General features: G+C 47.0%; 5 non-coding genes across 5 annotated transcripts; 3 read left to right on the forward strand and 2 right to left on the reverse strand.

Annotated features, from left to right (window-relative positions):
- The first annotated feature begins 31,519 nt into the window (after positions 1-31,519).
- Positions 31,520-31,592, forward strand: TRNAT-UGU (transfer RNA threonine (anticodon UGU)). The gene has a single exon. It is a non-coding gene; the product is annotated as a tRNA-Thr (tRNA).
- A 6,430-nt stretch (positions 31,593-38,022) lies between these two features.
- On the reverse strand, positions 38,023-38,094 carry TRNAC-GCA (transfer RNA cysteine (anticodon GCA)). Its single transcript has one exon. It is a non-coding gene; the product is annotated as a tRNA-Cys (tRNA).
- An 8,820-nt stretch (positions 38,095-46,914) lies between these two features.
- On the forward strand, positions 46,915-46,987 carry TRNAT-UGU (transfer RNA threonine (anticodon UGU)). Its single transcript has one exon. It is a non-coding gene; the product is annotated as a tRNA-Thr (tRNA).
- Positions 46,988-57,646: 10,659 nt separating this feature from the next.
- TRNAC-GCA (transfer RNA cysteine (anticodon GCA)) lies at positions 57,647-57,718 on the reverse strand. Its single transcript has one exon. It is a non-coding gene; the product is annotated as a tRNA-Cys (tRNA).
- A 12,315-nt stretch (positions 57,719-70,033) lies between these two features.
- TRNAQ-UUG (transfer RNA glutamine (anticodon UUG)) lies at positions 70,034-70,106 on the forward strand. The gene has a single exon. It is a non-coding gene; the product is annotated as a tRNA-Gln (tRNA).
- The last annotated feature ends 1,983 nt before the right edge of the window (positions 70,107-72,089 follow it).

The following is a 72,089-nucleotide window of genomic DNA, read 5'->3' on the forward strand; positions in this document are numbered from 1 at the left end:
GGTTCGACTTTGGCCCAAAAAGGGGCGACTCTTTCTGGTAGCCACGGTGCTGTAGGCGAGGAAACGTCAAGGACAGACCGTGACCGTGAGAAAGTAGCGCCAGAGGGAAAAAACCCCTTCAGAAGAAGAGGAAAAAACCTCCCAGAAGATTCGCAGGGGATTCCTGGAACAAGAACAGAGGAACAGGAATCAAAGGAACTGACGTAACACAGAAATGACGAAATCCAGAGCCAAGGGCTAGGAAATCAGGAGCGAGGACACTAACTGAAACAGAGAGTGTTGCAGCGCAAAGAGGAAAAGAAAAACCACCCTTAAATACCATAAAACAGGAAGTGACCCACAGGAAGAAAAAGGACACCATCTTGAATAGGGAAAAGTAGATAGAATAGACTGGAGCAGAAACCATAGAGAATAGGGAAGGAGGAATGCTGGGAAGACAGAGGTAACCTGGGAAGGGGAAAAGACATAAAGGACAGAGGAGAAAACAGACCCAAAAAGGAAGAAAGACAGAAAAGAAGAAAAAGGAGCCCCAAACAGGTAAGAGGGGTCAGGAGACCCCAACAAGACGGAGGGAGAGCGCAGCGCGATGCCCCTAGTAAGTCCTGGGGCCTCGCAGGGTGCAAGAAAGGATCGGGGCGCGCCGCGTCTTAGAGACGCGAAGCGCGGCCCGAGCCGAACCTGCGGCTTGTGCCGAACGCTCGGCTCGCGCCGCGCGGTGCGGCGCGACAGTAGGCCCCCCTCCCGAAGGCCCTGGTTTGAAAGGAAATAAACGGTGAAAGCGCTGAGTCAGAAGAGGAGCATGAACAGAAGATGCATCTTCCCAAGAACACTCACTGAGAGGATAACCCTTCCAATGAATCAGATACTGCAGACGGGTGTGAAAAAGACGAGAGTCACAAATCTCCTGAACCTCATATTCAGGAACATCATCCACTAAGACAGGAGGAGGACAGGAAAACTGACGGGAATACGGATCTGGTACATAAGGTTTGAGTTGGGAGACATGGAAGACTGGATGAATCTTCCATGTGTGAGGCAAGTGAAGACGGACAGTGACAGGATTAAGCAACTGGAGAATACGGAAAGGCCCGTAATAGCGAGGTGTGAATTTGTTCTGAGAAAGACGTGAGGGTAAGAATTTAGAAGAAAGCCAAACTTTATCCTGTGGATGGTAGTCCGGAGTGGCCCTACGTTTCTTGTCTGCTACTTTCTTCATATATCTCTTGGTGTGTAAGAGATTAGAACGAATCAGTCTATGGATTTGTAGAAGACGTTTGGAAAAATGAGTAATAGCGGGTAAGGGAGTGGGAGACAGAGAAGAAGTAGGAAAAGAGGTAGGATGAAAACCATAAGAACAGAAAAAAGGAGTGGTCTTGGAGGCACTATGGACTGAGTTATTATAAGAGAATTCAGCGATAGGGAGATAAGTGTTCCAGTTGCTTTGAGTTGAGTTGCAAAAACAACGAAGGTATTGTTCTAAGCCTTGGTTCAGACGCTCGGTCTGTCCATTGGTCTGAGGATGGAAGCCCGATGACAGAGCTCTATCGATGTTTAGTGTCTTACAAAAATACCTCCAAAACCGGGAAATGTACTGAGGTCCTCTATCAGATATAAGAGTATGAGGAAGTCCATGAAGACGGAAGATATGTTCAATGAATATCTGGCTTAATTCTTGGGATGTAGGTAGCTTTTTCAAGGCAGTGAAGTGAGCCATCTTAGTAAAAGAGTCCACAGTGACCATGATTACCCGGTTTCCTGCTGAGAGTGGTAACGAACACATGAAATCGGTGGAGATGGTGTGCCATGGAGTTGGCGGAACCGGCAAGGGCTGGAGTAAACCCACAGGTCTGGTTCGGGGAATCTTGACTTGAGCGCATGTGGGACAAGCCTGAACGTATGTTTCAATATCCTTTTTCCAAGTAGGCCACCAGAAAAATCGTGATAACAGTTCTTGTGTGGCCTTGATGCCTCTATGACCAGCAACCGGTGAATCATGACACATTTGTAATGCCTTTTCTCTCACTCTGTTAGTGGGGATGAATAACAGATCGTGATAATAATAGTATCCTTGTCTCTTATGTAAAAGAGGCCTTAAGTTCTCTATTTCATCATCAGATAGATTGGGGTACTCCAGTTGTACCTCCTCCAGAAAAGACTGGGCTACCCCAATGATCTTACTAGGTTCCAGTAGGGGTTGAGCTGGGACAGGAGTACAATCTGGATAACGACGCGATAGAGCATCAGCCAGAATGTTTTGGGAGCCAGGAATATATGTAATGTAGAAATCATACTGGCTGAAGAAGAAGGCCCAACGAGCTTGACGACTATTTTGGCATACGAAATTTCGTAAACATTGTAAGTTTCGATGGTCTGTTCTCACTTCAAAAGGTTCCTTGGAACCCATCAGAAACTGCCTCCATTCAATACAAGCTGTTTTCAGAGCCAACAATTCTCTTTCCAATACTGAGTAATGTTGTTCTGCAATAGAGAGTATATGAGACAAATAGAAAACAGGATGTTCAAGACCATCGTCCTCTTGTTGTTGGAGTAGAACGGCACCAATGGCTTTTTCAGAAGCATCGGTGACGACAATAAATCGTTTGTTGGTATCTGAATGTCTTAAGATGGGAGCTTGTGTAAATGCCTTCTTTAATTCCTGAAAAGCTGTTTCAGCAGTTTTAGTCCAGACAAACCCTTTAATAAGATTTTCCTTCTTTAAAGTGTGAGTTATATGGCTAGTTTGTTTAGCAAAGTCTGCGATGAATTGTCGATAGAAGTTCGCTAATCCTAGAAAGCATTGTGTTTCTTTAATGGAAGATGGAGAAGGCCAATCTAGGATAGCTTGTACCTTTTCTTGATCCATGGCTACTCCGGTGGTACTTAAATGATATCCTAGATATTTGACTTCCGTCTGGTCAAACTCACACTTTTCGGGTTTGCAAAATAGTTGATGTGCCCGGAGTCGTTGAAGGACTTGTTTAACATGGGAAGAATGGAGTTCGGGATTTCTGGAATAAATAAGAATATCATCAAGGTAGATTACAACTGTCTGATTCAGGAGATCCGAGAATACTGAGTCCATAAATCTCTGAAAAATTGCCGGGGCATTAGTAAGACCGAAAGGCATTACCCTGTATTCAAAGTGACCAAATGGAGTCCTAAAGGCCGTTTTCCACTCATCTCCTTCTTTAATGCGTAAGAGGTGATAGGCTCCCCGTAGATCTAGTTTGGTAAACCGTTGGGCCCCTCTGACTGCCTCTAAAATGTCCCTTATGAGAGGCAAAGGATAACGATCTTTAATAGTTATTTTATTCAGGCCTCGAAAATCCAGGCAAGGGCGAAGGTCCTTTGTCTTCTTGGGTACGAAAAAGAGAGGAGCCCCGGCCGGAGAAGACGATGGAACAATAAGACCACTTTGAATATTTTCATCCAAATACTCCTTTAGTACTTCCTTTTCAGTTTCCGTGAGGGAATACATCCTGCCAAAAGGAACGATAGTGCCAGGTTCCAAGGGAATAGCACAATCGTAATCTCGATGTGGAGGTAACACAGGTTTGGAAGGTTTTTGGAAGACATCTTGAAAATCCAAATAGTGTTCAGGAACTCCTTGGACTGTATTTATGGTCGAACCGGTGGTACCCTCCGCGATTATTGACCTCTTAGGCGACCAATACTTGTCTGAAGCAAAACAGTGCTCGTGACAGAACTGTGAAGACAAGGAAACCGTCCGGGTAGCCCAGTTCACATATGGATTATGTCTGATGAACCACGGGATTCCAAGAATGATGGTATGGTTGGGGGAAGTTATAAGATCAAAGGAAATGTGTTCCTGATGGTTACTGATCTGTAGATTCAGCATCAGGGTAGTTGTATCTACTGGACCCGATGATATCAAAGATCCATCCACCGTGTGAACTTGTTCTGGAACCTCCTTAGGTTGTATAGGAACTTGTTGAGTGGTGGCCCACTTCTTATCCATATAAATGCCACTAGCTCCACAATCTAGTAGTGCCATAGTCTTCTCTTGACGGCCATCAGGTAATTGTAACATTACTGGTAAAATGAACAAGGATGTGGTATTGTCGTTGAAAGAACTGATGGAAGGTATAGCTGCTAATCCCGTCCCCTCCCTTCTTACAGAGGACGGGAAGCGGCGTTTCCCGATGGCCTTGATGGACGTACTGGACAGGTACGCAGTATGTGGACGGCAGATCCGCAGTATAAACACAAACCCTTCTTTCGTCTATCTTCTCGTTCGCTAGGGGAGAGAGGGCCTCGAGTTGTATCCACCTGCATGGGTTCTCCTTCGGTGTCTCTGACAGGAGGGCGAGGTTCCTCAGAACGATGCGGAAAAACTTGTGAGGTGCTTGGTTGAAAAGACCCTCTGCTCTTTCTCTTCTCTGCTCTCCGTTCCTGAAGGCGATACTCGATGGAGAGGGCTTGATCCATCAGGCCACGAAGATCTTCCACTCTGGTGGAATGTACTAGTTCGTCTTTGATTTCTTCTTTGAGTCCTCTACGAAACAAAGTCACCAAAGTACGTTCCACCCAGGTGGTCTCTGCCGCTAGTTGACGAAAGCGTGTAATGTATTGAAGGACATCTTGTGAACCTTGATGAATATCGCATAAGGCCTCTTCTGCTGAAGCCTCCAATCCCGGACGACTAAACATCAGCTTGAAGCGGTTCACAAAGGTGGAATAATCCGACAATACCGGATCGTTAGATGATACCATCGGGGTTGCCCAGGCCAAGGCAGGACCAGATAAGGCACTGATGAGATAACCCACCTTTGTTCTGTCATGGGAGAATTGGGTGGGTCGGAAGGCAAAGTACACTGTCAAGGAGTCAAGGAACTCTCGCAGCTTGGTTGGTTCACCCGAAAAACGATGGGTAGAGGCGGAGAGCGTCGGGACATCACCACTGCGGAAAGCCAAGGCCTGTCGCAGCGCAGCATTCTCACTGCGTAGTTGCTGAATTGTAGTTAGCAGAGCTTGATCCGGATCCGCAGCAGCTACCACAGTGTCTTCCATGGTGTTAGAAGACGTCGGGATGGTTAGGCGCTGCAATCTGTCACGACTTACGTGCTGCTTGCGCCGGGAGTTTGCAGAACTTGAGGCGTGGATCTTGAGGGTTCGACTTTGGCCCAAAAAGGGGCGACTCTTTCTGGTAGCCACGGTGCTGTAGGCGAGGAAACGCCAAGGACAGACCGTGACCGTGAGAAAGTAGCGCCAGAGGGAAAAAAAACCTTCAGAAGAAGAGGAAAAAACCTCCCAGAAGATTCGCAGGGGATTCCTGGAACAAGAACAGAGGTACAGGAATCAAAGGAACTGACGTAACACAGAAATGACGAAATCCAGAGCCAAGGGCTAGGAAATCAGGAGCGAGGACACTAACTGAAACAGAGAGTGTTGCAGCGCAAAGAGGAAAAGAAAAACCACCCTTAAATACCATAAAACAGGAAGTGACCCACAGGAAGAAAAAGGACACCATCTTGAATAGGGAAAAGTAGATAGAATAGACTGGAGCAGAAACCATAGAGAATAGGGAAGGAGGAATGCTGGGAAGACAGAGGTAACCTGGGAAGGGGAAAATACATAAAGGACAGAGGAGAAAACAGACCCAAAAAGGAAGAAAGACAGAAAAGAAGAAAAAGGAGCCCCAAACAGGTAAGAGGGGTCAGGAGACCCCTACAAGACGGAGGGAGAGCGCAGCGCGAGGCCCCTAGTAAGTCCTGGGGCCTCGCAGGGTGCAAGAAAGGCTCGGGGCGCGCCGCGTCTTAGAGACGCGAAGCGCGGCCCGAGCCGAACGCGCGGCTTGTGCCGAACGCTCGGCTCGCGCCGCGCGGTGCGGCGCGACACCATCTGCCTCACTCCAATCCACAACAATCTTCACCACCCCAATCTTCCCCACTTTAATCCACCCAACTCCAATCTGACCACTACAGTCCAAAACAACCATCCCCACTTCAATCCACCCCACTCCAATCTGCCCCACACTAAACTGCTCCACATAAATGTGCCCCACTCAAATCTTTCCACTCCAATCCACCCCAGCCCAATCCAAAACAATCTACCCCACTCCAGTCTGCCAACTTCAATTAGCCCTATTCCAGGCTGCCACACTCCAATATGCCCACTGCAATCCACCCGATCCAATCCAATCCACCTCCCCATTCCACCCACTCTATCCCGATTCACCCCACTACAATCCACTACAACCCAAGCCGATCCAGTCCACTCCACCGGATCCAATCCAATCCACCACCCCATTCCACCGACTCTATCCCGAGTCACCCCACTCCAATCCACTACAACCCAAGCCTCTCCACCCCAATCCAGCCCAATCCAGCCCAGTGCAATCTACCCCACTCCAATCCAGTCTGCCTCACCAAGCCCACCTCACTGCGATCCAATCCTCCCCTTTTCCCATCACGTTTTCCAGCAAATCGGAGGCTACTCAAACTTTCATTCACTTTCACTGAAATTACCTGTGAATATTCAGTGCATTTGGAGCATTTCTCTACAGATAAAATAATTTGCGTGGCGGGAGCGAATAGGTGTAATCTGTTATTAGGGAAAGGCTGTGAGGCGTATGCTTTCACTAGAATGTATATATATAGGATCCGACTCACTGAGTGCACTATGTTCACTCGTCTGAAATGAAATCCCCCCTGATTAGATGCGATCATGAGTAACATTTCACATTAAACGCCAAAAGACCCGATACGTGCGGGAGTCTCCCGAATTTTTACGCTAAAAAGCGGCTTCATGTTATCTGTCTCCCTCCCGCAATCGCCTCTGCTACAACTGAAGTCAACGCGGAAAATCCATTCCTCCGATATATATCAGTTATTTACAAAATATCCCTCTTTCACCGTCTAAAATCTTCGCATGTTTGATCTCAGGGTCTCCGAGGCAGCGAAGGAGGCCGGGGGAGGGTGAGGGCGTCATCCATAGGTCCCGGGGGCATCTGGGGGGGTAATAGTTTAATATCCTGTAAAGCGCGGCCCCCGCTCGCGCCGCCGCTGCACAGGTGAGTTTACATTCGCTCAGGTGAGCTCCACTAGGAGGTGACATTGGTACAACGCGGGCATCTCAAGCGCATATACAGACGCCGCGTCAGCCTGATGTCCACTGTTTGTTGAAAAAAAATGTTTTTCACGCTTTACAGCAGCGAGCCCATGTATTTAATAAAAATAACGTGGAAATAAAAGGGTAAAAGGGACACCCAAATTTGAACCGGGGATCTCTTGATTTGCAGTCAAATGCTCCACCACTGAGCTACATCCCCGTCCCTGTCACGAACATACTGTGTCACTCCTACAGCGTCGTGCAAGAGTGTTCTTCTGTGATGTCCAGCTGTCAATGAGCTATAGCCCCACATGTTCCAAGGGACCACTACCGTCCTATACCTCTGCGTAATGAACCATTCTCAGCCGCTTGTCAGGTTGAAGTGTGAGGTACCAGCTGGAAACTGGAACAGGAGAAAGAGTTAACATCCCCTCCATACAACTGACCTCAATCTCCTCAGCAATCACTTTTTCAATACACACCTCAGCAAACATCAGAACTCTTCCAACTAAAACGTGCTACACTAGGAAAGTTCCTGGTCCTGCTGCTTTGGTTCTTGGTTCTGTATTGGTTCTTGCACTTGCCTAAATTGTTTGATCTTGGCCAAGTCATTTTAGTTCCCTTTGTTTGCCATTAACTCTTCCATGTTCGTGTAAAGTTTTATGGACTGTTTCCCTTGCTTCACGGCACGTTCTCATCTTTCCTGTATTAACATATTTAAAGGTGAACACTTTCCTAAAGTGGCCTGTGTGTGAAGTTTCTCCCTCCTAGTTAGATGGAAATGCCTGCAGGCCCAGTGCTTAATTTGTGCTTGTTGTTTCCGGTGCTGGGCACATATTTTTGAGGGCTTGTACTTATTTTTCTGCCACAAGCATTCACTGCGATCAAAAGACACATATGGGAAAGACGGAGGAAGAGAAAAATGAAAAAGCGTCACAGAGGTAGAAAGCAGAAAGCTGCAAGAGTAAGCTGAAGGGGCAGGGAGTGGCTGTAAATGGATTAAAGATGCCCGAGATGGCTTCAGGATTACGCTGCCTCTTTATTCCGTGTTCAAACATTTAATTGCAGCAGCTGTGTGTTTAAGAGGGGGGCTTTGGGCACCGGCACGTTTTTATTTGCAAATTAAGCACCGTGCAGGCCCCTCGCGCTACTTGACAGTGTGGGCAGCATGATGCCACACTTTACTGGCCTCTGAACTCCCCTGCTGGCCTGTTTGCCCACCTTGTAAAGCCACCTGCCTTCTCTGGGCTCTGTGAGCTGCCCCTGAGACGCCAAATATCAGGATATTCGGTGAGCTGCACTAGGTCTTGGAGGCAGCCTAACACCTGAAGGGTCAGAAGTGCCCGGATGTACCTTTGATGACATCATAGCTGAAGCTCAAATATGTTACCTTTGTTGGGAGGAGCTGTGACACACAGGCCACTTTACAAAAGTGTTAACCTTCAAATATGTTCATACAGAGAAGACGAGGACCTGTAAATGAAGCAGAGGAGAACCATGGCTGCCAAGTTTTCAGATGGCATATGTGCCATTTTCATAGTTTCGGTGTACCCTTGAGTGACAATCAACTGCCAAATGTGTGAACTTAGAGTGACACTTCTTTTGCATGGAAAACCAAGCGATAAAGAGCAAGGAAAGACAAGTCAGTAATTACACCTTTTTGAGCAATGAGAAGCTCTGAAAAGATCTTAAAACTGCTCCAAAACCCTTGAAATAGAAGGTCCCTAAGCTACTGCCCCTTTCTAAGACAATTGTTGCACGTTTATAGTGCTTCAATCGCAGGCTGGACCCTCATAGCACTATGAACACAGAAGTTACTATTGCCCATAGCGACAATAAGGGTTCAATTCTGTTTCTCGCTCGTTTCACACATACAGTATCTGCAGAGACTGGATTAACCAGTTGAGTTTTCAGAAGGTAAAATGAAAGAAAATGGCTGCTTTTTCCCATCAATTTAACTCGCATGATTTATAATTCCCTTTCCGTGAAGGTGTATCACTGGTATGTCCTTTAAGCCATGTGATGTCTTTGACCCTTCGAAAGCACTCTTAACAGACACGATCATCACCCCCATCAGTGGTGGGGATCGGAGGGGCGCCACGTGCCCATGAGAAATCATTCCCCAACTTTTGGTAAAAAGACAACCATCCCAGGACTGTTAATTCTGACAGGTTAGATGCCTCAGCTGAAGTGTCATTGGGTGAGTCTCCTGTGCAGTGAAACCGAAGCCAGGCAGGCAGCTAAACAAGCCTCCCTGCCAGGGTGCCTGCTGCCTGACAGAAATACAAATGTGAGCAACAAGTTAATCTGCAAATGTGTAGGGTGATCTGCAAATGTAATGTATGCTTGGGAGCCGGCACTGGCTTTAATTGATCTGATCACTCGAACCTTTGTGATGACAAAGATTTATTTTCAACAGGTAGTGCAAATAATTAACCAATGAGCTGTGAAGTGCCTGCTTTTAATTTAATGTGTATTTACATTTATACTTACTATTTTTTTAAATATATTTTATATATACTACGTCTGACGAGGTGTTGAAGGGACATTTATGTCAGAAAACTTGCAGTACCTTCAGTCTGGGTATTACTAAAATCTATATTTTGGAAGCACCATTTTATCTTCAACCTTTTTGTGCATTTTGTAGCAGTCTATACTGTGTGTAATGCAAGTTTAAAATCATTTTAATTGTATTTATATAGCGCTACTACACCTGATGAGGCATCAAAGCACTTTTCAGCGAGTAGCACTCTACTCCGGAACTTAAGAGGAATTAGTGGTGGATTAGTATAGGTAAATACGAGTACAGTATTAGTATTAGTATGAGTTAATTTGAGCAGAGGATATGTCAATCAATCAATCAATCATGGAGTTTGTAAAACACACTACTCACCCGTGAGGGTCTCAAGGCGCTGAGGTGGGGGTGGGGGATGTGCTGCTACTGCTAGAACAGCCAGGTCTTGAGAAGTCTCCTCAAGGTAAGGAGGTCTTTGGTCTGACGCAGGTGGGTGGGAAGAGTGTTCCACGTCTTGGCGGCGAGGTGCGAAAATGATCTGCCACTGGTTGTAGTTCTGTGGATGCGTGTGACGGTGGCGAGGTCGGTGGATGGAGTTGCCGGGTCGGGTGTAGAAGGAGAGCCGTCTGGTGAGGTATTCTGGTCCGGTGTTGTGCAGTGCTTTGTGAGCGTGGGTGAGGAGTTTGAAGGTGATTCTCTTGTTGACGGGGAGCCAGTGCAGGTCTCTCAGATGGCATGTGATGTGGCAGTGGCGGGGGTTATCCAGGATGAGGCATGCAGAGGCGTTCTGGAGTTGGCCGTGGTTCCTGCATAGAGGGCGTTGCCGTAGTCCAGTTTGCTGCTTACGAGGGCTTGGGTGACTCTTCTTCTGATTTCGGTGAGGATCTATTTGTAGATCTTTCGGAGCACGCAGAGGATGTTGAGGCAGGAGGAGGATATGGCGTTGACTTGCTGGGTCATGGACAATGAGGAGTCCAAGATGAATCCTAGTTTGCGTGGGTGGTCGGTGGGAGTCGGAGCGGATCTGAGAGTGGCAGGCCACCAGGAGTCACCCCATGCGGAAGGGGGTGGAGCCGAAGATGAGGACTTCCGTCTTGTCGAAATTGAGTTTGAGGCAGCTGTTCTTCATCCATTCGGCGATAGCCTTTATTCCTTCATGGAGGTTGGTCTTGGCAGAGTCCTTGGTGAGGGAGAGGATCAGCTGGGTGTTGAGGTTGTGAGATCGGGTGATGTTAGCGAGCGGGGCCATGTAGACGTTGAAGAGGATCAGGCTTAGGGACGAACCCTGTGGTATGCCGCATATGATTTTGGTGGCTTTGGTGTGGAATGGGGGGAGACGGACTCTCTGGGTTCTGCCGGTGAAAAAGGAGGTGACCCAGTCCAGGGCTCTGTTGCAGGTTCCTGCATTGCTGAGGTGTGAGCGTAGGGTGTGGTGGCAGACAGTGTTGAACGCGGCCGAGAGGTCCAGGAGGATGAGGGCCGCAGTTTTGCCGCTGTCCAGTATGGTTCTGATGTCGTAGGTGGCGGCAATGAGGGCAGTTTCGGTACTGTGGTTGCTGCAAAATCCGGATTGGGAAGGGTCCAGGGTGCTGTTCTCCTCGAGGAAGCGGGTCAGTTGTCCGTTGACAGCCTTCTCAATTACTTTTGCCGGGAAGGGGAGCAGGGAGATAGGCCGGAAGTTCTTGAGGTCCTTTGGGTCCGCCTAGGGTTTTTTGAGGAGGGCGTTGATATGTGAGTTTGTTAGTTGGATTGACTAGAGTAATGGAGGGATAGAGGAGGAAAGAATCCAGAAATGTTAATTGGGAGTTTATAGTAACATGATGAGGCTTGGGATGAGTAAAGGAGAGATGGAGGAGGGAGGAGTCTGTGGAAAGGGTTAGGGAGAATGTAGGAGGCTGGCCTGGCTTGTAGTGGGTACCTTGTGGTACTTATACCTTGTGCCAGGTCCAGTTATCCCTTATTAGTAGAATAGAGGTGTCTAGCAGCTTAGGCTGATAGAGGTAGCCATAGCAGAGCAGCTTAGGCTGAACTAGGAGACATGCAAAGCTCCTACTATACCACTTATATCATATAGCACAATATCATAAGAAAACACAATACTCAGAGTTACTAAAAATAAAGGTACTTTATTTTAGTGACAATATGCCAAAAGTATCTCAGAGGATACCCTCACTTAGGAGGTAAGTAATATACACAAATTATATGTACACAAACCAAAAACAGGTAAGTAACAGTTAGAAAAGTAGTGCAAACAATGTAGAATCACAATAGAATGCAATAGGCAGAAATAGGCCTAGGGGCAACACAAACCATATACTCCAAAAGTGGAATGCGAACCACGAATGGACCCCAGACCTAGTGTAGGTTGTAGAGGGTCGCTGGGACTGTAAGAAATCAGTAAGGGTGTCCAAGATACCCCACCTCAAGACCCTGGAAAGTAGGAGTAAAGTTATCCTACTACCCCAAAAGGACAGAATAGTCGTGATAGGGGATTCTGCAAGAACCACAAGAACCAACAAAACACTGAAGACGGATTCCTGGACCTGAGGACCTGTCAAGGAAGGGGACCAGGTCCAAGAGTCACAAAAGTGTCCAGGGGGGGCAGATGCCCACTAAACCCCGGATGAAGGTGCAAAGGGGCTGCCACTGGGTGGAAGAAGCCAAAGATTCTTCAACAACGAAAAGGGCTAGGAACTTCTCCTTTGGATGGAAGATGTCCCACGGCGTGCTGGAGGTTGCAGAAGTGTTTCCAGGCATAAATACCGCAAACAAGCCTTGCTAGCTGCAAGAGTTGCAGTTGAGGATTTTGGGTGCTGCTGGGGCCCAGGAAGCACCAGGATGTCGCCACTTGGAGGAGGAGACAGAGGGGGCGCACAGCAACTAAGAGAGCCCCTGCAGAAGCAGACAGCACCCGCAGAAGTACCGGAACAGGCACTTAGAAGATTTGAGGACAGCGGTCGACTCAGAGTCACAAAGGAGAGTCCCATGACGTTGGAGTCCAACTCAGCGAGTAGGGCAATGCAGGACGGAGTGCTTGGGACCCATGCTAGGCTGTGCACAAAGGAATCCTTGGAAGAGTGCACAGAAGCCGGAGCAGCTGCAGATCACGCAGTACACAGGATTACTGTCTGGCGTGGGGAGGCAAGGACTTACCTCCACCAAATTTGGACAGAAGGGCCACTGGACTGGGGGAGACACTTGGACCCAGCTCCTGTGTTCCAGGGACCACGCTCGTCAGGATGAGAGGGGACCCAGAGATTTTTCTTGGCTTCCAGTGCAGAGTGAAGGCAGACAGCCCTCAGAGCATGCACCACCAGGAAACAATCGAGAAAGCCTGCAGGATGAGGCGCTACAATGTTGCTGGTAGTCGTCTTGCTACTTTGTTGCAGTTTTGCAATCATCCTGGAGCAGTCAGCGGTCGATCCTTGGCAGAAGTCGAAGAGGGAAGTGCAGAGGAACTCTGGTGAGCACTTGCATTTGTTATCTGAGAAATAGCCCATAGGAGAGACCCTAAATAGCCAAAAAAGGAGGTTTGGCTACTAAGAAAGGAGGCTTGGCTACTGAAAGAGGTAAGCACCTATCAGGAGGGGTCTCTGACGTCACCTGCTGGCACTGGCCACTCAGAGCAGTCCATTGTGCCCAAGCACCTCTGAATCCAAGATGGCAGAGGTCTGGGGCACACTGGAGGAGCTCAGGGCTCCTTCCCTGGGAGGTACTGGTCAGGGGAGTGGTCATTTCCCTTTCCTTTGTCCAGTTTCACGCCAGAGCAGGGCTGGGGGTCCCTGAACCGGTGTAGACTGGCTTATGCAGAAATGGGCACCATCTGTGCCCATCAAAGCATTTCCAGAGGCTGGGGGAGGCTACTACTCCCCAGCCCTTCACAACTATTTCCAAAGGGAGAGGGTGTAACACCCTCTCTCAGAGGCAATCCTTTGTTCTGCCTTCCTGGGACTGGGCTGCCCAGACCCCAGGGGGGCAGAAACCTGTCTGAGGGGTTGGCAGCAGCAGCAGCTGCAGTGGAAACCCCGGAAAGGCAGTTTGGCAGTACCCGTGTTCTGTGCTAGAGACCCGGGGGATCATGGAATTGTAGCCCCAATACCAGAATGGTATCGGAGTGACAATCCCATGATCATAGACATGTTACATGTGTAGGAAAGTACCATCTTGCCTGGCATGTTACCCCCATATTTCACTGTATATATGTTGTTTTAGTTGTATGTGTCACTGGGACCTTGCCAGCCAGGGCCCCAGTGCTCATAAGTGTGCCCTGTATGTGTTCCCTGTGTGATGACTAACTGTCTCACTGAGGCTCTGCTAACCAGAACCTCAGTGGTTATGCTCTCTCTTTACTTTCTAAATTGTCACTAACAGGCTAGTGACCAATTTCACCAATTCACATTGCCATACTGGAACACCCTTATAATTCCCTAGTATATGGTACTGAGGTAACCAGGGTATTGGGGTTCCAGGAGATCCCTATGGGCTGCAGCATTTCTTTTGCCACCCATAGGGAGCTCTGACAATTCTTACACAGGCCTGCCACTGCAGCCTGAGTGAAATAACGTCCACGTTATTTCACAGCCATTTACCACTGCACTTAAGTAACTTATAAGTCACCTATATGTCTAACCTTTACCTGGTAAAGGTTGGGTGCTAAGTTACTTAGTGTGGGGGCACCCTGGCACTACCCGAGGTGCCCCCACATCGTTCAGGGCAAATTCCCCGGACTTTGTGAGTGCGGGGACACCATTACACACGTGCACTATACATAGGTCACTACCTATGTATAACGTCACAATGGTAACTCCAAACATGGCATTGTAACATGTCTAAGATCATTCTGGCATTGGGGAGACAATTCCATGATCCCCCGAGTCTCTAGCACAGACCCGGGTACTGCCAAACTGCCTTTCCCGGGGTTTCACTGCAGCTGCTGCTGCTGCCAACCCCTCAGACAGGTTTCTGCCCTCCTGGGGTCCAGCCAGGCTTGGCCCAGGAAGGCAGAACAAAGGACTTCCTCAGAGAGAGGGAGTTACACCCTCTCCCTTTGGAAAAAGGTGTCAGGGCTGGGGAGGAGTAGCCTCCCCCAGCCTCTGGAAATGCTTTGATGAGCACAGATGGTGTCCATCTCTGCATAAGCCAGTCTACACCGGTTCAGGGATCCCCCAGTCCTGCTCTGGCGCGAAACTGGACAAAGGAAAGGGGAGTGACCACTCCCCTGACCTGCACCTCCCAGGGGAGGTGCCCAGAGCTCCTCCAGTGTGCTCCAGACCTCTGCCATCTTGGAAACAGAGGTGCTGCTGGCACACTGGACTGCTCTGAGTGGCCAGTGCCAGCAGGTGACGTCAGAGACTCCTTCTGATAGGCTCTTACCTGTGTTGCTAGCCTATCCTCCTTCCTAGGTAGCCAAACCACCTTTTCTGGCTATTTAGGGTCTCTGCTTTGGGGAATTCTTTAGATAACGAATGCAAGAGCTCATCAGAGTTCCTCTGCATCTCTCTCTTCACCTTCTGCCAAGGAATCGACCACTGACTGCTCAGGACGCCTGCAAAACTGCAACAAAGTAGCAAAGACGACTACTGCAACCTTGTATCGCTGATCCTGCCACCTTCTCGACTGTTTTCCTGGTGGTGCATGCTGTGGGGTTAGTCTGCCTCCTCTCTGCACTAGAAGCTCCAAAGAAATCTCCTGTGGGACGACGGAATCCTCCCCTGCAACCGCAGGCAACAAAAGACTGCATCACCGGTCCTCTGGGTCCCCTCTCAGCACGACGAGCGTGGTCCCTGGAACTCAGCAACTCTGTCCAAGTGACTCCCACAGTCCAGTGACTCTTCAGTCCAAGTTTGGTGGAGGTAAGTCCTTGCCTCCCTACGCTAGACTGCACTGCTGGGTACCACGTGATTTGCAGCTGCTCCGGCTCCTGTGCACTCTTCCAGGATTTCCTTTGTGCACAGCCAAGCCTGGGTCCACGACACTCTAACCTGCAGTGCACGACCTCCTGAGTTGTCCTCCGGCGTCGTGGACCTTCTTTTGTGACTTCGGGTGAGCTCCGGTTCACTCCTCTTCGTAGTGCCTTTTCCGGCACTTCTGCAGGTGCTGCCTGCTTTTGTAAGAGCTTCCTATCTTGCTGGGCGCCCCCTCTGTCTCTTCACGCAAGTGGCGACATCCTGGTCCCTCCTGGGCCACAGCAGCATCCAAAAACCTTAGCCACGACCCTTGCAGCTAGCAAGACTTTTGTTAGGGTCTTTCTGCGTGGGAACACCTCTGAAAGCTTCTTCCCGACGTGGGACATCCATCCTCCAAAGGGGAAGTTCCTAGTCCTCTTCGTTCTTGCAGAATCCACAGCTTCTACCATCCAGTGGCAGCTTCTTTGCACCCTCAGCTGGCATTTCCTGGGCATCTGCCCAATCTCGACTTTGTCGCAACTCTTGGACTTGGTCCCCTTGTTCCACAGCTACTCTCATCCAGAAATCCACCTTTGTTGCATTGCTGGTGTTGGTCTTCCTTGCAGAATTCCCCTATCATGACTTCTGTGCTCTCTGGGGAATATAGGTGCACTTTACACCTACTTTTCAGGGTCTTGGGGTGGGCTATTTTTCTAACCCTCACTGTTTTCTTACAGTCCCAGCGACCCTCTACAAGCTCACATAGGTTTGGGGTCCATTCGTGGTTCGCATTCCACTTCTAGAGTATATGGTTTGTGTTGCCCCTATACCTATGTGCTCCTATTGCAATCTACTGTAATTCTACATTGCTTGCATTACTTCCTTTTGCTATCACTGCATATTTTTGGTATTGTGTACATATATCTTGTGTATATTTGGCATCCTCATACTGAGGGTACTCACTGAGATACTTTGGCATATTGTCATAAAAATAAAGTACCTTTATTTTTAGTATATCTGTGTATTGTGTTTTCTTATGATATTGTGCATATGACACCAGTGGTATAGTAGGAGCTTTGCATGTCTCCTAGTTCAGCCTAAGTTGCTCTCCATAGCTACCTTCTATCAGCCTAAGCTGCTAGAAACACCTCTTCTCCACTAATAAGGGATAACTGGTCCTGGTACAGAGTGTAAGTACCCCTTGGTACCCACTACAAGCCAGGCCAGCCTCCTACATTGGTTGTGCAGCGGTGGGATAAGTACTTGTAACTACTTACCACTTTGTCATTTTGTACTTTTCATAAGAGAATAATATACAAAACAAGTTCAGTGTATGTATACTTAACCAAAAAGTTTTGCTTTTCTTCTCTTACTCTATTTGCTAAGTGCTGAAAAGTACCTCTAAACTTTCAAAAAGTTTCTAAAAAGTTGAAAACGTTTTTTTCTGTTTCCTTAAAAAGTCCTGAAACTTTTTCTTTCTTTTTCTGTCCCTTAAACCTTTTTCTATCATGTCTGGAACAGGTCCTACTCTTGATCTGGCCAGCACTGCTTATGACCACCTTAACTGAAAAGGTGCAAGGAGTCTCTGCATTGATAGAGGTTTAGGGGTAGGGAAGAATCCCTCTAGAGAATTGTTGATTAACATGCTCATTGAAAATGATAAGGCCTTAGCTGGCACATCAGTTGAGAAGTTAGCAGATGGTTCACACTCTGATTCGGGGGCAGCCCCAGTAAGAACGTTAGATGGTATTCTTTCCAACTTGCCCCTTAGCAGACCACCTAGCATAACTGGTACTAATGTGAGCTCTCATCACAGTAGGGATGTCATTCCTGCAGGTCAAGTTGTTAGAGTGCCAACTGTTAGGGACAATTCTCCCTCTGTTCATTCACACCATTCTTCTGTGTCAAAGCATGCCCAACCCACCCACCCTGATGACAGAATGTTAGAAAGGGAGCTCAATAGATTGAGAGTGGAAGAGTCCAGACAGAAGCTTAAACAGCAACAGCTGGCTCTAGACAGGAAATCTTTGGACTTAGAAAAAGAAAGACAGAGGCTGGGGTTAGGACCCCATGGTGGCAGCAGCAGTATTACAGATAGTAATCCTGTAAAAGAGCATGATTCTAGGAATCTGCATAAGATAGTTCCCCCTTACAAGGAGGGGGATGACATTAACAAGTGGTTTGCTGCACTTGAGAGGGCCTGTGTTGTACAGGGGGTCCCTCAAAGGCAGTGGGCTGCTATCCTATGGCTATCTTTCAGTGGAAAGGGTAAGGATAGGCTCCTTACTGTGAAGGAAAGTGGTGCCAATAATTTTTCAGTTTTAAAGAATGCACTCTGGGATGGTTATGGCTTAACCACTGAACAGTACAGGATTAAGTTCAGAGAAACCAAAAAAGAGTCTTCACAAGACTGGGTAGACTTTGTTGACCATTCAGTGAAGGCCTTGGAGGGGTGGTTACATGGCAGTAAAGTTTCTGACTATGAAAGCCTGTATAATCTGATCCTGAGAGCATATTCTGAATAACTATGTGTCTGATTTGTTACACCAATATCTAGTGGACTCAGATCTGACCTCTCCCCAAGAATTGGGAAAGAAGACAAATGGGTCAGAACAAGAGTGAACAGAAAAGTTCATACAGGGGGTGACAAGGATGGCAAGAAGAAGGATGGTAAGTCTTCAGACAAGGGTGGGGACAAATCTAAAAATGAGACTTCATCAGGCCCACAAAAACACTCTGGTGGGGGTGGTGAGTCCAAATCCTCTTCTAATCAAGTAAAGAAACCATGGTGCTATTTATGTAAAGTAAAAGGCCATTGGACAACTGATGCCAGATGTCCAAAGAAAAGCACCAAGCCTCCCACTACCACAACCCCTACAGCTACACCTAGTGCCCCTAGTAATAGCAGTGGTGGTGGGAGCAAACCTACTAATAGCCAATCCAAGGGAGTAGCTGGGCTCACTTTTGGTAATTTAGTTGGGGTTGGTCTTGTTAGGGAGACCACAGAGGCTGTGTTAGTCTCTGAAGGTGCCATTGATTTGCCACCTTGGTTGCTTGTCCCCTTATAGGATAAGTACAAGCAACTTCCCCTAATAAATGGTGTTGAGGTTCAGGCCTACAGGGACACAGGTGCCAGTGTTACCATGGTAATAGAGAAACTGGTCCACCCTGAACAACACCTACTTGGTCACCAGTACCAAGTGACTAATGCTCATAACAACACTCTTAGCCACCCCATGGCTGTTATGAATCTCAACTGGGGGAGGGTTACTGGTCCAAAGAAAGTTGTGGTTGCCTCAGATTTACCTGTAGACTGTCTACTAGGGAACGATTTAGAAACATCAGCTTGGGCAGAAGTGGAGTTGGAGGCTCATGCAGCAATGCTGGGCATTCCTGGGCATATTTTTGCTTTAACCAGGGCTCAGGCCAAAAAGCAAAAAGGACAGGGTGACTTGGATCCTGGAACAATGGACCAAGTGCTCCCTAAAGCTAGGGTTAGTAAAGGTAAATCCCTACCTACTATCCCTCCCTCTACAGATGATTCTACTTCTGAGGAATAAAAATGTCCCCCTGTGCAGAACCTTCACCAGAGGAGCTGGAAGCAGACACTGCTGAGCTTTTGGGTGGAGGGGGGCCTGCCAGGGAGGAGCTGAGTGTGGCACAGCAGACCTGTCCCACACTAGAGGGTCTAAGACAGCAAGCTGTCAAACAGCAAAATGGGGATGTCAGTGACTCTCACAGAGTTTACTAGGAGGACAACCTCTTATATACAGAGGCAAGGGGCCCAAAACCTGGAGCTGCCAGGAGATTGGTTATTCCCCTGCAATAAAGAGAGTTCCCCCTAACTCTAGCCCACGACATTCCCTTGAATGAACATTTGGGGCAGATGAAAACATGGGATAGGCTTGTCCCCCTATTTCATTGGCCTAGAATGTCAGAGAACACAAAATAATTTTGTAAGTCCTGTGTCACCTGTCAAGCCAGTGACAAAACAGGTGGCACCCCAAAGGCACCCCTTATTCCACTGCCTGTGGTTGGGGTTCCCTTTGAAAGGGTAGGGGTTGACATAGTTGGCCCCCTTGACCCTCCTACTGCTTCAGGCAATAGGTTTATCTTGGTGGTAGTGGACCATGCCACAAGATATCCTGAAGCAATTCCTCTAAGGACCACTACAGCTCCCGCAGTGGCAAAGGCCCTCCTGGGAATCTTTTCCAGGGTGGGTTTCCCAAAAGAGGTGGTATCAGACAGGGGTAGCAACTTAATGTCTGCATACTTGAAGGCCATGTGGAAGGAAAGTGGTGTAACAAATTCACCACAACTTATCATCCACAAACAACTGGACTGGTTGAGAGGTTTAACAAAACTCTCAAAGGAATGATAATGGGACTCCCTGAAAAACTCAGGAGGAGATGGGATGTCCTGTTACCTTGCCTCCTTTTTGCTTACAGGGAGGTACCCCAAAAAGGAGTGGGCTTCAGCCCCTTTGAACTCCTATTTGGGCACCCTGTAAGAGGTCCTCTAACACTTGTTAAGGAGGGTTGGGAACAACCTTTAAAAGCTCCTAAGCAAGACATAGTGGACTATGTACTTGGCCTAAGATCCAGAATGGCTGAGTATATGAAAAAGGCCAGCAAAAACCTTCAGGCCAGCCAAGAGCTCCAAAAGCAATGGCATGACCAGAAGGCGGTTCTGATTCAGTACCAACCAGGACAGAAGGTGTGGGTCTTGGAGCCTGTGGCCCCAAGAGCACTCCAAGACAAATGGAGTGGTCCCCACATTATTGTTGAGAAAAAGGGAGAAGTCACCTACTTGGTTGACTTGGGCACTGCCAGGAGTCCCCTTAGGGTGCTCCATGTCAATCGCCTAAAACCCTACTATGACAGGGCTGATCTCACCCTGCTCATGGCAACAGATGAAGGACAGGAAGAAGAGAGTGACCCTCTCCCTGATCTCTTCTCTTCCACAGAACAAGATGCTCTAGTGTAAGGTGTAGTTCTGGCAGATTGTCTTACTGCTGAGCAGAAAGACCACTGCATAAATCTCCTGGGTCAGTTTTCTGAACTCTTTTCTACTGTGCCAGGCACCACTTCTTTGTGTGAGCACACTATAGATACTGGAGACACTATGCCTGTCAAAAGTAAGATCTATAGGCAGCCTGACCATGTCAGAGACTGCATAAAACAAGAGGTTCAGAAAATGCTTGAACTGGGAGTAGTTGAGCACTCTGAAAGTCCATGGGCCTCTCCTGTGGTACTTGTACCAAAGCCTCATTCCAAAGATGGGAAAAGGGAAATGAGATTTTGTGTAGACTACAGAGGTCTCAACCAGGTAACCAAAACTGATGCTCACCCTATACCCAGGGCAGATGAGCTAATAGATACACTGGCATCTGCCAAGTATCTAAGCACCTTTGATTTGACTGCAGGGTATTGGCAGATCAAGTTATCAGAGGATGCTAAAGCAAAAACAGCATTTTCGACTATTGGAGGGCACTACCAATTCACAGTAATGCCCTTTGGTTTTAAAAATGCACCTGCCACTTTTCAGAGGTTGGTGAATACAGTCCTGCAAGGGTTGGAAGCTTTTAGTGCAGCATATCGAGATGATATAGCTGTCTTTAGCTCCACCTGGGATGATCACCTGGTCCACCTGTGGAAAGTTTTGCAGGCCCTGCAAAAGGCAGGCCTCACTATCAAGGCTTCAAAGTGCCAGATAGGGCAGTGGAAAGTGGTTTATCTGGGACACCTTGTAGGTGGAGAACAGATTGCACCACTTCAGGGGGAAATCCAAACTATCATAGATTGGGTTCCCCCTACAACCCAGACCCTGGTGAGAGCCTTCTTAGGCCTCACTGGGTATTACAGGAGGTTCATAAGGAACTATGGCTCCATTGCAGCCCCTCTTTCAAAGAAAATGCCTAAAAAGGTATTGTGGACAACTAACTGTCAGAAAGCTTTTGAGGAGCTGGAACATGCCATATGCTCTGCACCTGTCCTAAAAAGCCCATGTTACTCCAAAAAATTAATTGTCCAAACTGATGCATTTGAATTAGGGGTAGGGGCAGTCTTATCACAACTCAATTCTGAGGGCCAGGATCAACCTGTTGCTTTTATCAGCAGGAGGTTGACCCCTAGAGAAAAGCGTTGGTCTGCCATAGAGAGGGAGGCCTTTGCTGTGGTCTGGGTACTGAAGAAGTTGAGGCCATACCTGTTTGGCACTCACTTCATTGTTCAGACAGACCACAAACCTCTACTTTGGCTAAAACAAATGAAAGGTGAAAACCCTAAATTGTTGAGGTGGTCCATATCTCTACAGGGAATGGACTATACAGTGGAACATAGACCTGGGAGTACCCACTCCAATGCAGATGGACTCTCCAGATATCTCCACTTACACAATGAAGACTCATCAGGTCATGGCTAGTCTTATTGTCCTTCGTTTGGGGGGGTGGGGGTGTTGTGTAGGAAAGTACCATCTTGCCTGGCATGTTACCCCCATATTTCACTGTATATATGTTGTTTTAGTTGTATGTGTCACTGGGACCCTGCCAGCCAGGGCCCCAGTGCTCATAAGTGTGCCCTGTATGTGTTCCCTGTGTGATGACTAACTGTCTCACTGAGGCTCTGCTAACCAGAACCTCAGTGGTTATGCTCTCTCTTTACTTTCTAAATTGTCACTAACAGGCTAGTGTCCAATTTCACCAATTCACATTGGCATACTGGAACACCCTTATAATTCCCTAGTATATGGTACTGAGGTACCCAGGATATTGGGGTTCCAGGAGATCCCTATGGGCTGCGGCATTTCTTTTGCCACCCATAGGGAGCTCTGACAATTCTTACACAGGCCTGCCACTGCAGCCTGAGTGAAATAACGTCCACGTTATTTCACAGCCATTTACCACTGCACTTAAGTAACTTATAAGTCACCTATATGTCTAACCTTTACCTGGTAAAGGTTGGGTGCTAAGTTACTTAGTGTGTGGGCACCCTGGCACTAGGCAAGGTGCCCCCACATCGTTCAGGGCAAATTCCCCGGACTTTGTGAGTGCGGGGACACCATTACACACGTGCACTATACATAGGTCACTACCTATGTATAGCGTCACAATGGTAACTCCGAACATGGCCATTTAACATGTCTAAGATCATTCTGGCATTGGGGAGACAATTCCATGATCCCCCGAGTATCTAGCACAGACCCGGGTACTGCCAAACTGCCTTTTCCGGGGTTTCACTGCAGCTGCTGCTGCTGCCAACCCCTCAGACAGGTTTCTGCCCTCCTGGGGTCCAGCCAGGCTTGGCCCAGGAAGGCAGAACAAAGGACTTCCTCAGAGAGAGGGAGTTACACCCTCTCCCTTTGGAAAAAGGTGTCAGGGCTGGGGAGGAGTAGCCTCCCCCAGCCTCTGGAAATGCTTTGATGAGCACAGATGGTGTCCATCTCTGCATAAGCCAGTCTACACCGGTTCAGGGATCCCCCAGCCCTGCTCTGGCGCGAAACTGGACAAAGGAAAGGGGAGTGACCACTCCCCTGACCTGCACCTCCCAGGGGAGGTGCCCAGAGCTCCTCCAGTGTGCTCCAGACCTCTGCCATCTTGGAAACAGAGGTGCTGCTGGCACACTGGACTGCTCTGAGTGGCCAGTGCCAGCAGGTGACGTCAGAGACTCCTTCTGATAGGCTCTTACCTGTGTTGCTAGCCTATCCTCCTTCCTAGGTAGCCAAACCTCCTTTTCTGTCTATTTAGGGTCTCTGCTTTTGGGGAATTCTTTAGATAACGAATGCAAGAGCTCATCAGAGTTCCTCTGCATCTCTCTCTTCACCTTCTGCTAAGGAATCGACCGCTAACTGCTCAGGACGCCTGCAAAACCGCAACAAAGTAGCAAAGACGACTACTGCAACCTTGTATCGCTGATCCTGCCGCCTTCTTAACTGTTTTCCTGGTGGTGCATGCTGTGGGGGTAGTCTGCCTCCTCAATGCACTACAAGCTCCGAAGAAATCTCCCGTGGGACGACGGAATCCTCCCCCTGCAACCGCAGGCACCAAAAGAACTGCATCACCGGTCCTCTGGGTCCCCTCTCAGCACGACGAGCATGGTCCCTGGAACTCAGCAACTCTGTCCAAGTGACTCCCACAGTCCAGTGACTCTTCAGTCCAAGTTTGGTGGAGGTAAGTCCTTGCCTCCCCACGCTAGACTGCATTGCTGGGTACCGCGTGATTTGCAGCTGCTCCGGCTCCTGTGCACTCTTCCAGGATTTCCTTTGTGCACAGCCAAGCCTGGGTCCCCGACACTCTAACCTGCAGTGCACAACCTCCTGAGTTGTCCTCCGGCGTTGTGGGCACCCCCTCTGTCTCCTCACGCAAGTGGCGACATCCTGGTCCCTCCTGGGCCACAGCAGCATCCAAAAACCCTAACTGCGACCCTTGCAGCTAGCAAGGCTTGTTTGCGGTCTTTCTGCGTGGGAACACCTCTGCAAGCTTCTTCACGACGTGGGACATCCATCCTCCAAAGGGGAAGTTCCTAGTCCTTTTCGTTCTTGCAGAATCCACAGCTTCTACCATCCGGTGGCAGTTTCTTTGCACCCTCAGCTGGCATTTCCTGGGCATCTGCCCAATCTCGACTTTGTCGCGACTCTTGAACTTGGTCCCCTTGTTCCACAGGTACTCTCATCTGGAAATCCACCTTTGTTGCATTGCTGGTGTTGGTCTTCCTTGCAGAATTCCCCTATCACGACTTCTGTGCTCTCTGGGGAATATAGGTATACCTACTTTTCAGGGTCTTGGGGTGGGCTATTTTTCTAACCCTCACTGTTTTCTTACAGTCCCAGCGACCCTCTACAAGCTCACATATGTTTGGGGTCCATTGGTGGTTCGCATTCCACTTCTAGAGTATATGGTTTGTGTTGCCCCTATACCTATGTGCTCCTATTGCAATCTACTGTAATTCTACATTGCTTGCATTCCTTCCTTTTGCTATTACTGCATATTTTTGGTATTGTGTACATATATCTTGTGTATATTTGGCATCCTCATACTGAGGGTACTCACTGAGATACTTTGGCATATTGTCATAAAAATAAAGTACCTTTATTTTTAGTATATCTGTGTATTGTGTTTTCTTATGATATTGTGCATATGACACCAGTGGTATAGTAGGAGCTTTGCATGTCTCCTAGTTCAACCTAAGCTGCTCTCCATAGCTACCTTCTATCAGCCTAAGCTGCTAGAAACACCTCTTCTCCACTAATAAGGGATAACTGGTCCTGGTACAGAGTGTAAGTACCCCTTGGTACCCACTACAAGCCAGGCCAGCCTCCTACAACATGGCCATGTTCGGAGATACCATTTTGACGCTACGCATAGGTAGTCACCTATGTGTAGTGCACGCGTGTAATGGTGTCCCCGCACTCACAAAGTTCGGGGAATTTGCCCTGAACAATGTGGGGGCACCTTGGCTAGTGCCAGGGTGCCCACACACTAAGTAACTTGGCACATAACCTTCACCAAGTGAGGGTTAGACATATAGGTGACATATAAGTTACTTATGTGTAGTGATAAATGGCTGTGAAATAACGTGGACGTTATTTCACTCAGGCTGCAGTGGCAGGCCTGTGTAAGAATTGTCTGAGCTCCCTATGGGTGGCAAAAGAAATGCTGCAGCCCATAGGGATCTCCTGGAACTCCAATACCCTGGGTACCTAGGTACCATATACAAGGGAATTATAAGGGTGTTCCAGTGTGCCAATGAGAATTGGTAAAATTAGTCACTAGCCTGCAGTGACAATTTTAGAAAGCAGAGAGAGCATAAACACTGAGGTTCTGGTTAGCAGAGCCTCAGTGATACAGTTAGGCACCACACAGGGAACACATATAGGCCACAAACTTATGAGCACTGGGGTCCTGGCTAGCAGGATCCCAGTGACACATATCAAACACACTGACAACATAGGGTTTTCACTATAAGCACTGGGCCCTGGCTAGCAGGATCCCAGTGAGACAGTAAAAATACCATGACACATACTCACAAACAGGCCAAAAGTGGGGGTAACAAGGCTAGAAAGAGGCTACCTTCCTACAGAGATCATAGAAGGAGATGAGTCAAAGGTGAGATAAATGAGGGAGAATTCATTAGGTTTGTTTTGGAGATCATGGTAGTAAACTGAGGTTTGGGTGAGCTAGATACGGTAGAGGAGGGAAGAGCTTAGGCAGGGTTATTCTGGAGACGAAAGTAGTAGAATGGGTTTGGTATGAATTAGAGAGAAGATGGAGGAGAGATTGATAGAGACAGGGTGTTGGGGACACAGAGTAAAGCTTATGAGAGAGTAAATTGTATTTTACTTTTTATTTATATCTTTTTTTATTTACTTTTTTTTATGTATTAATGTATTTAATTTTATTTCTTTTTTCTCTAGTACAGTGGGACTAGAGTAATAAATTATTAGATATGTAAATATATAGTAAGTAATATGTGCAATGAATATAATAATGGGTATAATGATATGAGAAGTAAAGTTGTATTGTATAAAACACAGACTTTCAAGATTTGAGCGAAATGCTTGCTGTTAAATAGTTAAAGATAACATCTGCTCATTGTGAAATAAAAAAGAAAGCAGGGATTCATAAGTATCTAATAAAACAACTCATCTAGGAGCTATGCAATGACCTAGGAACATGTTAAGCATAGAATAGAATACACACACATATACATATACGCACACACATGCATACACACACATATATATATATTTAACTGTGAGTACATATACATTTGTTAAACAGGCTTGAAGAGTTTATTATGAAATAGTAACTGTACATATTTCTTAAAGAACTATACATATCACATGACGCAAGCTTGAGGGATGAGCTCACTGCCACAGGGTGGAAAGAATTAGTTGGGTCATGGTAGGTTGACTAGGTAGAGGGGTGAGCTCATGCCAACAAGATGGAAAGGATGAGTCAGGTCATAGTGGGTTGACTAAGTAGAGGGGTGCGATCATGCTCATGAGATGGAAAGGATGAGTCGGGTTGTGGTGGGTTGACTAAGTAAAGGGGTGCGATCATGCCCATGAGATGGAGAGGATGAGTCGGGTCGAGGTGGGTTGACTAAGTAGAGGGGTGCGATCATGCTCATGAGATGGAAAGGATGAGTCGGGTTGTGGTGGGTTGAAAAAGCACAGGGGTGCGATCATGCTCATGAGATGGAAAGGATGAGTCGGGTTGTTGTGGGTTGACTAAGTAGAGGGGTGCAATCATGCCCATGATATGGAAAGGGTTGTGGTGGGTTGACTAAGTAGAGAGGTGCGATCATGCCCATGAGGTGGAAAGGATGAGTGAGGTCATGGTAGGTTGGCTAGATGGAGGGGTACGATCGCACCAACACTGTGGAAAGGATGAGTTGAGTCTTGGTGGGTTGACTAGATGGAGTGGTACCAAGGTGGAAAACATCAGTTAGGTCATGGTGGATTGACTAAATGGGGGAGTGATCACACCAACGAGGAGGAAATAATGAGTCGGTCATGGTGGGTTGACTAGTTGGAGGTAAGCCTCCACTTTATTCCATAGCCTCTTTGAACTGTTACCTGCCTTGAGGTGTTTACGCAGGCGATTCAGCTCAACAGCCTGTTACTTTAAAAAGAATGAGCTTATTGACACTCAAACCTGAGATACAGCGTTTGCAATATTGGATATATAAATGGAAAAAATGTAGTATTGATACTGACACCTCGGTCCGGTGTTTACTACTTTTCTGGGAATGCAAAGCAGTTGGTGTATTTTACAATACACAAACCTACGTTTACAGAATATGAAGTGCATTTACATACAATTAAGAATGTGTATGTTCTGAAATAATGAACAATCTGTTGTGCAATAAACTTAACTGTATGAATGCAGAAATTGCATAAAAGGAGGACACAAGTCCTAAAAAAGAAAGGGGGGGACTAACCAAATTAGGCAGTATGCAAGTGACATCATGGTGGGTGACATCACAGTGCGTGACATCACACCGAGTGGCATTGTATGTACCATCACAGGAAGTGGCATCACAACCCATGACCTCACAAGAAGTGACATCAGAAGAAGTGACATCAGATCTTAAGGCCTCACACAGGTTCAGCAGGTCCACCACGATTACATTTTAGCGTGTTACAATATTTAACAAATTAGAATTTGTGTTGGGGGTGTGCCAAAATAGGGACGCAAACCTGATACAAAATGTAGGCCTCAACTTATACATTTATTTTTTTTAAACACCGCCCTAAAGATATTGTCAACAAGGAGAAACATGGCAATAAATCTGTTCTGCTTAACTGGTTGCAAAGTCTGCATTTTACAATATGGGGTTCAGGCACCTGCTGCAGAGATCCTTGTGTGCCCAGTAAATCTCAGGGAATAATAATAATGGTAAAATATCTTTGGAGGGTAAAACATATGTTGGAAAAACCTGTGTTTTCTCTAGTCCCAGTTTTCAATCACAATAGCTTAGAGGTTTTATAAGTCTCCTGCAAAGCATTTTTATTTTAAGTAGCTAGGTGAATTACTGCTTTTAACGCAGAGATCCTTTTGTTACTTGCAGTTCATGAATTGTAATCCTTCTAATATGTCACAGTGAGCTATTAAGGACACGTGGCGCCTACACCTTGTAACCCTCACTGTCTTTTATAACACATTTAGTACACTGAATTACACATTATAGGATGTATTGTGAATGCGTAATGTGTACATGTGAAGTAAAGTGCTCTGACACCCTGCACTAGGATGAGAACCGCTATAAAAGAAATAAAACAAAATAGTGGTATTTTAAATTGTTATTTGTGAAAATACTGGAACAGACCAACAGGTCTGACATTCTTACTGTAGGAAGCTGGCCTGGTGTGTGGTGGACACCTATGGTGTTGGCACCTTATGCCAGGTCCAGGCAACCCCTATTAGTGAACGTAGGCAGTGTCTAGGAAGCCAGGCTCTCTAGGGGTAGCAGTGGATGAGCAGCCAAGACTTATCTAGGAGACATGCAAAGCTAATGCAATACCGCAATAGTCACACAGTAACTTATCTCTCATGAAAGGAACCACATAGTGTTACATAAATAAAGGTACTTTTAGGCAGTCCCCCCACCGGAGGTAAGTATACACTGTTTATATGCACAATAGCAATCAGAAATTAGCTTAAAACAACAATCATTGGCAAGAACTGTAGAAAAATAGTTAGGGCCCTAGTGGAGGACCAAACCATATTCTAAACAAGCATTTGCAATGCAACGGGGCTCGCGTTTGCTCATTTTAGAGCTGATAGCGTTGAAACTCCTAACTCGACTTTTCACCCATCGGGCAAAAGTGCATTTATATACGTAACCGAAAAAGTGCAATTAACAATGTAAAGCGCTCGACCTCTGCCAAGCGAGATCGCGCTCATAAATTAGAGAAAAAGAAGTCAACGAGCCCGATGGAAAACAGCGAGCCTCGCATGTTTTCTGTACTTGGTCGCTGCGCTCGAGGAGGGCTAGCCACCGGAAAAGGTATGCGTGCCTTCGACTAATGAAAGCAAGCAGATTTTATTAGGCAAGCCCACGAACCAATAAAAAACACTGACGTGATGTTGACAGGGCTCAGAGCCCTTTTCTAAACACTAAAGAGTCTTGCTGCAATACGCATGCGCGAGCGCATGCAACGCAGGCTCGACCCTAAAAAGTGGAATGCAAAGTGAAGTCCCACACCCCAGGTTCAGAGTTACCATTATGTAGCTGGCCACAGGTAGTGAGTGACCTATGTCCAGTACACGGATAAAATGGCTTCCCACACTTACAAAGTCCAGTACAATGGAACTGAGTTCATAGGGGCTCCTCTGCTCATGCAGGATTGCCCTCACACACAGGGACCTGCACCCTGCCCTTTGGGCTGGGAGGGTCTACCATAGGGGTGACTTACAGTGACCTGGTGCAGTGACCTGTGGTGAAAGGGTGCATGCACCTTTTCACGTGGGCTGCAATGGCAGGTCTGCAGACACATTGTGCATGGTTCCCAGGGGTGGCATAATACATGCTGCAGCCCATGGGGGACCCCTTGTATCCCACTGCCCTGGGTACCTAAGTACCATATACTAGGGACTTATAAGGGGACACCAGTAGGCCAGCTGAGGGGTGCACCAAGGTCCAAGGTAACCACATTTGGAGGGAGAGAGCACAATCACTGGGGTCCTGGTTAGCAGGATCCCAGTGAAAATGTTCTAACACTGATAGCAGTAAGAAGTGGGGATTGCAATTGTAATTGTATTTTTATAGCGCTTACTACCCCTTGCCAAAATGAGAGTACTTTCCTACGCTTACAGCGAATGAAAATCTCTTATATACAGGGACTGAACAAGGTAAAATGAACACCTTGTCAGGGGGTAGTAAAGCGCTATACGAATACAATGTGTATGTGAAGTGATAACAAGCGGTGAGCCTTCCCCCCCCCCCCCCCCCCTGCATTTGCAGCTCGGTGTGAGCCTCAGGTGAGCTCCCAGTCATGATAACGGAACACAAGGAGACCTGATGGCTCCTTAGATTCGGCCTTTGTTATGGGCCCGGCTGGAGTCTGACATATGAAAGCCCCTCCCTGCACGTTGCTGGTGCAAAACAAAAGCAGACAGGATGGGGGCGCTGCTGAATGCGTCCCAGTGTTTGAAAATAACACCGGACAAGTTCATCATATCCCAGCGGGGGCACCTCTTGCAGGGTGGACGGCGACCACCCTGCGAAAATAGGTGTGGACGCCGGGTACCCCCGACTTGTGCGCTGCATAAGAGGTGTTCACTCAATGGGTTTATACTGTGAAGCTCTCAAGTTGATGTAAGGGGTCACATGACTCAAAGGCATTTGTTTGCGACACTTTGAAAACCTTTATTAAGGTCTGTGATCGTGTTCTGTTTTTAGAGCTCTGAGGTGTTCTGCCTCGAGGAGCTCCCTTCAGAAACAGAGAAATGTGAAACGGACTTCACTTCATGTGTTTCACCGTGAATGTGGCCAAGCATCAAGGGGTAACTGAGAATGCTGGGCCGCCCCCCTCCTTCAAGCGCTACAAAGGTGACCCACCTCCTGGCACGACCTCTTCCCTGGGATCGGAGGGGTTAATCCCCCCCCCTCACTCTTCCCCCCTCCCCCGATGGACCAGTCTTACTATTGCATCAGATCACCCACATTGCACGTGAGATTAGTGTGAGGACATAGAGAGCACCCCGGAAGTAGCACCGGTGTCACCCCTTTTCAACCGAAGGCTATATGAGTTCATGGGGGGGGGGCCGTCCCTTGTGTGACGTCACTGGTTGGCAAGGCCCCTCCTCGCTAACTTCTGAGCCCGGCCCCCCCCGGTGGGAAAAGAATGATCTTATAAAAAGCCATCATTTGTAAAGAAGTGTTCTGCAGGCGCGTGACCCGTGGGACTAGATTACTCCTGCCTGCGCGTGCCGCAAGCGTCGAGGAGAGGGCAGGCGTAAAATGTATAGGAAAAACACCGCTTCACCGTCATTAATGCTGCGGCCTTTATATCCCGAGGGCCAGCTGTGGGTTGTGCTCAGCAGCGCCCCTTCTACTGAGCGCCCCTGTAAGGTAGACACGTGTGTGCATGTTGGATAGACACGTGTGTGCATGTTAAGGATAGACACGTGTGTGCATGTTGAGGGGCAGCGGCTGGGGTGCTGGGATAGACACGTGTGTGCATGTTAAGGAGCAGGGGCTGGGGTGCTGGGATAGACACGTGTGTGCATGTTAAGGGGCAGCGGCTGGGGCGCTGGGATAGACACGTGTGTGCATGTTAAGGAGCAGGGGCGCTGCTTCCAGTGTGCACTGCACACACCGGGGCGCGGGGCTCTTGTGGGTGACTCAGTGTGGGAAGGAGCGGCCTCTGGACACAGCAGAGCTCATATCCTGCAGGTCCTGTTCTCTGCCTCCTCCCCGCTGACGCAAACCTCTCTGCCTGTGTCTATGCTGACTCTCCGCCAGGGGAAAACAAGGACACTGATTCCACTCACAGGTGAGCTCCCTTGTGATGTAATACTGTGGCCTTCATATCAACAGCTGGCTCCATAGCTCAGGGGTTAGAGCACTGGTCTTGTAAACCAGGGGTCGTGAGTTCAAATCTCACTGGAGCCTTTCATGCCTTTTTTGACCACTGGGCGCTATTTTCGGGAGGCATGGTTGCTAAGTTTAACACAAACCATAAAACCATGAAAAAAAATTCAATCACATTTGTTAACACTTTAAATAAAGTATTCCTGGAAAGGTGTGTTTCAACTTGACGTCTGCCAAGGGAAATAATTTTTTTATCGATCAAAGGTTTGCTAGGACATCTTGGGACATTGGAGAGCTGCCCTAGAGTGCATTCCGCCCATTGCTTACCATTCGCTTGTTTTCTTTGAACTGGCTTTACTTGTTTTACCTGTCTAGCTTCAGTTAGTCTTTCTTGTGGAGCCTAGCCTGTTTGCTAAAGACATCTTGGTGACATTTAGAAAGCTGACCTAGCAAGGCTTTGCTGTTTATAACACATTTGCTTGTTCTCTATTTGTTGACTTCATTAGTTTTAGGCTGTCCAGTTTGAGTCTTTTCATCACGTGGAGCATACACTGTTTACGGTATTCTTCCACAGTGCTCGCTTTCAATACATGTTGTTCTTACTATATCACATTTTCTGTGCATTCAAAGACAGAGGTCAAATGTCATCTGAGGGAGTTTGGTATTTACTTTTCAGTCAGCAGCTTTATCTGACTGTCTGGGTGTGTGAAAGGGGGTGTTTTTTTCCTCTCTGATTCTTTGTAGGGTTTTCTCTTCTTTTTCATTTGCTCTCTCTGCCTCTGTCAAAGCTTCTGGGTTTGGCTAGCGACAAATTTATTTTACTTGCTTGCCATCACCTTCTTTCTAGCACACAACATTAAAATCTCTGTAAATGAACTATACAATATTTTCAGAACATATCAGAATTAGTAAAGCATAAATGAAGCACACTTTTCTATAATACTAAAGTGTGCATGAAACAAATATTTTAATACAATCAAAACAAATCAAAACACTACGTGATGCCACTTCCACACATTATTATTCATGTGTGGTATAGCTTTATTAGTGAAACAATATGCCTGTGTAAATGTGATGGTCATTTCAAGTGAAAATGTTTTGTCAATAATGGCAGTGCAGTACCACACCATGCAGACTCCACTCTACGCCACTCCATTCTACAACACTCTACTCCATGCTTTGCCACTTTACTCAAATCCAATCTACGATATTCTACATCATTCCACTCCACCACACTCTTCTCCACTGTACTCAGTGGTACTCTACTCTAAGTCAGTCCACGCCACTGTACTCTACTCCACTTAGTGCATGCCACCCAACTCCAATGCCCTTAGTGCCACACTTCTCCACTCCATTCTACCTGTTCTTATCCACTCTACGTCAATCTACGACATTCTACGAGACTCTACAACACTTCATGATATGACACTGTATTATACTCTATGCACTTCCCTCTACACCACTCTAAGCCAGTCTTCTCTATTCCACTCTATGACACTCCACTCTATCCCACTCCACTGTGCTCCACTCTATGGCACCACTCCAGTCTACTTTAGCAACACACAAGAATGATGGACGGAGTGTTGAAACTTTTCAAACACTCATCCCTGTCACAGATCTGGGTTTAATCCATTGTTCTTTTGCTCACCATGTCACTCCAATTTGGACCCAGCGATATGCAAATCAGTCTTGACCCTGCTCCTCATGGGAACAGTCCAGCCCAAACTGCCAGGCCATGTCCTCCCTGGACCGTAAACAAGCATCCTGGGACCGGTTTCAGGGGATCACCCTTCATCAGCCAGGCTAGCTTGAATCCAGTGGCACAGTGAGCAAGGGACCCACATCTGGGCAGATCCTACCCACTTAGGGCAACTTTAGCAACACAAAAGGATGATGGACGGAGGGATGAAACTTTTCAAACACTCACCCCTGTCACAGATCTGGGTTTAATCCATTGTACTCCACTGTACTCCACTACGGCACTACTCCAGTCTACGCCACTCTTCTCCATGCCACTCTACACCACTTCACTCAACTTTACGACACTCTATGTCACTTCACTTTAGGCCACTCTACTCCTCTCTAGGACACTCCACTTTATGCCACTCTAGGATGCTCCACTTTACAACACTCTATACCTCTGTATGCCACTCTATGCCACTCCACTCTACAGCACTCTTCTCCATGCCACTCTACACCACTTCACTCAACTTTACGACACTCTGTCACTTCACTTTAGGCCACTCTACTCCTCTCTATGACACTCCACTTTATGCCACTCTTGCCACTCCACTCTACTACACTCCAGGTCACTTTATGGCACTCTACGATACTCCACGCTTCTCCATTCCACTCTATGATACTTTATTGAAGTCTAAACCACTCCATTCTACGCCACCCCACTCTACAACACTTGACTGCACTCTATGCTTTGCCACTCTATGCCCTTCTACTCTACATCAATCTACTCTATGGCACTCTACTCTCACCACACTTTACTAATTTCTATGCCACTCCTCTCAATGTCACTCCACTCTATGGCACTCTACCCCCCCACACTCTTGTCCCCTCTACGCCACGCCACTCTACTCTGGCACTCTATGCCACTTAGCTCTTGGCCAATGAACTCCAACCTATGCCACGCCACTCTATGAAACTCAACCATATGACACTCCACTCTACGACACTCTATGCCACTCTACAGCACTCTTCTGCACCACCCCACTCTGCAACAACACTCCACGCCACACTCCTCTGCACCACTAACTTTTAGCCATGCTGAACAGCAGCGACGCTGGTGGACAATGTGGATAAAACACATTGGCAAGGCCAGTAGCTCTTGTATAGGTGAGACCTATTGGCTCTGCCAAAGCTTGTTTAAAATGTGTTTCAATAAGGTGCTCTGTTAATTTGCCAGTTAATGTCCTCCCTCACACTATAGAGGGCCTTCAAGAACTCCAATCCGCAGTCTGTCAAGGGCTCCCACATACAGCACAACTTTACTTCAGCATCATGTCCGCCTTTTAAGGCTTTTTAATTAAGTTACTTTAATTCAGTGACCAGAGCAACACAGCACACATCTGCCCCTGGCTCCCAAGTTGTATGTAGGAGCAATGAGAGAACCTCGGAAAAATGTAGAAAAATGGCTGAGCTTAAAAAAAAGAGCAACGCTTACTTTTTAGGTCTGACATTAGGCAAGAACTTTTGATTTTACTAAAAAAGGTGTAATATACTTACATATAGGGGCTTTCAGCCACCTCTCTTCATCCATTGGTCTGTTTTTTGTCAATCACATTTTGTTTCCACCAACTACAGCATACAGCGTGGGGCAGCCTACTTCAGCCACTGGCTAACTTCACTTTGAGCGACTGCATTTTGCCCTTTCACAATGAACATATTCACACACAAGCTAGTTCGCATGAGTGCCGGTGTTTTTGTTTTTAATTTATAATTACTTTATTGTTGCTTTTGTGTTTAGATCCTAATGTGATAGCAGGACTCTTCTGATGCACACTCCATCTTTATCAGATCCCATCTCTTGTCAATGCTGTTGTAAATTCCTGTTGTAATGTTTTGCTTTCCTGACTGCTGCTACTTCACAGCATACCAGACTGTGTCCATTTGAACCTGTTCTGTATTAGGCTACTCTCTTTTACTTTTTTCTTTTTTTCTTCTTTCTTTGCTAATTTATTTACTTCTATCTTTCTATTTCCTTCTTTCTTTCTTTTTTCTTTCTTTACTTCTTCCACTCTTGCCTTCTCTCTTTTTTCTTCACATTTTCCTTTGTCTCTTTTTCTTGCTCTCTTTTTTATTTATTTCTCTTTTCTTCCCCTTTATTTCTCTTCTCCTTCTTTCACTTTCCTTCTCTCTTTCCTTCATTCTCTCTCTTTCATTCTATTTCCTTCTCTTTTCTTTCCTTTCCTTCCCTTCCCTTTCCTTTCCTTTTTATTCTTCCATTTCTTTTGCTTTCCTTGTTCCTTGTTTGTTTCCTTTCTTTTGGTTTCCTTCCTTTTTCTTTCTGTCTTTCTTTTGTTTTCATTTAATCCTTCTTTCTTTTGCTTTCCTCTCTTCTTTCTTTCTGTTGCTTTTCTTCATTCTTCTTTTTGCTTTCCTTCTTTCTTTGACTATCCTTTCTTTCCTTGTTTGCTTTTCTTTTTCATTCCTGTGTTTTCTTAGTGTTTTTCTTTCCTTCTTTAGTGCACTTTCCTTCTTTCCTTCTCTTTCACTTTCCTTCACTTTCTCCTTTCTTCTCTTTCTCGTTCGTTTTCCTTTCCTTTCCCTGGGACAAGCCTGCGAGTGCATGCGCTAGCGCATAAGTCTTGCTTGCAAGACATATTTGTTTACAAAAAAGGAGTTGGAGCCCAAACCTTGTTTACCATTTGTTGGCATCAGTGCCCTTTTTTTTGCAGCCTAATTAACAAGCGCCCTGCAAACTTCACATCTGTTCCTTACACTGGAGCAGGGACCAAGCACAGATTAATTCAACTTCATCTGTGATCGCCCGCTGCCCGTACGTGATTGAGGTAGTATTTTATTGTTTTTATTAACTTTTAGTGCCATGCAAACAGAAGGCGTCTGACTGGCAAAAATGGACCTTGCAGGACACACAAAATTGCAAAGATTTATTTTCTGAAGTTAACTTTCTTTTATTTTGCCAAGTCTGTTTTTCTCACTTTGCTCTCATGTTTTCCTTTGTTTTTGCTTGTGGGAGCTGTTCTCGAAAGATGATGATTCTCTTGTTCTAAAATCAACATTGTTTATGTGTAATTTATGAAATTATACCTTAACACAAATTGCGCAGTACACCCCAATTTACCCCATTCCAATCCACCCCACTCCACTCCACATCAGTCCACCCACCTCACCCCTTGCCACTTTACCCCATTCAGTCTAATCCACCACATACCAATCCAATCCAATCCACTGCACTCCATTCCAACCACTCACTCCAATCCAATCCACCCCACTCCAATCCACATCAGTTGAACCACCTCACCCCACGCCAATTTACCCAATTCAGGCTAATCCACCACATACCAATCCAATCCAATCCACCTACTCCAGTCCAAACCACTCACTCCAATCCAATCCACTCCAATCCGCCAACTCCAATCCAAAACAATCTGCCTCACTTCAACCTTCCCCACGTCAGTCTGCCCCACTCCAATCCAAAATAACCTGTCCCACTCCAATCCAAAACAATCTGATCCACTCCAATCCAAAACAATCTGCCCCTATCCAATTTGCTCCACTTCAATCCAAAACAATATGCCTCACTCCACCATGCCTCACTCCAGCCTGCCCCACTCCAACGTGACCCACTCCAATCCCAACCAATCTGTCCCACTCCAATCTAAGACAATCTGCCCCACTCTAATGTGCCCCAACCCAATCCCAACCAATCTGTCCCACTCTAAACCACCCCAGCCCAATCCAAAATAATCTGCTGCACTCCAATCCGCCAACTCCAATCCGCCCTACTCCAGGCTGCCCCACTCCAATATGCCCACTGCAATCCACCCCGATCCAATCCAATCCACCTCCCCATTCCACCCACTCTATCCCAATTCACCCCACTCCAATCCAACCCAACCCGCTCCAGTCCAATCCAGCCCAGTGCAATCTACCCCACTCCAATCCAGTCTGCCTCGCCAAGCCCACCTCACTGCAATCCAATCCACCCCTTTTCCCATCACGTTTTCCAGCAAATCGGAGGCTACTCAAACTTTAATCCACTTTCACTGAAATTCCATGTGAATATTCAGTGCACTTGCTTCATTTCTCTACAGATAAAATAATTTGCGTGGCGGGAGCGAACAGGTGTAATCTGTCACTAGGGAAAGCTGTGAGGCGTATGCTTTCGCTAGAATGTATATATATAGGATCCGACTCACTGAGTGCACTATGTTCACTCGTCTGGAATGAAATCCCCCCTGATTAGATGCGATCAGGAGTAACATCTCACATTAGACTCCAAAAGACCCGATACGTGCGGGAGACGCCCGAATTTTTACGCTAAAAAGCGGCTTCATGTTATCTGTCTCCCTCCCGCAGTCGCCTCTGCTACAACTGAAGTCAACGGGGGAGAATCCATTCCTCCGATATATATCAGTTATTTAGAAAATATCCCTCTTTCACCGTCTAAAATCTTCGCATGTTTGATCTCAGGGTCTCCGAGGCAAAAACCAAGGCACCTCGCGAAGGAGGCCGGGGGAGGGTGAGAGGCGTCATCCATAGGTCCCGGGGGCATCTGGGGGGGTAATAGTTTAATATCCTGTAAAGCGCGGCCCCCGCTCGCGCCGCCGCTGCACAGGTGAGTTTACATTCGCTCAGGTGAGCTCCACTAGGAGGTGACATTGGTACAACGCGGGCATCTCAAGCGCATATACAGGCGCCGCGTCAGCCTGATGTCCACTGTTTGTTGAACAAAAATGTTTTTCACGCTTTACAGCAGCGAGCCCATGTATTTAATAAAAATAACGCGGAAATAGACAATTCTATAAAAGGGTGAAGGGGACACCCGGATTTGAACCAGAGACCTCTTGATCTGCAGTCAAATGCTCTACCACTGAGCTATATCCCCGTCCTTGTCACTGCACATTCTGTGTCACTCCCACAGCGTCGTGCAAGAGTGTTCTCATGTGATGTCCTGCTATCAGTGAGCTATATCCCCACATGTTCCAAAGGACCACTACCGTCCTATATCTCTGCGTAATGAACCATTCTCAGCGGCTTGTCAAGTTACCAGCTGGAAACTGGAACAGGAGAAAGAGTTAACGTCCCCTCCATACAACTGACCTCAATCTCCTCAGCAATCACTTTTTCAATACACACCTCAGCAAACATCAGAACTCTTCCAACTAAAACGTGCTACACAAGGAAAGCTCCTGGTGCTGATGATTTGCAGTATTGGTTCTTGCACTTGCCTTAATTGTTTGATCTTGGCCAAGTCATGTTAGTTCCCCTTGCTTGCCATTAACTCTTCCATGTTCGTGTGAAGTAAGAAAAAGGTAGAACGCAAAATGGACTTGAGCAGCATTAAAGCAAAGTAAGTTTTTCAAAGTGACTGTAGGTGACCATAAAGGTTTTACTCAATGGTGCATGTTATGCCTGACTATAAATGATTTTTATTCACATTTTTATGCCTCAGCTACAGACAGCTGTCTCTTAGAGACCTGCTGTTTCCAATGCATTACATGTACTTAAGAGTTGCCTTTGGGTCAGCCATGAGCTCATGAGTGGATAACTTTGTTGTCTGCCTCGATTTGATGGCTTTCGTCTCTGTGCTTCCATTTGTCCTGCCATGAGCATTCTGATCGCACTGTTTTGATTGGACGATGCATCTTTCCATCGCTGACATCAGACCTAGTTTGCAGTTCATGGGAAAGACTATTTTCTAAGCTAATGCAATACCTCAATAGTCACACAGTAACTTATCACACATGAAAAGAACCACACAGTGTTACAAAAATAAAGATACTTTATTACAGTAACAGTACACTAGATTACTTTTAGGCAGTCCCCTCAACCCGAGGTAAGTATACACTATGTATATGCACAATGGCAATCAGAAATTAGCATAGAACAACAAGCATTGGAAAGAATTGTAGAAAAATAGTTAGGGTCCTAGGAGAGGACCAAACCATATACTAAAATAGTGGAATGCAAAGTGAAGTCCCCCACCCAAGGTTATGGAGTAGTTAGGGGGAGCTGGATGAACTTGGGATCCCAAGAGGTGAATACCTAAGGGACTCCCAGTGACCAGGAGATTAGAGGTAAGTACCAGGCCTTCCCAAAGATTAACAAGACGATTTAGAAAATGGATTTTACAAGAACAGGACCAGACCAGAGGAATCCAAAGGTGGCTTCTGGAAGAAGAGGACCTGCAAAAGAAGGGGACAGGGTCCGGTCCACGATGGAGTATCCAGTCGGGCAGGAGCCACTACCCACCCTTCAGTGGATGAACATCCGGGTTGATGGGGAGGAGAAAACCAGCTGTGGAGCCGAGGCGCTGCAGAGGAGTCCTTGGAGCAGTGCAGATGATGTTCCACGTTGGTCGCCAGGTTGCAGATGGTCAGTGGTTAGGGGAAGCACCAACAAGCCTTGGCAAATACAAGAGGAGGCAAAACAAGAGTTGCAAGGATGAAGACGACCAGCAAGGTCCAGGGGGCTCGACCCTTGGAGGGGAGTCTGGGCTGAACCTCAGCAGTTGGGAGAGTCAGCAGAAGCAGCTGCAGCCCGCACAAGCAACCCAGTGGCAGCAGGCACAGTAAGTTGCAGTGAGGCCCAATCAGCACACCTGGAGAGGAGTCCAATGTTGCTGGAGCAGCAGAGAGGAGAAAGTCCTTGCAACTATGAAGTGCTGGGGCTTCTCGGAGCCTGACAGTCCCTTGGAGCAGGAGACAACAAGCCTTGGTTGCTGCAAGAGTTGCAGTGCACAGGGGTACTGTCCTGCAAGGGCTCATTGTCTCCCAAGTTAGACAGTGGACAGAGAGGACCAAGGAGACCACTTCAGACCACCAACTGTGATGCAGGATTCAAGCAGTTCCAGAGAAGAGCAGATCCACTCAGCCAGACATCACTGCTTTAGGTGCCTGCAGATGCAGGGGAGGGATTTCTTCACTCCAAGGGAGATTCCTTCTTGCTTCTTGGTGCAGCTGAAGTCTTGCCAACCACAGAAAATGCACAGCCGGGGAAATGTTGCAGTTGCTGGAAGGAACATGGGAAACAATGCTGCAAGGTGAGGTCATCTCGGGAGTTGCAGTGTAGTTGGTTCCTGAAGTGTCCAGTTGCGGTTCCAGTGGCCAGGAGCAGAAGTAAACGATGCAGAGGAGTCCTGGTGGAGTCTTGCACATCGAATCTGGGAACCCACCTGCAAGGGAGTCCCTAAATTAGCCCCAAAATGGGGGTTGATCACCTTGCATGGTGACCACCAATGAGGAGGGGTCTCTGGTATCACCTGACCACTCAGATGCTCCCAGGAGCCTCTGCACATCTTGGGTTCAAGATGGCAGAATTGAGTGGCCACCTGGAGGAGCTCCGGGCACCACCGCTGGGGTGGTGATGGACAGAGGAGTGGTCACTCCCTTTTTCTTTGTCCAGTTTTGCGCCAGAGCTGGGACCAGCAATCCCTGGGCTGGTGCAAACCAGTTTATGCAAGGAGGGCACCAAATGTGCCCTTCAAAACAAACCGGTGGCTTGGGGAGGCTACTCCTCACAAGCCTTGTAACACCTATTTCCAAGAGAAAGGGTGTTGCCTCGCTCTCTCACAGGAAATCCTTTGTTCTGTCTTCCCCTGCCTGAGCTGGTCAAACCTGTCGGAAAGGCTGCAGCAGCACGGGCTGCCCAAAAAACCCTGGAAGACTGGTAGGAGCAATACAGGGAGATCCTCTAAGGAGCACCCAGAGTGCATGGAATCATGCAACCAATACTGGCAATAGTATTGGGGTATGATTCCGACATGTTTGATACCAAACATGCCCAGGTTCGGAGCTACCATTATGTAGCTGGACACAGGTAGAGAGTGACATGTGTCTGGTACACAGATTAAATGGCTTCCCACACTTACAAAGTCCAGTACAATGGCACTGGAGTTCATAGGGGCTCCTCTGCTCATGCAGGAGTGCCCTCACACACAGGGATCTGCACCCTGCCATTTGGGCTGGAGGGGCCTACCATAGGGGTGACTTACAGTGACCTGGTGCAGTGGCCTGTGGTGGAAGGGAGCATGCACCTTTTCACGCAGGCTGCAATGGCAGGCTTGCAGACACATTGTGCCTGGGCTCCCATGGGTGGCATAATACATGCTGCAGCCCATGGGGGACCACTTGTGTCCCAATGCCCTGGGTACCTAAGTACCATATACTAGGGACTTATAAGGGGACACCAGTAGGCCAGTTGTGGAGTGCACCAAGGTCCAAGGTAACCAAATTTGGAGGGAGAGAGCACAATCACTGGGGCCCTGGCTAGCAGGATCCCAGTGAAAATGTTCTAACACTGATAGCAGTAAGAAGTGGGGATGGAAATTGTAATTATATAGCGCTTACTACCTGTTGTCAAAAATAGAGTACTTTCCTACGCTTACAGCGAATGAAATTCTCTTACATACAGGGACTGAACAAGGTCAAACGCACACCTTGTCAGGGGGTAGTAAAGCGCTATACAAATACAATGTATATGTGAAGTGATAACAGTCAGTGAGCCTTTTTTCCCTCCCCCCTGCATTTGCAGCTAAGTGTGAGCCTCAGGTCAGCTCCCAGTCATGATAGCGGAACACAAGGAGACCTGATGGCCCCTTAAATTAAGCCTTTGTTATGGGCTGTTAGAAATGGGGTCTTTGGTTGACAGTCAGGTTACCCCCTGTTCAAGCAAGGACCCTCACTCTAGTTAGGATAAGAGAGAATCACCCTCAGCTAACCCCTGCTTACCCCCTTGGTAGCTTGGCAGAGCAGTAGGCTTAACCTCAGAGTGCTGGGCGTAAAGTATTTGTACCAACACACACAGTAACTTAATGAAAACACTACAAAATGACACAACACCAGTTTAGAAAAATAGGAAATATTTATCTAGACAAAACAAGACCAAAACGACAAAAATCCAACATACACCAGTCAAGTTTTGATTTTTAAAAGGTTTAAAATAAAAAGAGTCTTTAGGTAGTTGTAACAACACACTAGCGCTGCTAGCGTGTAAATGTACCTGGTTTGCGGCAAAAATAACCCCGCACGGGCGGTGTGCGTCGAAAATAACCCGGCACGGGTATATGTGTCGAAAACAGCTCGGCTCGGCGAGGCGCGTCGAAAAAGCCAGCCACGCGACGGTCCGAAGTCCCGCGGCGCTGGTTGCGATCTCTCAGCCTTCGTCAGCGATGCTGCGCGTCGTTTCTCCTGCTCCGGGCGTCGATTCTCCGGTCGCGTTTCCAGCGGCGTCGTTTCTCAGCTGCGGAGCCGGCGTCGCGTCGTTTTCTCAGCCGCGATCGGATTCGCGTCGATCTTTTCTCCGCACGGTGCGCGGTGCGTGTATTTTTGTCCTTAGGCTGCCAGCCTCTCCTTTCAGGGTCCCAGGAACTGGAAGGGCACCACAGAGCAGAGTAGGGGTCTCTCCAGAGACTCCAGGTGCTGGCAGGAAGAAGTCTTTGCTATCCCTGAGACTTCAATAACAGGAGGCAAGCTCTACATCAAGCCCTTGGAGATTTCTTCTTCAAGATGGAAGGCACACAAAGTCCAGTCTTTGCCCTCTTACTCAGGCAGAAGCAGCACTGCAGGAAAGCTCCACAAAGCACAGTCACAGGCAGGGCAGCACTTGTTCCTCAGCGATCAGCTCTTCTCCAGGCAGAGGTTCCTCTTGATTCCAGAAGTGTTTCTAAAGTTTGTAAGTTTGGGTGCCCTTCTTATACCCATTTTAGTCTTTGAAGTCACCTTTCTTCAAAGGGGACTCACACCTTCTTGTGAAATCCTGCCTTGCCCAGGCAAGGCCTCAGACACACACCAGGGGGCTGGAGACAGCATTGTCAGAGGCAGGCACAGTCCTTTCAGATGAGAGTGACCACTCCACCCCTCCCTCCTAGCAGAGATGGCTAATCAGGAAATGCAGATCACACCCCAGCTCCCTTTGTGTCACTGTCTGGTGTGAGGTGAAAAACAACCCAACTGTCAAACTGACCCAGACAGGGAATCCACAAACAAGGCAGAGTCACAGAATGGTTTAAGCAAGAAAATGCTCACTTTCTAAAAGTGGCATTTCCAAACTCACAATCTTAAAATCAACTTTACTAAAAGATGTATTTTTAAATTGTGAGTTCAGGGATCCCAAACTCCACATGTCCATCTACTCTCTAGGGGAATCTACACTTTAATCATATTTAAAGGTAGCCCCCATATTATCCTATGAGAGAGAGACAGACCTTGCAACAGTGAAAACGAAATTGGCAGTATTTCACTGTCAGGACATATAAACCACATTACTATATGTCCTACCTTATCCATACACTGCACCCTGCCCTTGGGGCTACCTAGGGCCTACCTTAGGGGTGCCTTACATGTAAGAAAAGGGAAGGTTTAGGCCTGGCAAGTGGGTACACTTGCCAAGTCGAATTTACAGTGTAAAAATACACACACAGACACTGCAGTGGCAGGTCTGAGACATGATTACAGAGCTACTTATGTGGGTGGCACAACCAGTGCTGCAGGCCCACTAGTAGCATTTGATTTACAGGCCCTGGCACCTCTAGTGCACATTACTAGGGGCTTACTAGTAATTCAAATATGCCAATCATGGATAAACCACTTACATATAATTTAAACAGGAGAGCATATGCACTTTAGCACTGGTTAGCAGTGGTAAAGTGCTCAGAGTTGAAAAGCCAACAGCAACATGTCAGAAAAAAATAGGAGGCAGGAGGCAAAAAAAGTCTGGGGATGACCCTGCATAAGCAAAAGTCCAACACGGGCCTACCTGGAGTCTGATATATGAAAAGCCCCTCCCTGCACGTTGCTGGTGCAAAACAAAAGCAGACAGGATGGGGGCGCTGCTGAATGCGCCCCAGTGTTTGAAAATAACACCGGACAAGGTCAGAATATCCCAGCAAGGGCACCTCTTGCAGGGTGGACGGCGTCCACCTCTGAAAATAGCGTGTGGACGCCGTGTACCCCCGACTTGTGCGCTGCATAAAAGGTGTTCACTCGATGGGTTTTATATTGTGAGGCTCTCAAGTTGATGTAAGGGGTCACATGACTCAAAGGCATTTGTTTGGGACACTTTGAAAACCTTTATTAAGGTCTGTGATCGTGTTCTGTTTTTAGAGCTCTGAGGTGTTCTGACTCGAGGAGCTCCCGCCAAAAACAGAGAAATGTGAAACGGACTTCACTTCATGTGTTTCACCGTGAATGTGTCCAAGCATCAAGGGGTAACTGAGAATGCTGGGCCGCCCCCCTCCTTCAAGCGCTACAAAGGCGACCCACCTCCTGGCACGTCCTCTTCCCTGGCATCGGAGGGGTTAATCCCCCCCCCCTCACTCTCCGCCCTCCCCCGATGGACCAGTCTTACTATTGCATCAGATCACCTACATTGCACGTGAGATTAGTGTGAGGACATAGAGAGCACCCCGGAAGTAGCACCGGTGTCACCCCTTTTCAACCGAAGGCTATATGAGTTCATGGGGGGGGGGGGGGGCGTCCCCTTTTGTGATGTCACTGGTTGGCAAGGCCCTCCTCGCTAACTTCTGAGCCCGGCCCCCCCGGTGGGAAAAGAATGATCTTATAAAAAGCCATCATTTGTAAAGAAGTGTTCTGCAGGCGCGTGACCCGTGGGACTAGATTACTCCTGCCTGCGCGTGCCGCAAGCGTCGAGGAGAGGGCAGGCATAAAATGTATAGGTAAAACACCGCTTCACCGCCATTAATGCTGCGGCCTTTATATCCCGAGGGCCAGCTGTGGGTTGTGCTCAGCAGCGCCCCTTCTACTGAGCGCCCCTGTAAGGTAGACACGTGTGTGCATGTTAAGGATAGACACGTGTGTGCATGTTGGATAGACTGTGTGTGCATGTTAAGGATAGACACGTGTGTGCATGTTGGATAGACACGTGTATGCATGTTAAGTATAGACACGTGTGTGCATGTTAAGGATAGACACGTGTGTGCATGTTAAGGAGCAGGAGCTGGGGCGCTGCGGATAGACACATTCTTGCTTGAAGTTGTATTTTTCCAGTAGAAACTGGCTGGTACACTTATCTCCAAGGTTTCGTACTAGGCCGGTTTCATCCCCTTTGATACAAGGTCAGTCTCTGCAGGTGCAGACAATGGAGGTACAGATAGTAAAATAATTGGCAAACCATGATACAATTTGTGTTCCAAGGCTCCAAGGACAGTGTATGCATAAATGGGCGCTAGTAAAAGACAATTTTTGATTGGACAATTTGAAGCCAACCTATGAACCCTCCAATGGAAGACCCTACAGAATTTGGAATGTTTCTTACTTAAACCCACCGGACAAAGAGAAGTCAGCCATTTTTCCTCGATGCCAGTTTGAAGCCTGATGCCAGACTCCATTTTGGACGACACCCTGATGCCCTTTTCTCTATCTGAGAGAAAGAGACTTTAAGAATTCTCACCCTAGAGACTTTAACTTTGATTTGCCCCGTCTTGCCCAAGCAGTAACTTTGCCCTATTCTCCTTGCCGTTGCAAGGAAGCTTGCCCTTAACTTTGCCCCTCTGAAATTTGCCCCATGCTGATCAACCGGTACCTGAAGGACGAAGACTTTTCTTGAATGCTGATTGTATTTGGTAAATATGAAAGGATAAATGTATTATGCATTGTGTTTTTCCTTTTAGGTACCAACTGCTATTTTGATAGGATCCTAACTAGAAGTTTTCCAAATTTGTGTTGACTAAATTCGTTTTGCATGAAGTCCCACATGCCAATGCTAATTAGAGGTTAGTCGAGGTATTCATTCAATGTATCATGAAGAATTGAAATCTTGTTATGCTGACCGAATGTATGCATTTAGTCAAATACAGTTAGTCACATTAGTGATTTGCATTGCTATAACAGAGTGTATCATCATTCAGATTTTGGGTAGATTGCGTTTCTTCCGCCGTTATGGACAGCTAGTAATGTTCATATACATATATCAATTGGTCTTGAGACATATATATATTGTGCTAGCTTTGTTAATATAGGGAAATAAATTCACTAACTTTTAATAAACTGGTGTGGTTATTCATGACTGAAAGGTCATGGTGCGCCGAAATACCAACTGTTATTGATTTCTGATGTGTTATATTGATCTATTAATTGAGTACTGATTACCGATTACAACAGTTATTGATTATTGATCTGAGTGTCTCGACTATTGAGGATGAGGAGAGCCCGACTCGGTTAAAAGATTCACCGACCTCCAACGTGTCCAGATACAGGTAATTTATAAAGGCTGGACGCGTTATCAATGTTAAGGATAGACACGTGTGTGCATGTTAAGGATAGACACGTGTGTGCATGTTAAGGAGCAGGGGTTGGGCGCTGCGGATAGACACGTGTGTGATGTTAAGGGGCAGCGGCTGGGGCGCTGCGGATAGACACGTGTGTGCATGTTAAGGAGCAGGGGCTGGCGCGCTGCGGATAGACACGTGTGTGCATGTTAAGGGGCAGCGGCTGGGGCGCTGCTTCCAGTGTGCACTGCACACACCAGGGCGCGGGGCTCTTGTGAGTGACTCAGTGTGAGAAGGAGTGGCCTCTGGAAACAGCAGAGCTCACATCCTGCAGGGCCTGTTCTCTGCCTCCTCCCCGCTGACGCAAACCTCTCTGCCTGTGTCTATGCTGACTCTCCGCCAGGGGAAAACAAGAACACTGAGTCCACTCACGGGTGAGCTCCCTCGTGACGCACTACAGTGTCATTCATATTGTCACCTGGCTCCATAGCTCAGGGGTTAGAGCACTGGTCTTGTAAACCAGGGGTCGTGAGTTCAAATCTCACAAGAGCCTTTCACGCCTTTTTGACCACTGGGTGTTATTTTCGGGAGGCATGGTTGCTAAGTTTAACACAAACCATAAAACCATGAAAAAAAATTTCAATCACATTTGTGAACACTTTAAATAAAGTATTCCTGGAAAGGTGTGTTTCAACTTGACATCTGCCAAGGGAAATAATCTTTTTATCGATCAAATGTTTGCTAGGACATCTTGGGACATTGGAGAGCTGCCCTAGAGTGCATTCCGCCCATTGCTTACCATTCGCTTGTAACTTACATTTGCTTGTTTTCTTTGAACTGGCTTTACTTGTTTTACGCTGTCTAGCTTCAGTTAGTCTTTCTTGTGGAGCCTAGCCTGTTTGCTAAAGACATCTTGGTGACATTTAGAAAGCTGACCTAGCAAGGCTTTGCTGTTTATAACACATTTGCTTGTTCTCTATTTGTTGACTTCATTAGTTTTAGGCTGTCTGTTCATCACGTGGAGCACACCCTGTTTACTGTATTCTTCCACAGTGCTCGCTTTCGATACATGTTGTTCTTACTATATCACATTTGCTGTGCATTCAAAGACAGAGGTCAAATGTCATCTGAGGGAGTTTGGTATTTACTTTTCAGTCAGCAGCTTTATCTGACTGTCTGGGTGTGTGAAAGGGGGTGGCTTTTTCCTCTCTGATTCTTTGTAGGGTTTTCTCTTCCTTTTCATTTGCTCTCTCTGCCTCTGTCAGAGCTACTAGGTTTGGCTAGTGCCATGACATCTTTCGGTACAAATTTATTTTACTTGCTTGCCATCACCTTCTTTCTAGCACACAACATTAAAATCTCTACAAATTAACTATGCAATATTTTCAGAACATATCAGAATTAGTAAAGCATAAATGAAGCACACTTTTCTATAATACTAAAGTGTGCATGAAACACATATTTTAAGACAATCAAAACAAATCAAAACACTACGTGATGCCACTTCCAACCATTATTATTTGTGTGTGGTATGGCTTTATCAGTGAAACAATATGTCTGTATAAATGTGATGGTCATTTCAAGTGAAAATGTTTTGTCAGTAATGGCAGTGCAGTACCGCACCATGCAAACTCCACTCTACGCCACTCCATTCTACAACACTCCGTGCTTTGTCACTTTACTCCAATCCAATCTACGATATATCATTCCACTCTACCACACTGTAGGAAGGTAGCCTCTTTCTAGCCTTGTTACCCCCACTTTTGGCCTGTTGTGGGTGTTTTTACAGTCTCAATGGGATCCTGCTAGCCAGGACCCCAGTGCTCATAGTTTGTGGCCTATATGTGTTCCCTGTGTGGTGGCTAACTGTGTCACTGATGCTCTGCTAACCAGAACCTCAGTGCTTATGCTCTCTCTTTCTTTTAAATTGTCACTGCCGGCAAGTGACCATTTTCACCAATTCTAATTGGCACACTGGAACACCCATATAATTCCCTAGCATATGGTACCTATGTACCAAGGGTATTGGGGTTGCAGGAGATCCCTATGGGCTGCAGCATTTCTTTTGCCACCCATAGGGAACTCAGACAATTCTTACACAGGCCTGCCACTGCAGCCTGAATGAAATAACGTCCACGTTATTTCACAGCCATTTTACACTGCACTTAAGTAACTTATAAGTCACCTATATGTCTAACCCTCACTTGGTGAAGTTTAGGTGCAAAGTTACTAAGTGTGAGGGCACCCTGGCACTAGCCAAGGTGCCCCCGCATTGTTCAGGGCAATTTCCCCGGACTTTGTGAGTGGGTGGACACCATTACATGCGTGCACTACATATAGGTCAATACCTATATGTAGCTTCACAATGGTAACTCCGAACATGTCTAAGATCATGAAATTGTCCCCCCAAGCCAAATCTGGTATTGGGGTGCCAATCCCATGCATCCCCGGGGCTCCAGCTACCGCTGCTGCCAACTCACAGACAGGCTTCTGCCCTCCTGGTGTCTGGGCAGCCCAGTCCCAATCCCAGGAAGGCAGAATAAAGGATTTCTTCTGAGAGAGGGTGTTACACCCTCTCCCTTTGGAAATAGGAGTTAAGGGCCTGAGAGGAGTAGCCTTTCCTGGACTCTGGGAATGCTCTGAAGGGCACAGATGGTGCCCTCCTTGCATAAGCCAGTCTACACCGGTTCAGGGATCCCCCAGCCCCTGCTCTGGTGCGAAACTGGACAAAGGAAAGGGGAGTGACCACTCCCCTGTCCATCACCACCCCAGGGGTGGTGCCCAGAGCTCCTCCAGTGTGTCCCAGACCTCTGCATCTTGAATGCAGAGGTGTGAGGGCACAATGGAGACCTCTGAGTGGCCAGTGCCAGCAGGTGATGTCAGAGACCCCTCCTGATAGGCTCTTACCTAGTTAGGTAGCCAATCCTCCACTGAGGGCTATTTAGGGTCTCTCCTGTGGGTTTCTCGTCAGATAACAAATGCAAAAGCTCACCAGAGTTCCTATGCATTTCCCTCTTTGACTTCTGCCAAGGATCGACCGCTGACTGCTCCAGGACGCCTGCAAAACTGCAACAAAGTAGCAAGAAGACTACCAGCAACATTGTAGCTCCTAATCCTGCCGGCATTCTCGACTGTTTCCTGGTTGTGCATGCTCTGAGGGATGTCTGCCTTCACCCTACACTGGAAGCCAAGAAGAAATCTCCCGTGGTTCGACGGAATCTTCCCCCTGCTAACGCAGGCACCAAACTTCTGCATCACCGGTCCTCTGGGTCCCCTCTCATCTCGACGAGCGTGGTCCCTGGAACACAGGAGCTGGATCCAAGGGACCCCGACAGTCCAGTGGTCCTTCTGTCCAAATTTGGTGGAGGTAAGTCCTTACCTCCCCACGCCAGACAGTACTCCTGTGTACTGCGTGATCTGCAGCTGCTAGGGCTTCTGTGCACTTTTGCAAGAATTCCTTTGTGCACAGCATAGCCCAGGTCCCCAGTACTCCGTCCTGCATTGCTCAACTCGCTGAATTGACCACCGGCTTTGTGGGACCCTCTTTTGTTGTGTTGAGATGACCGCCGTGCTCAGATTTCGGAAACGCCTGGGGTGGGGTATCTTGGACACCCTTAGTGTTTTCTTACACTCCCAGTGACCCTCTACACACTACACTAGGCCTGGGGTCCATTCATGGTTCGCATTCCACTTTTGGAGTATATGGTTTGTGTTGCCCCTAGGCCTATTGTCTCCTATTGCCTTCTATTGTGTTCTACAGTGTTTGCACTATTTTTCTAACTGTTTATTTACCTGATTTTGGTTTGTGTGTATATTTGTGTATTTTACTTACCTCCTAAGGGAGTATATCCTCTGAGATACTTTTGGCATATTGTCACTAAAATAAAGTACTTTTATTTTTAGTAACCCTGAGTATTGTGTTTCTTGTGATATAGTGCTATTTGATATAAGTGGTATAGTAGGAGCTTTGCATGTCTCCTAGTTCAGCCTAAGCTGCTCTGCTATAGCTACCTCTATCCGCCTAAACTGCTAGAATACTACTAATGTACTATAAGGGATAACTGGACCTGGCACAAAGTGTAAGTACCATCAGGTACCCACTATAAGCCAGGCCAGCCTCCTACACACACTCTACTCCCCTGTACTCCATGGTACTCTACGTCAGTCCACACCACTGTACTCCACTCCACTCAATGCATGCCACCCTACTCCAACCCCCTTAGGGCCACACTTCTCTACTCCACTCTACTCTGTTCTTATTCACTCTACGTCAATCTACATTCTACGAGACTCTACAACACTTCATGATATGACACTGTATTCTACTCTATGCACTTCCCTCTACACCACCCTAAGCCAGTCTTCTCTATTCCACTATACTCCACTCCACTCTATGACACTCCACTCTATCCCACGCCACTGTACTCCACTCTATGACACTCTACTCTATCCCACTCCACTGTGCTCTACTCTGTTCTTATCCACTCTATGTCAATCTACGACATTCTACGAGACTCTACAACACTTCATGATATGACACTGTATTCTACTCTATGCACTTCCCTCTACACCACCCTAAGCCAGTCTTCTCTATTCCACTATACTCCACTCCACTCTATGACACTCCACTCTATCCCACTCCACTGTACTCCACTCTATGACACTCCACTCTATCCCACGCCACTCCACTCCACTCTATGACACTCCACTCTATCCCATGCCACTCCACTCCACTCTATGACACTCCACTCTATCCCACTCCACTGTACTCCACTCTATGACACTCCACTCTATCCCACGCCACTCCACTCCACTCTATGACACTCCACTCTATCCCACACCACTCCACTCGATGACACTCCACTCTATCCCACGCCGCTCCACTCCACTCTATGACACTGCACTCTATCCCACTCCACTGTGCTCCACTCTATGACACCACTCCAGTCTACTTTGGCAACACAAAAGGATGATGGACAGAGTGTTGAAACTTTTCAAACACTCACCCCCAGTCACAGATTTGGGTTTAATCCATCGTACTGCACTCTATGGCACTACTCCAGCCTACGCCACTCCACTCTACGACACTCTTCTCCATACCACTCTACACCACTTCACTCAACTTTACGACACTCTATGTCACTTCGCGTTAGGCCACTCTACTCCTCTCTATGACACTCCACTTTATGCCACTCTAGGATGCTCCACTTTGCTAATTTATTTCCTTCTATCTATTTCCTTCTTTCTTTTTTCTTTCTTTCCTTCTTCCATTCTTGCCTTGTCTCTTTTTTCTTTACATTTCCCTTTATTTGTCTCTTTTTCTTGCCCTCTTTTTGATTCATTTCTCTTTTCTTCCCCTTTCTTTCTTTCTGTTCTCCTTCTTTCACTTTCCTTCTCCCTCTTTCTCTTTCCTTCATTCTCTCTATTTCATTCTATTTCCTTTCTTTTCCTTTCCTTTTCCTTCTTTCCTTTCTTTTGCTTTCCTTGTTCCTTGTTCGTTTCCTTTCTTTTGGTTTCCTTCCTTTTTTCTTTCTTTCTTTTTTTTCACTTAATCCTTCTTTCTTTTGCTTTCCTCTCTTCTTTCTTTCTGTCGCTTTTTTTCATTCTTCTTTTTGCTTTCCTTCTTTCTTTCTTTGACTATCCTTCTTTCTTTCCTTGTTTGCTTTTCTTTTTCATTCCTGTGTTTTCTTAGCTTTTTTCTTTCCTTCTTTAAAGCACTTTCCTTCTTTCCTTCCCTTTCCTACTCTTTCACTTTCCTTCTCTTTCTGGTCCTTCTCTTTTCCTTTCCTTTCCCTGGGTCGAGCCTGCGAGTGCATGCGCTAGCGCATACGTCTCACTTGCAAGACTCTTTTGTTTACAAAAAAGGGGTTGGAGCCCAAACCTTGTTTACCATTTGTTGGCATCAGTGCCCTTTTTTGCAGCCTAATTGACAAGCTCCCTGCAAACTTCACATCTGTTCCTTACAATGGAGCAGGGACCAAGCACAGATTAATTCAACTTAATCTGTGATCGTCCACTGCTCCCTACGTGATTGAGGTAGTATTTTGTTGTTTATATTAACTTTTAGTGCCATGCAAACAGAAGGCGTCTGACTGGCAAAAATGTACCTAGCAGGACGCACAAAATTGCAAAGATTTATTTTCTGAAGTTAACTTTCTTTTATTTTGCCAAGTCCTTTTTTCTCACTTTGCTCTCATGTTTTCTTTTGTTTTTGCTTGTGGGAGCTGTTCTCGAAAGATCATGATTATCTTGTTCTAAATATTGCAAAGCAACATTGTTTATGTGTAATTTATGAAATTATACTTTAACACATAATTGCGCAGTACACCTCAACCTACCCCATTCCAATCCACCCCACTCCAATCCACATCAATCCACCCACCTCACCCCATGCTAATCTGCCCCATTCAGTCTAATCCACGACATACCAATCCAATCCAATCCACCGCACTCCATTCCAAACCACTGTAGGAGGCTGGCCTGGTTTGTAATGGGTACCAAGGGGTACTTACACTCTGCACCAGGTCCAGGTATCCCTTATTAGTGGAGAAGAGGTGTCTAGCAGCTTTGGCTGATAGAAGGTAGCTATGGAGAGCAGCTTAGGTTGAACTAGGAGACATGCAAAGCTCCTACTATACCACTGGTGTCATATGCACAATATCATAAGAAAACACAATACACATATATACTAAAAATAAAGGTACTTTATTTTTATGACAATATGCCAAAGTATCTCAGTGAGTACCCTCAGTATGTGGATGCCAAATATACACAAGATATATGTACACAATACCAAAATATGCAGTAATAGTATTAGAAAACAGTGCAAACAATGTATAGTTACAATAGGATGCAATGGGGACACATAGGGATAGGGGCAACACAAACCATATACTCCAAAAGTGGAATGCGAACCACGAATGGACCCCAAACCTATGTGAGCTGGTAGAGGGTCGCTGGGACTGTAAGAAAACAGTGAGGGTTAGAAAAATAGCCCACCCCAAGACCCTGAAAAGTAGGTGTAAAGTGCACCTAAGTTCCCCAGAGAGCACAGAAATCGTGATAGGGGAATTCTGCAAGGAAGACCAACACCAGCAATGCAACAACAATGGATTTCCAGACGAGAGTACCTGTGGAGCAAGGTGACCAAGTCCAAGAGTCACACTCAAGTCGGGAGTGGGCAGATGCCCAACAAATGCCAGCTGAGGTTGCAAAGAAGCTGCCACCGGATGGTAGAAGCCGTGGATTCTGCAAGAACGAAGAGGACTAGGAACTTTCCCTTTGGAGGATGGATGTCCCACGTCGTGAAGAAGCTTGCAGAGGTGTTCCTGTGCAGAAAGACCGCAAACAAGCCTTGCTAGCTGCAAGGATTGCGGTTAGGGTTTTTGGATGCTGCTGTGGCCCAGGAGGGACCAGGATGTCACCAATTGCGTGAGGAGACAGAGGGGGCGTCCAGCAAGACAAAGAGCCCACTCAGAAGCAAGCAGCACCCGCAGAAGTGCAAGAACAGGCACTAAAAAGAAGAGTGAACCGGAGCTCACCCGAAGTCACAAAAGAAGGTCCCACAACGCAGGAGGACAACTCAGGAGGTCGTGCACTACAGGTTAGAGTGTCAGGGACCCAGGCTTGGCTGTGCACAAAGGAAATCCTGGAAGAGTGCACAGGAGCCGGAGCAGCTGCAAATCACACAGTACCCAGCAATGCAGTCTAGCGTGGGGAGGCAAGGACTTACCTCCACCAAACTTGGACTGAAGAGTCACTGGCCTGTGGGAGTCACTTGGACTGAGTTGCTGAGTTCCAGGGACCACGCTCGTCGTGCTGAGAGGGGACCTAGAGGACCGGTGATGCAGTCTTTTGGTGCCTGCGGTTGCAGGGGGAAGATTCCGTCGACCCATGGGAGATTTCTTTGGAGCTTCTAGTGCAGACTACCCCCACAGCATGCACCACCAGGAAAACAGTCGAGAAGGCCGCAGGATCAGCGATACAAGGTTGCAGTAGTCGTCTTTGCTACTTTGTTGCAGTTTTGCAGGCGTCCAGAGCAGTCAGCGGTCGATTCCTTGGCAGAAGGTGAAGAGAGAGATGCAGAGGAACTCTGATTATCTCTTGCATTCATTATCTAAAGAATTCCCCAAAGCAGAGACCCTAAATAGCCAGAAAAGGAGGTTTGGCTACTTAGGAATGAGGATAGGCTAGCAACACAGGTAAGAGCCTATCAGAAGGAGTCTCTGACGTCACCTGCTGGCACTGGCCACTCAGAGCAGTCCAGTGTGCCAGCAGCATCTCTGTTTCCAAGATGGCAGAGGTGTGGAGCACACTGGAGGAGCTCTGGGCACCTCCCAGGGGAGGTGCAGGTCAGGGGAGTGGTCACTCCTCTTTCCTTTGTCCAGTTTCGCGCCAGAGCAGGGCTGGGGGATCCCTGAACCGGTGTAGACTGGCTTATGCAGAGATGGGTACCATCTGTGCCCATCAAAGCATTTCCAGAGGCTGGGGGAGGCTACTCCTCCCCAGCCCTGACACCTTTTTCCAAAGGGAGAGGGTGTAACACCCTCCCTCTGAGGAAGTCCTTTGTTCTGCCTTCCTGGGCCAAGCCTGGCTGGACCCCAGGAGGGCAGAAACCTGCTGAGGGGTTGGCAGCAGCAGCAGCTGCAGTGAAACCCCGGGAAAGGTTGTTTGGAAGTACCCGGGTCTTTGCTAGAGACTCGGGGGATCATGGAATTGTCTCCCCAATGCCAGAATGGCATTGGGGTGACAATTCCATGATCTTAGACATGTTCCATGGCCATGTTCGGAGTTACCATTGTGACGCCATACATAGGTAGTGACCTATGTATAGTGCACGCGTGTAATGGTGTCCCCGCACTCACAAAGTCCGGGGAATTTGCCCTGAACAATGTGGTGGCCCCTTGGCTAGTGCCAGGGTGCCCACACACTAAGTAACTTAGCACCCAACCTTTACCAGGTAAAGGTTAGACATATATGTGACTTACAAGTTACTTAAGTGCAGTGGTAAATGGCTGTGAAATAACGTGGATGTTATTTCACTCAGGCTGCACTGGCAGGCCTGTGTAAGAATTGTCAGAGCTCCCTATGGGTGGCAAAAGAAATGCTGCAGCCCAGAGGGATCTCCTGGAACCCCAATACCCTGGGTACCTCAGTACCATATACTAGGGAATTATAAGGGTGTTCCAGTATGCCAATATAAATTGGTGAAATTGGTCACTAGCCTGTTAGTGACAATTTGTAAAGAGAGAGCATAACCACTGAGGTTCTGGTTAGCAGAGCCTCAGTGAGACAGTTAGGCATCACACAGGGAACACATACATATAGGTCACAAACTTATGAGCACTGGGGTCCTGACTAGCAGGGTCCCAGTGACACATAACAAACATACTGAAAACATAGGGTTTTCACTATGAGCACTGGGGCCTGGCTAGCAGGATCCCAGTGAGACAGTGAAAACACCCTGACATACACTCACAAACAGGCCAAAAGTGGGGGTAACAAGGCTAGAAAAAGGCTACTTTCTCACAACCACCCACCCCAATCCACCACACTCCAGTCCTCACAACCTAATCCAATCCAATCTGCCCCTCTAGAATCTTCCCTATTCCAATCTGCCCCACTTCAATTAAAAACAATCTACCCCACTCCAATCTGCCCCCTCCAATTAAAAACAATCTACCCCACTCCAATCTGCCCACTCCAATCCAAAACAATTTGCCTCACTTCAAGCTTCCCCACGTCAGACTGCCCCACTCCAATCCAAAATAACCTGCCCCCCTCCACTATGCCTCACTCCTGCCTGCCCCACTCCAATCCACAACAATCTGTCCCACTCACATCTGCCCCACTCCAATCCAAAACAATCTGCCCCACTCACATCTGCCTCACTCCAATCCAAAACAATCTGCCCCACTCACATCTGCCCCACTCCAATCCAAAACAATCTGCCCCACTCACATCTGCCCCACTCCAATCCACAACAATCTTCCCCACTTTAATCCACCCAACTCCAATCTGACCACTTCAGTCCAAAACAACCAGCCCCACTTAACTCCACCCCACTCCAATCTGCCCCACTCTAAACTGCTCCACATAAATGTGCCCCACTCAAATCTTCCCACTCCAATCCTCCCCAGCCCAATCCAAAACAATCTTCCAGCTCCAATCCGCCCTATTCCAGGCTGCCCCACTCCAATATGCCCACGGCAATCCACCCCGATCCAATCCAATCCACCTCCCCATTCCACCCACTCTATCCCGATTCACCCCACTACAAACCACTACAACCCAAGCCGCTCCAGTCCAATCCAGCCCAGTGCAATCTACCCCACTCCAATCCAGTCTGCCTCACCAAACCCACCTCACTGCAATCTAATCCTCCCCTTTTCCCATCACGTTTACCAACAAATCGGAGGCTACTCAAACTTTGATTCACTTTCACTGAAATTACCTGTGAATATTCAGTGCACTCGCTTCATTTCTCTACAGATAAAATAACTTGCGTGGCGGGAGCGAACAGGTGTAATCTCTCACTAGGGAAAGCTGTGAGGCGTATGCTTTCACTAGAATGTATATATATAGGATCCGACTCACTGAGTGCACTATGTTCACTCGTCTGGAATGAAAGCCCCCTGATTAGGTGACATCAGAAGTAGAATCTCACATAAACGCTAAAAGACCCGATACGGGCGGGAGAAGCCCGAATTTTTACGCAAAAAAAATTGCTTCGTTTTGTCTGTCTCCCTCCCGCAGTCGCCTCTGCTACAACAGAAGTCAACGGGGGAGAATCCATTCCTCCGATATATATCAGTTATTTACAAAATATCCCTCTTTCACCGTCTAAAATCTTCGCATGTTTGATCTCAGGGTCTCCGAGGCAAAACCAAGGCACCTCGCGAGGGAGGCCGGGGGAGGGTGAGGGCGTCATCCATAGGTCCCGGGGGCATCTGGGGGGGTAATAGTTTAATATCCTGTAAAGCGCGGCCCCCGCTCGCGCCGCCGCTGCACAGGTGAGTTTACATTCGCTCAGGTGAGCTCCACTAGGAGGTGACATTGGTACAACGCGGGCATCTCAAGCGCATATACAGGCGCCGCGTCAGCCTGATGTCCACTGTTTGTTGAAAAAAAAAATGTTTTTCACGCTTTACAGCAGCGAGCCCATGTATTTAATAAAAATAACGCGGAAATAGACAATTCTATAAAAGGGTGAAGGGGACACCCGGATTTGAACCAGGGACCTCTTGATCTGCAGTCAAATGCTCTACCACTGAGCTATATCCCCCTTCCTGTCATTATTCATACTGTGTCACCACTTCTACAGCATTGTCGAGGATTGTTCTTCTGTGATGTCCAGCTCTCATTCAGCTATAGCCCCACATGTTCCAAGGGACCACTATCGTCCTTTATCTCTGCGTAATGAACCATTCTCAGCGGCTTGGCAAGTTGAAGTGTGAGGTACCAGCTGGAAACTGGAACAGAAGAAAGAGTTAATGTCCCCTCCATACCACTGACATCAATCTCCCCAGCAATCACTTTTTCAATACACAACTCAGCAAACATCAGAACTCTTCCAATTAAAATGTGCTACACTAGGAAAGGTCCTGGTCCTGCTGCTTTGGTTCTTGGTTCTGTATTGCTTCTTGCACTTGCATAAATTGTTTGATCTTGGCCAAGTCATTTTAGTTCCCTTTGTTTACCATTAACTCTTCCATATTCGTGTAAAGTTTTATGGGCGGTTTCCCTTGCTTCAGGCAGGTTCTCATCTTTCCTGTATTAACATATTTAAAGGTCAACACTTTCCTAAAGTGGCCTGTGTGTGAAGCCTCCACCCCCCCCCCCCCCCCCCCCAGTTAGATGGAAATACCTGCAGGCCCAGTGCTTAATTTGTGCTTGTTGTTTCCGGTGCTGGGCACTTATTTTTCTGCCACAAGCATTTACTGCGAGCAAAAGACACATAAGGGAAAGACGGAGGAAGAGAAAAAAAAAAAAGTGTCACAGAGGTAGAAAGCAGAAAGCTGCAAGAGTGAGCTGAAGGGGCAGGGAGTGGCTGTAAATGGATTAAAGAAGCCCGAGATGGCTTCAGGATTACGCTGCCTCAGTATTCCGTGCTCGCACTTTTAATTGAAGCAGCCGCATGTTTAAGAGGGGGGCTTTGGGCACCGACACGTTTTTATTTGCAAATTAAGCACTGTGCAGGCCCCTCGCGCTCCTTGACAGTGTGGGCAGCATGATGCCACACTTTCCTTTCCTCTGAATTCCCCTGCTGGCCTGTTTGCCCACCTTGTAAAGCCACCTGCCTTCTCTGGGCTCTGTGAGCTGCCCCTGAGACGCCAAAAATCAGGATATTCGGTGAGCTGCACTAGGTCTTGGAGGCAGCCTAACACCTGAAGGGTCAGAAGTGCCCGGATGTAGCTTTGATGACATCATAGCTGAAGCTCAAAGATGTTACCTTTGTTGGGAGGAGCTGTGACACACAGGCCACTTTACAAAAGTGTTAACCTCCAAATATGTTCATACAGAGAAGACGAGAACCTGTAAGTGAAGCAGAGAGAAACCATGGCTGCCAAGTTTTCAGATGGCATGTGTGCCATCTTCATAGTTTCGGTGTACCCTTGAGTGACATTTAACTGTGAGATGTGTGAACTTAGAGTGACACTTCTTTCGCATGGAAAACCAAGCGATGAAGAGCAAGGAAAGACGTGTCAGTAATTACACCCTTTTGAGCAATGAGAAGCTCTGAAAAGATCTTAAAACTGCTCCAAACCTTTGAAATAGAAGGTCCCTAATCTACTGCCCCTTTCTAAGACGATTGTTGCATGTTTATAGTGCTTCAATCGCAGGCTGGACCCTCATAGCACTATGAATAAAGAAGTTACTATTGCCCATAGCGACAATAAGGGTTCAATTCTGTTTCTTTCTCGTTTCACACATACAGTATCTGCAGAGACTGGGTTAACCAGTTGAGTTTTCAGAAGGTAAAATGAAAGAAAATGGCTGCTTTTTCCCATCAATTTAACTCGCATGATTTATAATTCCCTTTCCGTTAAGGTGTATCACTGGTATGTCCTTTAAGCCGTGTGATGTCTTTGACCCTTCGAAAGCATTCTTAACAGACATGATCATCACCCCCATCAGTGGTGGGGATCGGAGGGGCACCACGTGCCCATGAGAAATCATTCCCCAACTTTTGGTAAAAAGACAACCATCCCAGGACTGTTAATTCTGACACGTTAAATGCCTCAGCTGTAGTGTCATTGGGCGAGTCTCCTGTGCAGTGAAACCGAAGCCAGGCAGCCAGCTAAACAAGCCTTCCTGCCAGGGTGCCTGCTGCTTGAAAGAAATGCAAATGTGAGCAACAAGTTAATCTGCAAATGTGTAGGGCGATCTGCAAATGTAAAGGATGCTTGGGAGCCGGCACTGGCTTTAATTGATCTGATCACTTGAACCTTTGTGATGACAAAGATTTCTTTTTAACAGGTAGTGCAAATAATTAACCAATGAGCTGTGAAGTGCCTGCTTTTAATTAAATGTGTATTTACATTTATACTTACTATTTTTTTTCCACATTTTATATATACTACGCCTGACGAGGTGTTGAAGGGACATTTATGTAAGAAAACTTGCATTACCTTCAGTCTGGGTATTACTAAAATCTATATTTTGGAAGCACCATTTTGTAGCAGTCTATACTGTGTGTAATGCAAGTTTAAAATAATTTTAATTGTATTTATATAGCGCTACTACACCTGATGAGGCATCAAAGCACTTTTCAGCGAGTAGCACTCTACTCCGGAACCCAAGAGGAATTAGTGGTGGATTAGTATAGGTAAATACGAGTACAGTATTAGTATTAGTATGAGTTAATTTGAGCAGAGGATATGTCAATCAATCAATCAATCATGGAGTTTGTAAAGCGCACTACTCACCCGTGAGGCTCTCAAGGCGCTGAGGTGGGGGGATGGGCGGTGCTGCTACTGCTAGAACAGCCAGGTCTTGAGAAGTCTCCTCAAGGTAAGGAGGTCTTTGGTCTGACGCAGGTGGGTGGGAAGAGTGTTCCATGTCTTGGCGGCGAGGTGCAAGAATGATCTGCCACCGGTTGTAGTTCTGTGGATGCGTGGGACGGTGGCGAGGTCGGTGGAGTGGAGTTGCCGGGTGGGGGTGTAAAAGGAGAGCCGTCTGTTGAGGTATTCTGGTCTGGTGTTGTGCAGTGCTTTGTGAGCGTGGGTGAGGAGTTTGAAGGTGATTCTCTTGTTGACGGAGAGCCAGTGCAGGTCTATCAGATGGCCTGTGATGTGGCAGTGGCGGGGGTTGTCCAGGATGAGCCATGCAGAGGCGTTCTGGATGCGTTGAAGCCTCTTCTGGAGTTTGGCCGTGGTCTCTGCAAAGAAGGCGTTGCCGTAGTCCAGTTTGCTGCTTACGAGGGCTTGGGTGACTGTTCTTCTGATTTCGGTGAGGTTCCATTTGTAGATCTTTCGGAGCATGCGGGGGGTGTTGAAGCAGGAGGAGGAGATGGCGTTGACTTGCTGGGTCATGGACAATAGGGAGTCCAAGATGAATCCTAGTTTGCGTGAGTGGTCCGTGGGAGTCGGAGCGGATCTGAGAGTGGCAGGCCACCAGGAGTCACCCCATTCGGAGGAGGGTGGAGTAGAAGATGAGGACTTCCGTCTTCTTGGAATTGAGTTTGAGGCAGCTGTTCTTCATCCATTCAGCGATAGCCTCCATTCCTTCATGGAGGTTGGTCTTGGAAGAGTCCTCAGCTGGGTGTCGTCGGCATATGAGATGATGTTGAGGTTGTGGGATCGGGCGATGTCAGAGAGCGGGCAATTTAGACGTTGAAGAGGGTCAGGCTTAGGGACGAACCCTGTGTTATGCCGCAGACAATTTTGGTGGCTTTGGTGTGGAATGGGGGGAGACGGACTCTCTGGGTTCTGCTGGTGAGAAAGGAGGTGACCCAGTCCAGGGCTCTGTCACGGATTCCTGCATTGCTGAGGCGTGTGCGTAGGGTGTGGTGGCAGACAGTGTCGAACGTGGCCGAGAGGTCCAGGAGGATGAGGGCTGCAGTTTCGCCATTGTCCAGTATGGTTCTGATGTCGTAGGTGGCGGTGATGAGGGCAGTTCCAGTACTGTGGTTGCTGTGGAATCCAGATTGGGAAGGGTCCAGAGAGCTGTTCTCCTCGAGGAAGCGGGTCAGTTGTCTGTTGACAGCCTTCTCAATTACTTTTGCCGGGAAGGGGAGCAGGGAGATAGGCCAGAAGTTCTTGAGGTCCTTTGGGTCCGCCTAGGGTTTTTTGAGGAGGGCGTTGATATGTGAGTTTGTTAGTTGGATTGACTAGAGTAATGGAGGGATAGAGGAGGGAAGAATCCAGAAGTGTTAATTGGGAGTTTATAGTAACAGGATGAGGCTTGGGATGAGTAAAGGAGAGATGGAGGAGGGAGGAGTCTGTGGAAAGGGTTAGGGAGATCATAGTAGGAGGAGGGATTTTGGATGAGTCAAAGGTGAGATAAATGAGGGGGAATTGATTAGGATTGTTTTGGAGATCATAGTAGTAAACTGAGGTTTGGGGGAGCTAGATGCTGTAGAGGAGGGAAGAGCTTAGGCAGGGTTATTCTGGAGACGAAAGAAGTAGAATGGGTTTGGGATGAGTTAGAGAGAAGATGGAGGAGAGATTGATAGAGGCATAGAGTGTTGGAGAGACAGAATAAAGCTTATGAGAGAGTAAATTGTATTTTACTTTTTATTTATATATTTTTTTATTTAATTATTATTATTATTTTAATGTATTAATTAATTTAATGTTATTTCTTTTTTCTCTAGTACAGTAAGACTAGAGTAATAAATTATTAGATATGTAAATACATAGTATGTGAATATGTGCATGGAATATAATAATGGGTATAATGATATGAGAAGTACATTTGTATTGTATAAACACATACTTTCAAGATTTGTAATATTTGATGTTAATTAATAAGCCTACTTTTCTAACATTCATTTATCTTTTCTCAATTTTTCAACAGCGAAATGCTTGCTGTTAAATAGTTAAGATAACATCTGCTCATTGTGATATAAAAAAGGAGGCAGGGATTCATAAGTATCTAATATAACAACTCATCTAGGAGCTATGCAATGACCTATGAACATGTTAAGCATAGAATAGAATATACATATATGTGTATATACACACACATATACATATACACACATGCACACACATGCATACACACACATATATATATTTAACTGTGAGTACATATACATTTGTTAAACAGGCTTGAAGAGTTTATTATGAAATAGTGACTGTACATATTTCTTAAAGGACCATACATATCACATACCTTTACACTGGAAGGTAAGCAACCGTACTGATCCATACACCTATGGCCCGCCAGACGTGACCCGCTGCTTTGGATATCTCCGTCAGTGAAGAGAGGTTGAGGTTCTGCTGCTCTGAATCTAGGGCCCTTTACCAAACTATAGGCTGTGTTTAATTCATTGTAAATATCTGCATAGGATCTATTGTATCAAACAAATGTGCAGTTTCACAGGATGGGGCTGGTGGACGACGCAAGCTTGAGGGATGAGCTCACTGGCACGGGGTGGAAATAATTAGTTGGGTCATGCTAGGTTGACTAGGTAGAGGGGTGAGCTCATGCCAACAAGATGGAAAGGATGAGTCGGGTAATAGTGGGTTGACTAAGTAGAGGGGTGTGATCATGCTCATGAGATGGAAAGGATGAGTCGGGTCACGGTGGGTTGACTAAGTAGAGAGGTGCGATCATGCTCATGAGATGGAAAGGATGAGTCGGGTTGTGGTGGGTTGACTAAGTAAAGGGGTGCGATCATGCCCATGAGATGGAGAGGATGAGTCGGGTCGAGGTGGGTTGACTAAGTAGAGGGGTGCGATCATGCTCATGAGATGGAAAGGATTAGTCGGGTTGTTGTGGGTTGACTAAGTAGAGGGGTGCGATCATGCCCATGATATGGAAAGGGTTGTGGTGGGTTGACTAAGTAGAGAGGTGCGATCATGCCCATGAGGTGGAAAGGATGAGTCAGGTCATGGTGGTTGACTAGCAGTAGGGGTGCAATCTCTCCAACCAGGTGGAAAGGATGAGTGAGGTCATGGTAGGTTGGCTAGATGGAGGGGTACAATCGCACCAACACTGTGGAAAGGATGAGTTGAGTCTTGGTCGGTTGACTAGATGGAGTGGTACCAAGGTGGAAAACATCAGTTAGGTCATGGTTGATTGACTAAATGGGGGAGTGATCACATCAACGAGGAGGAAAGAATGAGTCGGTCATGGTGGGTTGACTAGTTGGAGGTAAGCCTCCACTTTATTCCATAGCCTCTTTGAACTGTTACCTGCCTTGAGGTGTTTACGCAGGCGGTTCAGCTCGACAGCCTGTTACTTGAAAAAGAATGAGCTTATTGACCCTCAAACCTGAGATACAGCGTTTGCAATATTGGATATATAAATGGAAAAAATGTAGTATTGATACTGACACCTCGGTCCGGTGTTTACTACTTTTCTGGGAATGCAAAGCAGTTGGTGTATTTTACAATACACAAACCTACGTTTACAGAATATGAAGTGCATTTACATACAATTAAGAATGTGTATTTTCTGAAATAATGAACAAAGGTACATACCTGTTGTGCAATAAACTTAACTGTATGAATGCAGAAATTGCATAAAAGGAGTACACAAGTCCTAAAAAAGAAAGTGGGGGACTAACCAAATTAGGCAGTATGTAAGTGACATCATGGTGGGTGACATCACAGTGCGTGACATCACACCGAGTGGCATTGTATGTACCATCACAGGAAGTGGCATCACAACCCATGACCTCACAAGAAGTGACATCAGAAGAAGTGACATCAGATCTTAAGACCTCACACAGGTTCAGCAGGTCCACCACGATTACATTTTAGCGTGTTACTATATTTAACAAATTAGAATTTGTGTTGGGGGTGTGCCAAAAAAGGGACGCAACCCTGATACAAAATGTAGGCCTCAACTTATACATTTATTTTTTTAAAACACCGCCCTAAAGATATTGTCAACAAGGAGAAACATGGCAATAAATCTGTTCTGCTTAACTGGTTGCAAAGTCTGCATTTTACAATATGGGGTTCAGGCACCTGCTGCAGAGATCCTTGTGTGCCCAGTAAATCTCAGGGAATAATAATAATGGTAAAATATCTTTGGAGGGTAAAACATATGTTGGAAAAACCTGTGTTTTCTCTAGTCCCAGTTTTCAATCAAAGTAGCTTAGAGGTTGTATAAGTCTCCTGCAAAGCATTTTTATTTTAAGTAGCTAGGTGAGTTACTGCTTTTAACGCAGAGATCCTTTTGTTACTTGCAGTTCATGAATTGTAATCCTTCTAATATGTCACAGTGAGCTATTAAGGACACGTGACGCCTACACCTTGTAACCCTCACTGTCTTTTATAACACATTTAGTACACTGAATTACACATTATAGGATGTATTGTGAATGCGTAATGTAATGTGAAGTAAAGTGCTCTGACACCCTGCACTAGGATGAGAATCGCTATAAAAGAAATAAAACAAAATAGTGGTATTTTAAATTGTTATTTGTGAAAATACTGGAACAGACCAACAAGTCTGACATTCTTACTGTAGGAAGCTGGCCTGGTGTGTGGTGGACACCTATGGTGTTGGCACCTTATGCCAGGTCCAGGCAACCACTATTAGTGAACGTAGGCAGTGTCTAGGAAGCCAGGCTCTCTAGGGGTAGCAGTGGATGAGCAGCCAAGACTTATCTAGGAGACATGCAAAGCTAATGCAATACCTCAATAGTCACACAGTAACTTATCTCTCATGAAAGGAACCACATAGTGTTACATAAATAAAGGTACTTTTACGCAGTCCCCCACCGGAGGTAAGTATACACTGTTTATATGCACAATAGCAATCAGAAATTAGCTTAAAACAACAATCATTGGCAAGAATTGTAGAAAAATAGTTAGGGCCCTAGTGGAGGACCAAACCATATTCTAAACAAGCATTTGCAATGCAACGGGTCTCGCGTTTGCTCATTTTAGAGCTGATAGCGTTGAAACTCCTAACCCGACTTTTCACCCATCGGGCAAAAGTGCATTTATTTACGTAACCGAAAAAGTGCAATTAACTATGTAAAGCACTCGACTTCTGCCAAGCAAGATCGCGCTCATAAATTAGAGAAAAAGAAGTCAACGAGCCCGATGGAAAACAGCGAGCCTCGCATGTTTTCTGTACTTGGTCGCTGCGCTCGAGGAGGGCTAGCCACCGGAAAAGGTATGCGTGCCTTCGACTAATGAAAGCAAGCAGATTTTATTAGGCAAGCCCACGAACCAATAAAAAACACTGACGTGATGTTGACAGGGCTCAGAGCCCTTTTCTAAACACTAAAGAGTCTTGCTGCAATACGCATGCGCGAGCGCATGCAACGCAGGCTCGACCCTAAAAAGTGGAATGCAAAGTGAAGTCCCACACCCCAGGTTCGGAGTTACTATCATGTAGCTGGACACAGGTAGTGAGTGACCTATGTCCGACTCACGGATAAAATGGCTTACCACACTTACAAAGTCCAGTACAATGGAACTGAGTTCATAGGGGCACCTCACACACAGAGACCTGCACCCTGCCCTTTGGGCTAGGAGGGTCTACCATAGGGGAGACTTACAGTGACCTGGTGCAGTGACCTGTGGTGAAAGGGTGCATGCACCTTTTCACGTGGGCTGCAATGGCAGGCCTGCACACACATTGTGCCTGGGCTCCCATGGGTGGCATAATACATGCTGCAGCCCATGGGGGCCCCTTGTGTCCCAATGCCATGAGTACCTAAGTACCATATACTAGGGACTTATAAGGGGACACCAGTAGGCCAATTGTGGAGTGCACCAAGGTCCAAGGTAACCAAATTTGGAGGGAGAGAGCACAATCACTGGGGTTCTGGTTAGCAGGATCCCAGTGAAAACGTTCTAAGCACATTGATAGCAGGCAAGAAGTGGGGATGGTAATTGTAATTGTATTTTTATAGCGCTTACTACCCCTTGCCAAAAAGAGAGTATTTCCTACACTTACAGCAAATGAAAATCTCTTACATACAGGGATTGAACAAGGTAAAACGCACACCTTGTCAGGGGGTAGTAAGCGCTATACGAATACAATGTGTATGTGAAGTGATAAACAAGGAGTTGTGAGCCTTTTTCCCCTCCCCCTTGCACTTGCAGCTAGGTGTGAGCCTCAGGTGAGCTCCCAGTCATGATAACGGAACACAAGGAGTCCTGATGGCCCCTTAGATTCTGCCTTTGTTATGGGCCCAGCTGGAGTCTGATCTATGAAAGCCCCCTCCCTGCACGTTGCTGGTGCAAAACAAAAGCAGAAAGGATGGGGGCACTGCCGAAAGCGTCCCAGTGTTTGAAAATTACACCTGGACAAGTTCAGCCTATCCCAGCGGGGCCCACTGCTTGCAGGGGGGACGGCGTCCACCTCTGAAAATAGCGTGTGCACGCCGGGTACCCCCGACTTGTGCGCTGCATAAAAGGTGTTCACTCGATGGGTTTATATTGAGAAGTTCTCAAGTTGATGTAAGGGGTCACATGACTCAAAGGCATTTGTTTGCGACACTTTTAAAACGAGACGTTCTTATTAAGGTCTGTGATCATGTTCTGTTTTCATCAGAGCTCTGAGGTGTTCTGACTCGAGGAGTTCCCGCCAAAAACAGAGAAATGTGAAACGGACTTCACTTCATGTGTTTCACCGTGAATGTGGCCAAGCATCAAGGGGTAACTGAGAATGCTGGGCCGCCCCCCTCCTTCAAGCGCTACAAAGGTGACCCCCTCCTGGCACGTCCTCTTCCCTGGGATCGGAGGGGTTAATCCCCCCCCCTCACTCTCCCCCCTCCCCCGATGGACCAGTCTTACTATTGCATCAGATCACCTACATTGCACGTGAGAGGATTAGTGTAAGGACACAAGGCATAAGCCTGGAAGTGCACCCTTGAAGTTTCACCCGTGCCCCCCACTTCATCCGAAGGCTATTAGTGTGAGTGGTATATTACCCAGGGTTCTAATTATGTATTGTATGTACATATATGTGTGCATGTGTGTGTATTCATGTGTGTTTGTGTGTGAATATATGTATATATATATATATATGTGTGTGTATATGTTCTGTGCTTAACATGTTCGTGGGTCATTGCATGGCTCCTGGCTGGGTTGTTCTACTAGTTATCTATGAATCCCTGCTCTCATCTTATCACACTTCTCTACCCATCATCATATGTCATGTCTCTATCAGTCTATCCTCCCTTCCTACTCTGACTCATTCCAAATCCATTCTACTACTTTCATCTCCTAAATAACTCTGCCTAACCTCTTCCCTCTGCTTCCACATCTAACTCACCAAACCTCACTACTACCATGGCCTCCCAAACAACCCTACTAAATTCTCCCTCCTTTATCTCACCCTGCTACTATGATCTTCCTAACTCTTCCCTCCTCCATCCCCCTTTACTCATCCCAAGCCTTTGGGATGAGTAAATGAGGGATATACTCCCAATTCACACTTCTGGATTTCTTTCCTCCTCCACCCCTCCATTACTCCAGTCAATCTAACTAACAAACTCTCATATCCGCGGCTCAAATTAACTCATAAAAATACTAAAACTGTACTCATATTTCCTGATACTAATCCATCACTAATTCTGGTTAGGTTCCGGAGTAGCGTGCTACTCGCCGAAAAGCACTTCGATGCCTCGTCAGGGGTAGTAAGCAGTATATAAATACTGTTACAATACAATACAATACAATATGAGTGTATGGGGGGCCCGTCCCCTTGTGTTACGTCACTGGTTGGCAAGGCCCTCCTCGCTCTCTAACTAACTCCTGAGCCCGGCCTCCCCGGTGGGGAAACAATTATCTTATAAAAATTCATCATTTGTAAAGAAGTGTTCTGCACGCGCATGACCCGTGGGACTAGATTACTCCTGCCTGCGCGTGCCGCAAACGTCGAGGAGAGGGCACCCATAAAATGTATAGGTAAAACACTGCTTCAACGTCATTAATGCTGCGGCCTTTTCATCCCGAGGGCCAGCTGTGGATTGTGTTCAGCAGCGCACCTTCTTCTGAGCTCCCCTGTGAGGTAGATAGACACCTGTGTGCATGTTAAGGATAGACACGTGTGTGCATGTTAAGGGGCAGGGGCGCTGCAGATAGACACATGTGTGAATGTTAAGGGGCAGCGGCGCTGCAGATAGACACGTGTGTGCATGTTAAGGAGCAGCGGCTGGGGCGCTGCGGACAGACACGTGAGTGCATGTTAAGGATAGACACGTGTGTGCATGTTGGATAGACATGTGTGTGCATGTTAAGGGGCAGCAGCTGGGGCGCTGCGGATAGACACGTGTGTGCATGTTAAGGGGCAGCAGCTGGGGTGCTGTGGATAGACACGTGTGTGCATGTTAAGGGGTAGCGGCTGGGGCGCTGCATATAGACACGTGTGTGCATGTTAAAGATAGACACGTGTGTGCATGCTAAAGAGCAGTGTCTGGGGCGCAGCGGATAGACTTGTGTGTGCATGTTAAGGATAGACACATGTGTGCATGTTGGATAGACACATGTGTGCATGTTAAGGGGCAGCGGCTGGAGCACTGCGGATAGACACATGTGTGCATGTTAAGGAGCAGCGGCTGGGGCGCTGCGGATAGACTCGTGTGTGCATGTTAAGGATCAGCGGCTGGGGCGCTGCGGATAGACACGTGTGTGCATGTTAAGGATCAGAGGCTGGGGCGCTGCGGATAGACATGTGTGTACTTGTTATGGGGCAGCATCTGGGGTGCTGCGGATAGACACGTGTGTGTATGCTATGCGGCAGCGGCGCTGCGGATAGACACTTGTGTGCATGTTAAGGGGCAGGGGCGCTGGGATAGACACGTGTGTGCATGTTAAGGATAGACACGTGTCTGCATGTTAAGGGCCAGCGGCTGGGGCGCTGCAGATAGACTCATGTGTGCATGTCAAGGATAGACACGTGTGTGCATGTTAAGGGGCGGCGGCTGGGGTGCTGCGGATAGACACGTGTGTGCATGTTAAGGGGCAGCGGCTGGGGCGCTGCGGATAGACACGTGTGTGCATGTTAAGGGGCAGCGGCTGGGGCGCTGCATATAGACACGTGTGTGCATGTTAAGGATAGACACGTGCGTGCATGTTAAGGATAGACACATGTGTGCATGTTACAGAGCAGCAGCTGGGGCGCTGCGAATAGACACATGTGTGCATGTTAAGGGGCAGCGGCTGAGGCGCTGCGGATAGACACGTGTGTGCATGTTAAGGAGCAGGGGCGCTGCTTCCAGTGTGCACTGCACACACCAGGGCGTGGGGCTCTTGTGAGTGACTCGGTGTGAGGTGGGGCAGCCTCTGGACACAGCAGGGCTCACATCCTGCAGGTCCTGTTCTCTGCCTCCTCCCCGCTGACGCAAACCTCTCTGCCTGTGTCTATGCTGACTCTCCGCCCAGAGGAAACAAGAACACTGATTCCACTCTGGTGAGCTCCCTTGTGATGTAATACTGTGCGAGGAATGCTGTCACCTGGCTCCATAGCTCAGGGGTTAGAGCACTGGTCTTTGAAACCAGGGGTCATGAGTTCAAATCTCGCTGGAGCCTTTCACGAGCTTTTGACCACTGGGCATTATTTTCGGCAGGCAAGTTGATGAGTTTAGCACACACCATAAAAAAGCATTTCAACCACATTCACATTTGTTAACACTTAAAATAAAGAATTCCTAGAAAGATGTGTTTCAACTTGATGTCTGCGAAGGGAAATTGTTTTCTGGATCAAAGTGTCTGGTTTGCTAGGACATCTTTGGGACATTGGAAAGCTGACCTAGAGTGTATTCCGCCCGTTGGTTACAATTAGCTTGTAACTCACATTTGCTTGTTTTCTTGGTACTGGCTTTACTTGTTTTATGCTGTGTAGTCCATCTTGTGGAGCCTAGCCTGTTTGCTAAATATATCTTCGTGACATTCAGAAAGCTGACCTAGAAGAACAATTTATTTGTTGTTTATAACACATTTGCTTGTTTTCTATTTGTTGACTTCATTCGTTTTAGGCTGTACAGTCTCTTCATCACCTGGAACATACCCTGTTTACTGTATTCTTCCACAGTGCTCGCTTTCTATAACCATGTTGTTCTTACCATATCACATTTGCTGGGCATTCAAAGACAGAGGTCTTTGTCTTCTGAGGGAGTTTGGTATTTACTTTTCAGTGAGGAGCTTTATCTTACTGTCTGGGTGTGTGATAGTGGGTGTGTTTTTTTCCTCTCTGATTCTTTGTAGGGTTTTTCTTCTTTTTCATTTGCTCTCTCTGCCTCTGTCACAGCTTCTGGGTTTGGCTAGCGACAAATGTATTTTACTTGCTTGCCATCACCTTCTTTCTAGCACACAACATTAAAATCTCTGTCAATGAACTATACAATATTTTCAGAACATATCAGAATTAGTAAAGCATAAATGAAGCACACTTTTCTATAATACTAAAGTATGCATGAAACAAATATTTTAATACAATCAAAACAAATCAAAACACTACGTGATGCTACTTCCACACATTATTATTTGTGTGTGGTATAGCTCTATCAGTGAAACAATATCTCTGTATAAATGGGATGGCCATTTCAAGTGAAAATGTTTTGTCAGTAATGGCAGTGCAGTACCGCACCATGCAAACTCCACTCTACAACACTCTACTCAAGGCTCTGCCACTCTACTCCAATCCAATCTACGCTATTCTACATCATTCCACTCTACCACACTCTACTCCACTGTTCTCCGTGGTATCTACTCTATGTCAGTCCACGCCACTGTACTCCACTCCACTCAATGCATGCCACCCTACTTCAATCCCCTTAGTGCCACACTTCTTTACTCCACTCTACTCTGTTCTTATCCACTCTACGTCAATCTACGACATTCTACGAGACTCTACAACACTTCATGATATGACACTGTATTCTACTCTATGCACTCCCCTCTACACCACCCTAAGCCAGTCTTCTCTATTCCACTATACTCCACACCACTCCACTCTATGACACTCCACTCTATCCCACTCCACTGTACTCCACTCTATGACACTCCACTCTATCCCACGCCACTCCACTCCACTCTATGACACTCCACTGTATCCCACTCCACTGTGATCCACTCTATGGCACTCCACTCTATCCCACTCCACTGTGCTCCACTCTATGACACTCCACTCTATCCCACTCCACTGTGCTCCACTCTATGACACTCCACTCTATCCCACTCCACTCCACTCTATGACACTCCACTCTATCCCACTCCACTGTGCTCCACTCCATGGCACTACTCCAGTCTACTTTAGCAACACACAAGGATGGTGGACGGAGTGTTGAAACTTTTCAAACACTCACCCCAGTCACAGATCTGGGTTTAATCCATTGTTCTTTTGTTCACCATGCCACCCCAGTTTGGACCCAGCCATATGCAAATCAGTCTTGACCCTGTTCCTCATTGGAACAGTCCAGTCCGAACTGCCAGTCCACACTACAACACTCTATGCCACTTAGTTCTTGGCCACTGTACTCCAACCTATGCCACACCACTCTATGACACTCCACC

This window comes from Pleurodeles waltl, unplaced genomic scaffold (genome assembly GCF_031143425.1).
Source record: "Pleurodeles waltl isolate 20211129_DDA unplaced genomic scaffold, aPleWal1.hap1.20221129 scaffold_39, whole genome shotgun sequence".
Lineage (NCBI taxonomy): Eukaryota > Metazoa > Chordata > Amphibia > Caudata > Salamandridae > Pleurodeles > Pleurodeles waltl.